General features: G+C 43.0%; 1 long non-coding RNA gene across 1 annotated transcript; it reads right to left on the reverse strand.

The window, feature by feature from the left end:
- Positions 1-5,905: 5,905 nt before the first annotated feature.
- On the reverse strand, positions 5,906-41,353 carry LOC130456326 (uncharacterized). The gene is made up of 2 exons (XR_008915002.1): positions 40,722-41,353; positions 5,906-6,817 (listed from the first exon to the last, which is right to left on the reverse strand). It is a non-coding gene; the product is annotated as an uncharacterized LOC130456326 (long non-coding RNA).
- Positions 41,354-72,089: the final 30,736 nt, after the last annotated feature.

Consider the following 72,089-nt stretch of genomic DNA (forward strand, 5'->3'; position numbering starts at 1 on the left):
TTCTGTTTCATCTGAGACACATACTTCAAGAAGACCAAAGACATTATCATCAGATGATAGTGATCTGATCTTGAACAGAGTTGGGAAGGGGGTGGTCCTTTACTATCTACCCCAGTCTTCACTTGTTTCTTCTAAACCCTCCTTGATGGTCTTTCTTCTGTCATTTTTGGGTACTCCACTCTGCCAGTCTTTGGAAGACAAGTGGCTGCTTCCTTCTCAAACAATCAAATTCCTTCCCTTTCAAAATGAGCCTCAGATTTGTTTGGTTGGTTGATGCCAAATGTATGATTGTCCTTTTTCTTCCTTTCCTCACCTACTGTGACATTCTTCCACTCTCTAACTTCTTGAATAAAGGTTAAGTTTCCTTTCCGTCACTTCAAATCCTTTTATTTCTCATGTAAATCTTTTTTTTTTTAAGGAACACAATTCTGTTTCTGATAACCTGAAGTGTGACTAAGAGTTTCTCAAGTCTTTTCACTTTTTCTCCAAGAAAAGAAACCAGTCAGTACTTGGAAAATAGATAGCAGGCTCTAACTAAATTGTGAATTATTGTTATTTTTGTTATTATTATACATTTAAGACAAATGAAATTAGTATTATTTTGTACAGTGGGTAGTTAACTTGTTAAATTTATGCCCTCCATCTCCAAGAAATGGGAAGGATAAAAATACAAACAGATTCAAAGAAGATTTAAATAAATTCATAGATGACAATCTATAGGACCATAATACTTAGAACTAGACTTTAGAGATTGTCTTGTGCCAATGAAAACATATGACTCATCACTTGTTTATTTGGGTATATGATTTGGGGTTTTTGTTTTATAAGATTATTCACTTACAAAAATGAATAATATAGAAATAAAAATAAATTAAATAAATAAACAAAATAGAGAATATCGTGATCAGATACTTCTTCTTATAGAGAAGGAAACTAAAGACCAGAAACATTAAATGACTTGTTACTTGTCCAAGATCACACAGGCAGTAAGGAGAGGAGTCAGAATTCAAACCCAGGTCCTTCAACTCCAACTCCACAACTTAATCATTCCCATTAAGGAATGTTGATGGTTATGAAGTGAACAGCCCTAATCTCTAAGTACTTAGGAAGCCAGCTTTTTTTATCCTATAAACTTTCTCCATCATAGCTGGGATCCTGAACTGGACAAACCAATAGCTGAACCCTGGGAGGACAATTTTTTTTTCATTCCTTGGATAGTCTTTGTTCATTATCTGTCAAGTGAGGATGATATCACCTGAAAGGACAGAATGACACCCACCAAGATGACACGGTAGATAGGCTTGAAGGCAGGAAGACCTGAGTTCAAATCTCACCTCAGATACTTCCTAGCTATATGACCCTATGCAAGTCGCTTAACCTCTGGGTGCCTATTTCTTTGTCTATATAATACAGATAATAATAGTACTTGCCTCAAGGAGCTCTTGTGAGGATCAAATGAGGTAATAAATGCTAAGTGCTTTGGCAATCTTAAAGTAAGTATCATATAAATGTCAGCTATCATTATTGCTATTGTTGTTGTCATTGCATCACAAAGGTATTATAATGATTTTGTGAGATTAATTGTGGGTGCATATGTGTATATGACTATAGAATAATGAAACTTTTTTGTTTCATTTCAACCATGTTCCACTCTTTTGACCCCATTTGGGGTTTCCTTGGTAAAGATACCAGAGTGATTTGCCATCTCCTTCTCCAGCTCATTTTACATATGAGGAAACTGAGAAAAACATGATAAAGTGACTTGCCCAGGGTCACACAGCCAGTAAGTATCTGAGGTTGGATTTGAACTCAGGAAGATGACTCTTCCTGATTCCACACATGGCACTTTATCCACTACACCACTTAAATACCTTTTAAATACCTAAATAAGCAAATAGACCAGAATTTGGAGATACCTTTTGGGGACCATACAGGTATTCTGATGCTTCAGCCACTGAGAACCTTTTGGAAAGAAAGACTATTGACCAGCTACAGAGGATAACTGATGTCAATACTTCCCTCAGAATCAAAAGCCAATATAAACTGAGGAGAATTGGAACAGACTGTTCCTGGGGGCTGAGGGCTTTGGGAAGCCATTCCATTACTTTCTAGATCTCATGTAGAGAAGCAAAACTAGTTCTTTGAAGCTATCTATGACAAGGTCCCTATTCTCTTCACCATCCTGATTGACCTGCTTTGAGCCTGCTTCAATGTATCAAGGACCTGCTTAAATGATGGGTCCAAAGACCTGAGCACCCAGAATGTGGTGAGGCTAAGGTAAAGGGCAGACAAAATTATACCCTTTAGGACACTATGCCTATAATTCAGTCTAAGATTATATTTATCACATTAGCCCTTTTGGCTGCCATGTTACATTGGTGACTTATACTGAACACAAAAGTCCACAAAAACCCTCAGATTTTTTTCAAACAAGTAGTTGTATAACCATAATTCCATTCTTTTTTCTTTGTGAAATTGATTATTTGAACCCACTTTAAAGCTTTGCATTTATCTCTCTTAAATCTCAGTTTATTAAACTGGGGCCACTGTTTTAAAACCACTGACATGCCTTTGTATTCTGATTCTGTCCTCCAGCTCTAAATGGATGATCCTATCAATCAATCCTTATTTGTTAAGTAACTACTATGTACCAGAGAACAGCTAGATGGCACAGTGGATAGAGTACCAGGCCTGGTGTTAGAAAGACTCATCTTTCTGTTGGCTATCTGTCTAGGCAAATCACCTAATCCTATTGCCTTAGTTTCCTCATCTGTAAAATGAGCTGGAAAAGGAAATGGTAAAACCCTCCAGTATCTTTGCCACAAAACCTCAAATGGGGTCACAAAGGGTTAGATATAACTGAAAAATGACTTGACAACTACAGCTCAGTCTAATGATTCATTGTGCCAGTTATAGCTCCTAGCTCTGTATCATAAGCAAATTTCAAAGTGTACCATGTATTGTTTGATCTAATACATTGACCCAGATGGTAAAGAGTGAGACCTCAATGAGATGGCACAGCCAGCAAAGGGCAGTCAAGGGCCCAAATAATCCATTTAAATCTCAATAAATAAGGCTGGAGATTCTATCCTTCATGGTACAGGGGAAAGGAATGGGTATTTATATAGCACCTGCTATGTGCCAGTCACTGTGTTAAGTGCTTTTTGCAAATGTTTTTTCATGGCAACTCTTTGATTCAGTGGATAGAGAGCTGGGTCTGGAGACAGGAGGTCCTGGGTTCAAATCTTGCTTTAGACATTTCCTAGCTATGTGACCCTGGGCAAGTCACTTAACTCACATTGTCTAGCCCTTATAGCTCTTCTGCCTTGAAACCAATAAGCTGTATTTATTCTAAGATGGAAAATAAGAGTTTTTTAAAAGTTATCTCATTTGATCTTCACAACTCTGAAGGGTGGACTATTATCATTCCATTTTACAGTTGAGGAACCTGAGGCAAACAGGGTTAAGTGACTTGTCCAGCTAGTCTGAGGCCAGATTTGAACTCAGATTTTCCTGATTCCAGGCCCAGTACTCTGTCCACTGTACCACCTTGTGCCTTACTATGTGCCTTATTATGTGCCTTACTTACCTATCTAATGAGATCCAAATCTCATTAGAGCTGTGAGCCAAGCTGGCTGCGGTAGGTAGAAAAAAGACAATAGGGTCCTATTTCTCTATAAGCTCATTCCTCAAAGGGGAGTTAGGTGACAAGGCCCTTTGGGGTGACTTCTGTTATGGTCACTTCCCCTCCCTGGGGAGTTGAGAGGGCCACAGTTCTCCCTTTCCATTTCAATGATCAAATCCTTATGTCCATCATAGATGACAGAAATTTTGGTCACCACCATCTGAGGAAGGAAGATAGGGATAGACTGAATTAGGCCATTCATGCTATCCCTTCTCATCAGCTTTCTAACTCTTTACTATAGGGGATATTTGAAAAGAGTTGGAGCTGTAGAGGGGCTGGGGAATGGGGGGAAACAAGTCCCTGAGAAAATTAATCCCTCATGCTTGCTCTTTCATCTACTTGAACCTCTAACCAGATACACTAAATGGTGAACATTCTCCCTCAGACTTCTCATTGCACACTGTCTTTTCTCCTTAGACTAGCTTGGAGGTAGGTCTTGAAACTGGTAAAAATAAAGGGCATAAGGGAAATAAGATGGGTCTTTAGTGATAAGAGGGGCTCACTCCATATAGTGAACCTGAAGTGGGGGCAGAATGTTCCTGAAAACTCCACAGCTAATCTTTTATGGGTTGGTATCACAGGTTCACAGCATCATGGAATGTTAAAGTTAGGAAGAATCTTAGAAATCATCTAGTCCAATGATCTCATTTTCCATCTGAAGAAACTGAGGCAGAGAGAGCTAAAGTGACTCATTCAAGGTCACAGAAGCATCAAGTAGGAATGATTTGGGGGAGTTCTAAGTGCATAATTAGGAACATTAAAATGTTCTACCTTCAACATAAGGGGCTTGACATTAGAAGGGTCAGCAATCTAATTCAAGGTGTTTTCTCTCATGACTCACCTCACAGAAAGGAAAGAGAAAGAAACCAGTATTTTGTAAACACTATGTTGCCCTGGCTTTTGTCATCACAGGTTGTCCTCACTTCAGCACCAGAGACAGTATTTGAATTGAGGTTCTTGACTTTAAATTCAATGCTTTTTTCTACTGTGCTGTGCCCTAGCTGATTGACTAGGCTGAGGCTCTGAATGAGACTGTGGCCACAATGGATAATAATAGCATCAGAGAGCCCAAGTTCCTGGCAGACTTGTATTCAAGTGGGAAGCATGAGCCTGAATAATGAGAAGAGATAACAGTCATACTGTTCCCTTCTTGTCCAGACTGGGGCCTGAGGAGTCATGATTCTTTCTTTTAGTTTTTTTCCCTATAGATACTTTGGGCAGAAACCTATGTTCAGCTGCTGTTCTAGCAAGAAGTAGCCCTACTAGATCCTTCCTGGAACTGAGTGCCATCTGCCAATCCAGTAGCTGTCAGTATCTTGCTAGGGGTCTTCTTATTCACAGACAAAGTGTGGGGCCACCCAGGGATTTCCCATCCCAAATACCTCACCCAATATGCTGACATGTCTGAAATCTATTTAGCAAGGACAGATGCAGCCTTTCAATCCACAGAGGTGAAACTTATACTAAAGAGTAATGACAAAGGTCAGATCCCGTCCAGACCCACCTTGCCTCCAGAGAGAGGATGCCCAAGACATTGGGGCTCTCTCCTTGGGGGTCCCAGTTGCCCAACAATCAGACCCAAGAGGGAAGATTGCCATCTCCTGCTAAGTAGAAAGGAGGGAGGCTGCCTTGGTGCTGTCCTGCCTCTCTGGTGCTGAAACCAGGACAACCTGCAAGGGCAGAGGCCAGGGGAAGATACTTGGGTTGGATTGGGTTTTCCCCTTCCCTGGGTCAAGACAAAGGGATAACTCGAATCAGATTGACTCCTCTTTTCCTCAAGTCTTTCAACTCAAAGAGAGACACTTGAGCATCCCCAAACCTGCACTCAATGCTCCCCCAACTCACTCCTCCCATTGGGGAGCAGGAGAGCCAGCCTCTGAAATCAGGCTTGTGGCCCCAGTTGATTTCTTTGTTTCATTCCCATTAGGATGGCTGGAAGGATTAGTGTGCCTGGGTCTGTGTGCATCGGTGTGTGGTCGTATGTGTGTGCCCATTCGTCAGTGTACATGAATTATCAGTATGCCTGCTGGTGTCTACATGTCTATGTATACATATGTGTTCCTGTATGTATGTTTGTGAGTGTGTGTGTGAGAGAGAGGGGGGTTGTGTGGGGGGCTCTTTGCAGCAGCCCCTCCCTCCTGGTTCCACTTCCCAGCTCATTAAGGCTCTCCCATTATTCTGACATTTGTGCGCGTCACGTACCGGGAAGAAGTAATTTACTTAGAAGAAATTAAAAGTTCATTTTAATTGAGCGCACACTGCAGTATGCAAATGAAGAACGCATTATGTACACTGATGCAGAGACAAAGGCTGTAATCAGCGGTTAACCCCCTGTGCGCTGGCCCCCTCCTCCGCTGCTGCCTCAGCCCCCAGAGCCCACAAGAGATTGCAGACCATGAGAGATATGGCTTCCACTGGGGGGGGGGGGGGGGTCTGGAGGTGGGGAGTGTCAGCAATGGCCAAAAAACTCCTCTTCCCTGAGATCATCCCTGGGGGGCAGTGCCCATCATCTCTCCCCTCCCCTACCACGTAGCCTGAGTCCTGCTCCCAGCTGCCCCAGGAATGTGAGCCAAGGATTTCAAAGCCTGACAGCAACCAGATGTGCCCAAACCCAGCCCTTGGAAAAAAAGCACACACAGGGCCCAGGGAGCCAAGTCCCAGGAGGCCCATGCATCTCATAATTCCATTGCAAAGGAAGCAGGAGCAGTCAGACACCAGAGGAGCACAAGCCTTAGGAGAAGTCCTACATTTTTCCAGAGTTCCTTGAACCCAGGCTGAATATTCTTCCAATGGGGAGAGGTGGGTCTGAGCACATGGAAGAGGAACAATTCAGGTTAGAAGGCAGAGGCAGCAGCATCTCAAAAGGCGTTAACCCACAAATTCCATGGGAAAAAGGGAGATCCTGTGGAGAAAGCCTTCTGTAGGAAGAACTAGAGTAGCCAAGTACCCTCAGCCTAGCCAAGGACTTTCTGTGCCTCTCCTCTAGCCCTCAGAACAGGCACTGGTTTGCTCTGCTTCTTGGGAATCTTGGAATCGTGAACTTGCTGTCTGCTATATGTAGGCTCCATCACTTTTCATCTGAGGCATCCTGTGAACTCCAGCTCATCCTCTGTCTCATGGCACCAGGTCACCCTGTAAAAGAAGAGGTAACAGCATTGGGCTCTACGGAGGACTAAAGTAGGGTCATACAGCTAGTGGCAAAGACTTACTAATCTGAGTCCAGGTTTTTCTCAGCCCTCCTTTACCATATCAGGATGCCACTGGGAATCCTACGTAGTTAAGTCTGGGAGGGAAGGCACTAGCAGTTGGGAATAGGATCAGAAAAGGTTTCATGGAGAAGATGGTGCCTGAGCTGCATCTTAAAAGAAGAGAAGGTCTCTGTGAGACTGAGGTAAAGAGGGAGTGCATTCAAGGTCTGGGGAGCAATCAGTACAAAAGCATGGAGACAAAAGATGGAGAATACTATGTCTAGAAGAGGAAAATGATTTGTCCAATAACCCATGACTAGGACTAGTCAATGACAGTCACAGTTAGGACCTAGTCTCCTGACTTCTCCCTGACCCAACAAATGTGAGTCTCAGACAATTCAATCATTTCCAGGGCTCTCTCTCTCCCTCATCATGGGAACTGGATGGGATGGGATAGAGGAAGGATTTCTCTCTGTCATCATTTCTCTTTCCTACAGCCTGTCCAATTCACTGCTCTGAGGGACCCTATTCAGAGTGCCCAAAGGGACCCTAGCATGGGACTCCAAGGGACTCCAACATGGAGAATCTCTCTCAGATTGCTTGCCATCTCAGTGTGGGGGGAGAGAAGAAACAGAAATTTTTAATGTTAAAAAAATGTTTTTACACGGAATCAGAGATTGGCAATAAAATATTATCAGATAATAGAAGAAAATAGATGCCAACCTTTATCTGATAGAGTAAGGAACCGGGAGCGCCTTGCCCTAGTTTACTCAGCTATTAAGTGTTAGAATGAAATTTGTACTCAGTTTCTCTTATTTCAGATCGAGTCCACTTTCTACCATATACAATGCTGCCTTGTCCCCTAGGTATCCCCAGCCCCATTTGCCCAATGGGTTGCCCAAGGTGTCTGAGTTGTTCTTAAGTCGTGTGTGTGTGTGTGTGTGTGTGTGTGTGTGTGTGTGTGTGTGTGTGTTTACTACCTGTCAGACCTGGGATTTTTTAATGACCGTGAAAATGAAACTAGTTCGCAGATGTGAGATGACAGCCAGCTGCAGGAGACAGACAAATTACCTCCAAACCCGGTTCATGACGCCCACAGATTCCAAACAAAGGGAGTCATCTCAGCTCACTTGGATGAGCAGGAGACAGCGGGGAGCCTGGCAGCAAGCTGTTCAGAGCCCTCCCCAGGAGCAGCCAGGCAGCCGGCCTGGAACCAGGGGCGGGCCACAGAGCCACCCCCCGCACCACAGATCCCCAACAACTCCTCTCCCCAGACCTTGCCTGGTAACACGCCCCAGAATTCCAAGCCAACCTCAGCCAACCTCTTTGTGACACAGAGGCCACCCACCAGCCACCCTTACAACTGGCAGCAAGTTTACACTTTTAAGAACATGGGGAGCCTCTCCCAGCTTTAAATCTGGTCCAGTGATCTCGCGAGGAAAGTGAGCCCCAAGAAAATCAAGAGACTTAGTCAAGGTCACAGGACTAGTAAGTGATAGAGGCAGGATTTGAACTCCCAACCTCTGACTCCTATCCAATTCTTTTTGTAGTCAGTCAGCCAAGTTTATTAAGCACTTAGTATGTGCCAGGCACTGTTCTAAGCACAGGAGTAAAAATACAAAGAAATCTGAAGCCAGTTCCTGCCCTCAAGGAGCTTACCATCTGAGGGGAAGACAACAGGCAAGCAGCTATGAATAGATGAGATGTCTGGTGCTTTGCATGTTCACATTTTACTTTCTCTGCCACCTTCTGAGGTAGACAGAGAAGCACAGTCATTTCCATCATATAGATAGGTTAGGGAACAGAGACATATATATATATGTTTCTATGACAGAGCTTTTGACCTCCAGCCCAATGAATAAATATCCTTTGCCTTAGATTTTTTTCCTACTGCTGGGCTTTTTTATTATCTCATTACAAGAGGAAGGAAGACAAAGGAAGAGGCAAAGAGGGCGCTGACTCAGACTAGGGGCTTTCGGCTAGAAATCGGGGGGGGGGGGGAATAAATGGAGAAAAAGGAGCCCCAGCACAATGCCAGGCATGGACTTCCCTGGTCTTCTCTCCCACCAGGGCCCCTGAGATGTGGTCTGAGACAGGCATGGGGATCCCCAATCTTGGTGATTGCCAGTGAAGCCTTTTAGAATAATGTCTTCATCACTATCTCTCTGCCCCAGGCTTTCAGGGGCTGCTGGGGACTTTCCAGCAGCAGCAGCAGCAGCAGCAGCAGGCACGCAGGTAGGCAAGCTCTGTGACTTGCCCTCGTCTCTCTGTTTCTGGGCTGTCTCAAAGCCCAACACAACCACCCTTGCCTATTAGCAGACCTGTGTATTCCTTGGAAGTCACTTGGAGACCACGGGTGGCTTGTACACTCTAGTTGAAGATCATATTGACCTATGAAAGAGGTGCCAATAGCACCATTGATTAAAAACAAGTCCATCACATCCCATTCTATTCCATCTAAATCAATTCAGTATTTATTAAGCATCTCCTGTGTGTCACTGAGCATCATCGAGGCAGCCTCTGTAAGAAGTACCATATTTAGATAAGACAGCCCCTCTGCCATAACAAATACAATAATAGGTTATGTAAGTACCTAAAGACAAAGTGGGAAGATTTCATTTTCTTCACTAGCATAGACTGCAAACAGTGGATAAAGTCTAAGAAATTGCATGATTTCTCAGATGGCTTGTGTCAGAAATGGGATTTGAACTCAGCTCTTCTTCATTCGAAGGCCAATCAATACTCTATCCATGATGCCAGATGACCTGTATAACTTTCACATTCTAGGGGGAAGCTGGGTGCCTTAAAGGATTGAGAGCCAGATCTAGAGCTGGGAGGTCCTGGGTTCAAATTTGGCCTCAGACACTTCCTAGCTGTGTGAGTGACCCTGGGAGAGTCACTTAACCCCCATTGCCTAACCCTTAACACTCTTCTGCCTTAGAACCAATACACAGTATTGATTCTAAGATGGAAGGTAAGAGGTTTTTGGTTTTTTTTTAAATCTTTTACATTCTAATAGTATAGTATAATACATGATGAATTCCTAATGGAGGTATGAATGAATAGCTACATGAAATGTCAATAGGAAGAGGCAGGGAAAACTGAGCAAATACAATGGAGGTGCAAGAATGTAGGACATGGATGGAAGATAGTGAGTTGTCCATCTTAACTGAATCAAAGAAAATACAGAGGAGAGTAGTATGAGGAATAGCTGGAGTGCTAACAAATTTTGGAGGATTTTGAATGGCAGACTAAAAAGTCTGAAATGTATTTACAATCAGTAAAGACAATAGAATAATACATTTGTAATTGGAAGAGAGGCCACCAGGTCTAACCCCTCCATCCAACCCCATTTTTCAGATGAAGAAACTGAGGCACCAAAGGGTTAAGAGATTTTTCTAAGGCCACATAACTAGTAAATATCTGAAGCAGGATTTGAGCCTAAATCAAACAGAAAAATATCAGGGCAGAATAAAGAGAGAAGGAAGCAAATGGCAGACCAAGGTAGGGGCAGTGTTAGAAGAGACAACAGATTACGGAAGATATGAATGAAGGGTTCAAGTCTAAAGGCTGACCCAAACCTCCTAGCAAGGAAATTCATAGTGCGGGTGTAAGGTTGGCAACTTCTCTGTAAATCTGAGTCTTGGAGCTTTGCCTGGGACGCTGAGAAGTAGAGATTTATCTAGGGTCACACAGCCAATGTTAGAGGCAAGATCTGAACAGAGCTTTTCCTGGCTTTGGGCAGCTAGGTGGCACAGTGGAGAGTGCTCAGTGCCTGGAATTAAAACACTTATTATCTTTGTTACTCCGGACAAGTCATTTGACCCAATTTGCCTCAATTTCCTCATCTGTCAAATGATCTGGAGAAGAAAATGACAACCCACTCCAGGATCTCTTCCAGGAAAATATTAGAGTCACAAAGAGTTGGACACCACTGAATAACTTCTCAAGACTGGCTCTCTATTTTCCTTAAAAAAGGTGTTTTTTATGTATCATGAGAAAAGGAGTCAGAAGACCCAAGTTCGAATCTTGATACTGCCATTAATTTCCTATGTGACTATTTAGCTCAGTTCCATTTTCAATAAAGTGAGGAAGTCAGGACTTGGGTTCAGTTCTAGGACTTGACACTTATTAGTTGTGTGACTTGGAGTAAATCACTCTATAGCTCCCCAGAGGCTTCCATTTCCTCATCGGTGGTGAGAGGGCTTTGGATTAGAGACTCACTAAGCTAAGAGCTATCACTAGCAATTTTTGAGCCTAGGACAAGGGGCATGAAATACATCCTCAATTCAGCTGGAACATAAGGTGGCTAGAAAAGTTGGATCTTCTCCAGAAAGTGGTATGGTGGTAGGAAAAGAATGGCTATAGGTCAGTTCGAGAAGGTGTAAATTACAAATAAGTGGCAGGAGTTGGACCAGCTGCTTTTGGTGGACACACCCCCCCACCCCCAACTTGTCCAACATCAGAATGAAACAGTGCCCTCAAAGTAGGTTTCTGGACTCTCTTCCTATCCCAGAAGGAAGTGCACCAGAATTGCCAAGTCCAGGCAAATTCTCAGCCTACAACATTTCAGGCTAAGAGCTTCTTCTCTGCTGATTGCATCTATGATATTACTCAAAGCCTTTAGATCTGTGCACAAACCACACCAAATGAGTTGGTCTGCTTGTCTACATGTTTCATGAAGCCCTTATTCCCCAATGGCCCCCCTGCCCAGGTCCTTTCCCGGGGTCTCTTAGGATAATGGCATAGAATAAAAGTTAATGTAATTGGTCATTAATTGATTTAGTCCCTCTATGGACACATGCACACTTACACGTGTGTTTATTTTGGTCTGAACCTGTATAGTAAACCCCTACTGTGGAAACTTCTTTTTTCTAATATGATCATTAACTCCCTGCAATTTATGATTTTAGAAAGGTGTCTAGAACACTGAGGCAAGACTAGAACCCAGTTCTTCCTGACTTCAAAGCTGTCCCTCTTATCCATCATGTCCTGCTGTCTTGGGTAATTCATTTATATACACCTTCTTTTTTTTAAATCTTTACCTTCCATCTTAGAATCAATACTATGTATTGGTTCCAAAGCAGAAGAGTGGCAAAAAAGTAAAGTAGTAAAGAGTAGTTTTAAAAAAAGATAGTAAAAAAATGGAGGCTAAGTGACTTGCCCACAGTCACCCCGCTAAGAAATGTCTGAGGCCATATTTGAACCCAGGAACTCCCATCTCTAGGCCTGTTCTCAATCCGCTGAGCTTTCCAGTTGCCTCTTTAAATATACTTTCATAAATTTATAATCTAGGGCTGGACAAAACCTCAGAGTTTATCTAGTCCAAATCCCTCGTACAGATGGGAAAAATGAGTCTCAGGATGAGAAAGTTACATACTGCCTCAGGAAAACATTTTCAACTGAACATTCTTTAAAAGATTCATGTATCCATTGGTACTGGAATTCCCTGCAGAGGCCACAACCCTTCCATGCCATAATAGGTGACTTTTATCAACTGCTGGGATCAAAATAAAATGGTAGCCAACCTACTGGTGATGAACCATATCTCCAAATTTAGTTAGACTGGCCCTCAGAAGACCATCTCTTACTGCTAGGTATCAAAGCATTTCCAGCTTCCAAACCTATCTTTATCACATCTATCCCTCTAACTCCAGTGGGATGATGGGAGTTTTGGTACCCTTGGTCAAAACCCATCCAGTATTAGCTCCTATGACCTTAATTATGTGCCAGATACTGGGTGGAGGCATCAGGACCTTAGTGGAGGCCATCATTTGTAGTTGAATAAATCACTAACTAAAATTAATACTTATAGTGGAGCAATTAGGTGGCTCAGTGGAAAAAGAGCTAGGCAGGGAGTCAGAAAGTCCTGGGTTCAAATTTGACTTCTGACTTGTCTTAGCTGGGTGACCCTAGGCAAGTCATGTAATCTTGTTTGCCTACTGTTTGTCTTTCTGTCTTAGTGTTGTTATTAGGACAGAGTATAAGGGTTTTAAAAATACTTATAACAAAAGCTCTATCAGGAGCTCCTTGCCCACCCAACATAGCACTATTTCTCTAAGAAGTCATTCTTAGTTCTCCCCTTTTCTTCTCAGCACCTCCAATAGAGCTTTATCTCTGAGAAGACCTTCCAATTTACATCTCTATATCTTATACAGCTCCTTCATGTATATATATATATATATTTGTGTGCTGTTTCCCCTATTAGAGAGAGAGCTCCCTGAAATCAAAGACTATTTTTAACCTTCTTTGAATCCCCAGTGATTAACACAGACCTTGGAAAACAGTAAATGCTTAATAAAACCCTTCCCTCCTTTCTTAGAATCAATATGGTATATATTGGTTCTAAGGCAGAAGAGTGGTAAGGGCTAGGCAATGGGAGTTAAGTGATTTGCCAAGGGTCACCCAGCTAGGATGTATCTGGGGCTAGATTTGAACCCAAGACTTCCCATCTCTATCCACTGAATCCACCTATCCACTCTACCTACCTAGCTGCTTCCCCTTAATAAATTCTTGATAAATCCTTAATAAATACTTGTTGATTGACTGACTGAAAAAATCCATTTCAACATGCATCTTCTATACTGTTTTTTTCACAGGAACAGTCCTCACCATACATTCAAGGAGTACCTTTATATAAATGCTATGCTCCTAGATTCCGAACAAGAAGGGCAGTTACCTAGCCCAATCCCTTTATTTTACAGATGAGGGAAACTCTAGGGTCCTTCTAGCTCTGGCTTTCTATTTTCTAGGATATTATCAAATCCTAAAACCTTATATTTTGACAGAATCTTACAATCTTGCAAGAGCTCATTACCCACTTTTCCACCTGTCATCAACTCTGTCCCCATCAGTCCTCCCAGGAGGCAGAATTGTTCCTGAGTCACACTACTGTCTAGAGAAAATCCAAGGGAGGCAGTCAGGGTGGGAGCCAGATGTGTGTTTGGTGGTGGTGAGGGGGGGAGGGCAGATAGATGATCATAGACAGATCCTTTAGGGGCTAAACAAAGAGAATTTTAGAACTGGGTCCTTCCCCCACCTTCCTATTGATCAAAATCCTACCCATCCTTCAAAGCCTAGCTTAGACGCCACCTCCTCTATGAAGTCTTCTCTAATTCCCTCAGATGAAAGTGATCCTCTTATACTCCAAATTATCATAGCATTTCATTCATAGCACTCACACAGCTCTGATTCAAATAGGACCTGTGATTTCATTAGGGAGGTAATTCACACAATAAGCCCAATGCGTGGCAACTCTGTCCATCAGTGCTGGAGTCTGGAGGGGTTGCTTAAAGTACATAGAGGTTAAGGGATTTATTCCAGAGTTACATGAATGAGCTTCATCTGAATCCAGGTCTTCCAGAATCCATCTTCCACCACTCTTCCACAATTTGATGCTACCTCTGCTGATCATGAGGCTACATAGATCTAGGGTTGGAAGGGGCCTTAAAGACTATCACAGATGAGGAAATTGGGATCTAGAGAGATTTAAATAATTTGCTCAAAGTCACACAGATAGATAGATAGACAGACAGACAGACAGACAGACAGACAGACAGATAGATAGATAGATAGATAGATAGATAGATAGGTAGGTATACAGATGGATGGATGGATGGATGGATGGATAGATAGATGGATGGATGGATAGACAGATTAGATGGATATAGATATATTTCTATATAATATAGAAATATATGGATATTCATGTTTATATATGCAAATATATATGTATGTGTAATGTAACTTTGTGTGGGTACATGTCTTATCTGTCCTAATAGACTATATATACGTCCTGAAGGCAAGGACTGGCTCTTGCATCTCTTTCAATTTCCCCAGTGTTGGACAGACTCCTTAGTGGAGTGGTCACTGAATAAATATTTGTGAAGTAAAAGATGGAACGAATGGGTATGACACCACAGGGGCACTAGAAGCCAGTATCTGTCTGGTCTCTAGGTGTCCAAGTCCTGGTACTGGCCTCATCCCTACCAGCTCGCACACATGGCAGCTCTTAATTTGGGTCAAGGATATCACAGGAGTCAATGTCTGCTAGAATCTAAGCTGGGTGTTATCTCCTTTAGCACTGGCTGCCAGCTAGCAGCCCTCATCATTTCACTGTCCAGGATCACGGGTGGTCCTAGGCCAAGGACACTGCATGGAAGCTGACTAAGCCCTCATGGTTAATGTCAGGGGTGACTACTCAGTGGCCTGCTGGGAAGAGACATTATTCCCCATGCCATGCTGAGTTCCCGACCCACAGCTCCAGATGGCGGGCGCGAAAGAGTTAAGTCCGCTGTGATCAACAGCAAGAAGCGAGTGGTAAACAATTTTTCTCTCCCTCTGCTAAATTAATATGCAAATTCCTAAACCCCCCCCCTCCACTCTCTTCCCCTGCCTTGAAATTATCGAGGTAGAATGCTTGGGCTAATTATGCATTCAAACGAGCAGGCTTCGTTAATGTGGCACTAAGAGGATGCTGAAAATGATTGTGAGGAGATGAAATTGAAATTCTAGCGTGGCACTCCTGGTGCATCTGGAACTGCTCTTGCATGGCCCAGCAGATGTAACCCGACAGTGACCGCCAAGCCTTGAGCCAACTCCAGGCTGGAGCTAATCTGGCTACAGGAGCCCTGACCTGGATGGAGGGGGAAGGGGGCAAGGAGAGGCTGAGACCCACCAGGGCGAGCTTTCCACTTCACCTCTCTGCCCTCCTCCAATCCAACCACAGATTACCTTTCTCATTAAAGAATGGAAACAGGTGCCCACTCCAGGGGAGTCCCCATTGTGGAGACCTTGCCCGGGTTCCCAACCACTTCTTGAAGGAGGGAGTCTTCACCTGCCACTATTGCTGCTGCTCTGTAGTCTCAAAGGTTTTCATGAGAGTAGTTGCCATTCATTAGTTCTTGGGTGGGGTGATGTGGTGGTAGGGGTAGGGGTAAGACATCTTGGTTGGCACAGAGACTCTCTAAATGCCGTGTGTGGTGGAGAAGAAATCCCAGAAGGCAGGTAGTAAATAATAGCAAGCAGCAGAAGAAAGAAATTCCCAAAGGCAAGTGGTGGGGAAATTCAGATAATTGAAGAACATAAATGGATACGGGCACCTTAGCCTTTTCTTTCCAAACAATCTCATTGCTGTTGACATGAAGAACCAACTCATGGGATCATAGGATTTTAGAGCTGGAACTGATGTCAAAAATTACTGACTCAAGTCTCCTTTTACAGATGAGGAAACTGAGCCCCAAGAGAAGGATGGGGTTTGGGCTACTTCCTTTATTAGCTTGTATTTATTTTGAATTGTATTTTATAGTTGGAGGCATGGCAGAATGGAGAAAGAGATGGCTTTGTAGCCAGAAAGATGTGGGTTTTACTTTGTGACTCAGGAAAACTCAGTCTCTTGGTGTCCCCAGGCTATTGTTCTGAAGGAGTTTCCTATAGCAATTAAACCCACAGATCCAGCCCCCACTAAAATGTTTTTATTTTTTGGTCTTTGTCAGTTTTCTACTTTTCCATCCCCACCCTTGCCCCAGTAAAATAAAGCATATTTGAGGGAAGGAATTATTTTCCTTTTTTTTTAAGCCTTTGCCTTCTATCTTAGACTCTATACTATTCATTCCAAAGTAGGCAATGGGGGTTAAGTGACTTCCCCAGGGTCACCCAGCTAGGAAGTATCTTAGGTAACAGTAGAACCCAGGACCTCTCTTTTCTAGACCTGATTCTCAGTCTACTAGCCTACCTTGCTGCCCCTTCCCTTTGGTTTTATCTTTGTATACCTAGGACCTACCATTGCCCCTGGCACATAGTAGGTCCTTAATAAATTTGAATTGAGGTGTCCACTATCACACAGAAATCTGCCTTGTACAAAGAGCAGAGCCAAGATGTGAACACAACTATTCCAGACATTGAAATTCAGTGTTCTTTCTATACGCCAAAAAGCTTAGCCTGACATTCAGGGTCCTCTACAATGTGGCCCTAACTAACATCTCCAGTCTTCTTTGCTTCCCAAAATGAACCCTCTAAACTCCAGTTGTCCATGACATCACCTTGAGCTGTTTTACTCAATCCTTTCCCAGTGTCTTTGCTCATAGCATCCCTTCTACCAGATATACCCTCTCATTTCTTCTTGATCTAATTCCAACCCATCCTTCAAGATGGACCTCCTTCATGGTCTTCCCTTAACATCTCCAGCTTCTCCCCTTCACGCAGCCTCCAATATCTGGGCCTCTCATTGTATATGGGGTCCTGACTTCTGCATCTCTTAATTGTTCATCAACTCCCTGTGCAAACAACTCATCTCTTCCACTCAATTTCAAGCTTCAGGAGGGCTGGGAATTATGTCACCCACTCTCGTACTTGCCATGACATGGGACAGAGAATTTTATAGGTGTTTAATACACATTTATTAAATGAACAGTTGGGCAGATCCCTTGGGCAGCCCCTGCCCTATTTGCTATTACAAGAGGATGGGGAGGTTGCCTGAAATGTTTGCTGAAAGGTCTGATCTAGGAGTTAAGCAAATACCTCTGGGGGACAAGATTAGGAGAAGGAGCATTCTCTTAGTACAGCATTGCCCTACACTGGCTTTGGAATTACAATCTGGATTTGAACCCAGGCGCAGTTTCCTATCTGACCTTGACAAAATCCTTCCCCATTTCTCCACCTCACTGTTCTCTTTTGTAAGATGAGGAGGTTAGACCACACCATCTCTAGATTCTAACTCTAAATAGGTTTCACACTGAGGCCAACTGATATCCGCTTCCTGGGACTGAGCCACCCAGCAAGATTATGACCACTGAAAGATCAGGGAGCAAGGGAAGGGGCCCTCTTCCAAGCAGAGAGCTTAATACCATTGTCATCTGTTACTTCTCTTTTTACAATCGTACCTCACTAACACCAGTCATCCAATACAACTCAAACCAATTCAGTGAAGATTCACCACTGTTGTTGTTCAGTTGTTTCGATTATGGCTGACTCTTTATGACCGTGTTTGGAGTTTCCTTGGCAAAGATACTGGAGTGGTTTGCCATTTTTCTCTCCAACTGATTTTATAGATGAGAAAACTGAGTCAAACAGGATTAAAAGACTTGGCCCAGGGTCAAACAGCTAGTAAGAGTCTGAAGCTGAATTTGAACTCAGAAAGATGAGTCTCCCCAACTCCAGATTCTGTGCTGTATCCACTGTGCCACCTATCTGCTCCTAAAAATTCATTGAGTGCTCTCTGTGCCCAGTTCCATACACCAGACTTGGACAGGCAAGAAATCTTTCCCAATCTCCTCCATCCCCCTTTTTCTAGCACCTTCCATTTATACGGTATGTGTCTTGTTCGTCCATAAATTACTTACATGTTATCTCCCCTATTAGAATGTGAGTTCCTTAAAATCAGAGACAATGTTTTTACCTTCCTTTGTTCCCCTCAGAACTTAGCACAATGTCTGGCATAGAGTAAATACTTAAATTTGTTGATTGACTAATTTTGCTCAGAAATAAGGGCAGGGCTGAAAGTCTGGGGAAAGTTCCTTGAGTCACAGAATTCTATGTTGATGGGGTTCCACATTTAGAGACTTGCTCAAGGGCCTCTGGGACAATTAGAGGATCTTCCCCATCCTTCCACAGAGAGGACCATGGGTATTATATTTTATAGAAGGCTAAGGCTTTGCTTTCTCTTCCTTGGTGGGAATCCTGCCCAAAGTAACCTACTTCCGTTTTATTATTTCTATAAAATGACAGAAAAGAGGACATTCCTCTTCCCTCTCCAACCCAGCCTCTAAAGCTAGGACTTGGGCGGTACATGGAACAAAACAAGGGTTTGAGGTTCCTTTTTTTTTTTAAATGTATGTCCTTTTAGTGCATAAAATCCCACTTTCCATAACACAAATGTATTTACTCAAGTGACGTGTATTCTAGTGAAGGCTCAAAGCCCTCAGTGGAGAGCCATCCAGTTTCCAAACCCTGCCCAGGTCACACAAGAGTTCTTTATCAGTCTCTGCTACCATTATATTTCAGTGCAATAATCTGAACCAAGGGAATGGAGTATTGTCTAGGATGGGCAAAACATGGATAGCATGTCAGAACTGAGAAGGGCTTTAGAACAAAAGAAAGTCAGCACCAGAAGGCACTTTAGAACACAGAATGTTAGAGTTGGAAGGCACCTTAGACTAAAGAATGTCAGAGCTGGGAGGGACCTTAGAACAGAATATTGGATCCAGAAGGATCCTTAGAATAAAGACTGCCAGAGCTGGGAGGGACCTTAGAACAGAATGTTGGATCCAGAAGGATCCTTAGAATAAAGAATGTCAGATCTGGGAGGGACCTTAGAACAGAATGTTGGATCCAGAAGGATCCTCAGAATAAAGACTGTCAGAGCTGGGAGGGACCTTAGAACAGAATGTTGGATGCAGAAGGATCCTTAGAATAAAGACTGTCAGAGCTGGGAGGGACCTTAGAACAGAATGTTGGATCCAGAAGGATCCTCAGAATAAAGACTGTCAGAGCTGGGAGGGACCTTAGAACAGAATGTTGGATCCAGAAGGATCCTTAGAATAAAGAATGTCAGAGCTGGGAGGGACCTTAGAACAGAATGTTGGATCCAGAAGGATCCTCAGAATAAAGACTGCCAGAGCTGGGAGGGACCTTAGAACAGAATGTTGGATCCAGAAGGATCCTCAGAATAAAGACTGTCAGAGCTGGGAGGGACCTTAGAACAGAATGTTGGATGCAGAAGGATCCTTAGAATAAAGACTGTCAGAGCTGGGAGGGACCTTAGAACAGAATGTTGGATCCAGAACATTCCTCAGACTAAAGAATGTCAGAGCTGGGAGGGACCTTAGAACAGAATATTGGATCCAGAAGGATCCTTAGACTAAAGACTGCCAGAGCTGGGAGGGACCTTAGAACAGAATATTGGATCCAGAAGGATCCTTAGAATAAAGACTGCCAGAGCTGGGAGGGACCTTAGAACAGAATGTTGGATCCAGAAGGATCCTTAGAATAAAGAATGTCAGAGCTGGGAGGGACCTTAGAACAGAATGTTGGATCCAGAAGGATCCTCAGAATAAAGACTGTCAGAGCTGGGAGGGACCTTAGAACAGAATGTTGGATGCAGAAGGATCCTTAGAATAAAGACTGTCAGAGCTGGGAGGGACCTTAGAACAGAATGTTGGATCCAGAAGGATCCTCAGAATAAAGACTGTCAGAGCTGGGAGGGACCTTAGAACAGAATGTTGGATCCAGAAGGATCCTTAGAATAAAGAATGTCAGAGCTGGGAGGGACCTTAGAACAGAATGTTGGATCCAGAAGGATCCTCAGAATAAAGACTGCCAGAGCTGGGAGGGACCTTAGAACAGAATGTTGGATCCAGAAGGATCCTCAGAATAAAGACTGTCAGAGCTGGGAGGGACCTTAGAACAGAATGTTGGATGCAGAAGGATCCTTAGAATAAAGACTGTCAGAGCTGGGAGGGACCTTAGAACAGAATGTTGGATCCAGAACATTCCTCAGAATAAAGAATGTCAGAGCTGAAAGGGACCTTAGAACAGAATGTTGAATCTAGAAACATCTTTAGAACATGGGATGTTAAATCTAGAAAGAGCCTTAGAGCAAAGAATGTCAGAGCTGGGAGGGATCTTAGAACACAGAATGTTGGATCTAGAAGCATCCTTAGAACAAAGAATGTCATAGGTGAAAGGATAGAGCCCCAGACCTAGAGACGGAATGTCCTGAGTTCAAATCTGTTATCAGACACTTTCTAGCTATATGACTCTGGGCAAGTCGCTTAAAACCATTTGCCTAGCCCTTCTCCTTCTGTCTTAGAGTTGTTACTAAGACAAAAAGTAAGGGTTTAAAAAAGAGATGGGTAGGGAGCAGAAGGACTTGGAGGCAAGAGATAGATAGGACATTAACTCCCTATTCAACCTCAGCAAAGTCCCTTCTGTGGATTTCAGTTTTATCATCTATTAAATGAGAAAGTTAGACTAGGCTGTTCTCTGCAGTCATTTCTAGCTCAAAAGTTATGGGATTCTTCATTATAGAAATGTGGCTGGACCAAGGACATTCAAATAGTGCCAAATCTGGGACTAGATCCCCAACTCCTACCCAGCCCAGAGTGTCCTTTCTACCATATCCAATGGAGGGAAGGCAGGAGGGAAACGGACCAATGTGTGGGAAAGTAGTAGGAAACTACATGAGTATATTTGGGGGCCATCAACACATTTCTGCCTCTGGTTTGGGGGAAGGGGTCTAAGCAGCACCCCCCCCTTTTTATAAGGCTTGAATGTGCTGGACTCTGGCTGATCCATTTAGCTGTGTGAATACAGGGTTCTGGGCCTCAGGAAGGGGCTGTGCTGAGCCCTGGCTGGCCCTGACCAAGTCTGTGATGCCTTGAGGGCAGAAGGAGGTCTTTTGGAATTCCCAGGGCCTGGGAGTGGGGCAGGACTGAACTGCTGGGGCCAGCTGTTCATACATCTCCCTGGTGGTTCTTGTAAGTCAGTCATGAGATCCACTTCCTTTCTCAAGAAAAAAAAAGCAGCCATGGGTATTTCAAGGAACTTAGAGCCCTTTTCACACCAGATTCTCCTGCACAGTCGTGTGAGCAGCTGTTCCCCTTGTCCAGTGAGACCAGAGCAAGATGGAATGGACTTAAGTACATACAGCTTGAGGAAGTGAGACGGGAGATTCTCATAGTCTAGGTTAAAAGCCATAGAAACCACCAGAAATTTTACTTTATTAAAAAATTAGAGGAAGAAGGATGGAGAGATCTTTCACAACTATGGTTAGGTGAAGAATTCTTTTTCCAAAACCCTTACCTTCTGGTTAGTATCAATTCTAAAACAGAATCATGGCAAGGGCTAGGCAATTGGAATTAAGTGACTTGCCTAAGGTCACACATCTAGGAAGTGACTGAGGCCAGATTTGAACCCAGGTCTTCCTGACTCCTGGCCTGATAAGTATGCTACCTAGTTGCCCCTTAAATGAAGAATTCTTAACCAAATAAGGGATAGAGTAGGTCACAAAAGATGAAATAGATAAGTTTGATGATATGAAACTGAAAAGTTTTTACATAAAATCAGTGTAGCTAGGATAAGAAGAGAAACTCTTTAATGGGGGAAAAAATCATTGCATCAAATGAATCTGCTAAGAATCTGATAGCCTGGATAATGTATAAGACTGAGAGCTCAATGCAAAGATTTGCAAACAATCAACAATCATATGAACGATTGTCCCAAATCACTAATAATCAGAGGAATTAAAATAAAAACAACTGGGATTTTACCTTGCCCTAGCAAACTGGCAAAGATTACATGAACTCCTAGAAGGCAGGGGCTGTCTTTTTGCTTCTTTTTGCATCCTAAGTACATAGCACAGTGATTGGCATATAGTAGGCTCTTAAAAATGTTTATGATTTAAAAAAAAACTCTTACCTTCCATCTTAAAATTAATACTGGGTATTAGTTCCAAGGTAGAAGAGTAGCAAGGGCTAGGCAATGGGGGTTAAGTGACTTGCCCAAGGTCACACAGCTAGGAAGTGTCTGAGGTCAGATTTGAACCCAGGACCTCCCATCTCTGGGCCTAGCTTTCAATCCACTATGCCACCTAATTCCCCTTTATTTGTTGAATTCTTCATTAAAATGTAAGCTCCTTGAAGCCAGGTACTTTCTTTCTTCCTTGTATTTGTATTCCTGTTTCTGACACATAGTAAACAATCAATTTTTCCCTTTCTCTGTCTGTCTCTCCTAACATCTGTCTACTGTTACCTATCTATCTCTAATCTCAATATAAATCCATCCTCTGTCTGTTTACCATTAATTGTCTGTCTATATCATCTATCCATTCATCTGTCTATCCATCTATCTGCCTATCTGTCTATTCATTTATCTATCCATCCATCTATCCATCTATCTATCCACCCCATCTATCTATCCATCTATCTATCTATCTATCTATCTATCTATCTATCTATCTATCTACCTATCTGTCTATCTATCTATCATCTATCTATCTATCCATCCATCTATCCATCCATCTATCTATCTATCTATCTATCTATCCATCTATCCGTCTATCCGTCCATCCGTCCATCCATCTGTCTGTCTGTCTGTCTTTCTATCATGCCATTAGTGCAACTATGAAGTCCAACTTCTCTTTAAGTAATTTGTAATAATGCTTTTTTAAAAAGTACTTTAAAAGACAATGCTTTTCTACCCAGATATCCCACCGTTAGTCCCCTTTTATCTTTCCTTAATTGAATGTTAGCTCCTTAAAGGCAGGACCAGTCTCTTTTGGCTAGTACTTGTACCCTATCAGTGTTCTCAATAACTTTATAAGGTTTCTTCTGGCTTAGGGGTTGTTCTCTAGATACAAATTGAATCACATCTCTGTAGAGTTCAGGGTAAACAAAAGATTAAGACTTAGATATCTCTCTGCCTTAGTACTGACTCTAGGAATTCAGGGAGGAAGATGAGGGACTAAAGCCATCGCATGGGTCATCCAGGCTCCAAGAAACTAAGGTGATGTCTCAGCCCAAAATTATGAAGAGAGATAAACCTTCAATAAAGCACCCACCTTGTTATTCATCCATAGCATCCTGCCCCCAGAACCAGAAGTAAGATGAAAGATACACAGTATAGAAGACTTAAGAGGTTGAAGATTCTAGTTTTGGCTTGGCCAATATTAATATTATCTGTGTGACTCTGACAAGTTACTCCCTGGGTCTCAGCTTCGTTTTATGTAAATTGATACATGGGGTCAGACCAGATGATTCCCAGTAAGGTCCAGTACACTCCTACATTTCATGGTTCTACCATTTTAAGTCACTCATCAAATGCCTCGAGTAATAATTCGCCATTGAGGGACTGTGCTGAGCCCAATACCACACTTTACAGAAGGAGTAGGTACAGTATCTGCTTTTTAGGAGTTTACAATCCAGGCATGAGCCTCAGTTTCTTCATCTGAAAACCGAGAGGTTTGGAATTGATCATCTTTTTGGTCACGTCCAGCTCTATATTCTTCAACATTGTTCTAGAATAACTGTTCTAGTGCCCAAATTTAAAGAAGAAGAAACTGAGGCACACAGATCCTTCTCTCCATGCTGAAAGACATGGCAGGAGCAGAGGTGCAATACCTCTCGTTTGATGCAGGAAGCTGCACGGACCACTGCTGCCGTGTCTCTGACAACTGACCTTATGATGTATCTATCATAAGATTCTGAAGCACTCGGCAGCCTCTGGGAACCATTTGGAATGAGGGAGTAAGAGCACTTTTGACCACTCATCCCTGGCTTTCCCCCCTCCGCACTCCTTCTCACACCAGCTGAGAACAAGAAAGGAAGACAAATCACTCCACTCCTCCCACCACGTGCCCTTCTACCAGCCCACCCAACCACCCCCACCCCTTCCCTTTGGCTGAGAAGGAGAAGGGTCCAGAGTTCTAAAATGAGAAGGGTCAAGAGGTCAAGTGGGAGCAAGCAAACCCCAAAGCCTAGCAGCCGGTGACATAGACGGATGGATTATGTTAAATATTCATCAGACAGGAGGAATTTACTGGAATGGCCCATAAAGATGTAATGTGTAATTTGAAGCATTCTCCTAGCACCTAGGGCATGGAGTTGTCAGCTGAATGGATGGAAGGCAGCGGAAGGAAGATGGATCGCCTAAGAGGAGCGTGAGATCTAGAAGCCACCAACATCGTTACTGATCAATACGGATCCACAGACTTTGAGCAACTCGATAGTCAGTAATAAATAGAAGAAATAAGTAGCCAGGCAGATTAATTAGCCCTTGCATGAAGAGCTTTAGCTCTGAGAGGAGCAATGGGCAGCCAAGAATGATGGTGGGAAAGAGGAAGTGATAGAACTAGGAGGTCACTAAGGAAAGGAATGAGCAAGACCTGGCAAGGGTTGAAAAAGAGATCGAGGGCAGGGAGGGCGAATCTTTTAGAAATTGAATGCCCAAACTGAATCCTCACACCCCATGGGAGCTGCCCCCTCACCCCATTGTGCTCCCATTGGCTGCTGGACAAAGGGGTGGGTGAAGTGAAAAATGTCCTCAGGTGCAGTGGAGATGGGGAGAGCAGTAGCCCCCTCCAAAAATGCGTGCGGTAGGTTCTCTAACACAAATCTAGGAGGAAAGGCTTACAGATTCACGGGTTCCATCTTTCTGAGGCCAATAGATATAGTGGTGAGCTGTCCAGAACAAAGAGAGTCCAGGAAAGAGTGGCTGGCCTAGCTACTGGTCATTCTTCCCAATACCCAGAAACAGTTGATGATATAGTAACCGACCTATGCCTTGCCTCCCACAAGAAAAGAATAAGTTATTATGAAAAGACCCTTGGACTTACTTATAGGCAGGGCAATTGGGTTCACATCCCAGCTCTTCCATTTACTACCTCAGTGACTTTAGATGAGTCAACTCAATTTTTTGTGCCTCAGTTTCCTCATCTGGAAAATGAATGGGGTAGACATAGAAGTTCTTTTAAGTCCCTTTCCATTTTAAACTTTATGATTCTATGCAAGTGGCCAGAGGGGCAGATGCCTCTCCCCCAGGCCAGGGACTGACTAAGGAGAACAGGCTGACCCCAGAGGTATCCGCAAAGAGAGGTAGAGACTCAATCCTGGAAGTGTGGTTTGGGGTGTCTAAGAAGCAATTCCAGTTCTTTCCTGAGCCAGCCTTCTTCTGAGTGGGCTGATTTTTTTTCTCCCTGCTGCAGTGTTCAGAGATCCACCGCTCCCCGAATTTCAGGGTTCTGTGGGTTCTCTCCCCCCTCCTCTGCCTCCCTCTCTGCCACGATGTGTTTTTGTCTCTCTGACTATGATGCATGGCAGTGCTAATTCGCTGTGTGCTGCCATTAATTCCAGCACAGCTGCTGCTCGCTCCCTCAAGGCATTTCGCTAATACTCGGCTTCAGAGCTGCTCGGCAAATTAACACCATTTGTTCTGCAGAACATGTTTTATTTCTACACTACATGCATAGCTTATTATTCTGCGAGCAATGCGGGGAGAGAGGGGAGAGAGGCGGCTGGGGCCCAGGGAGCTGGCTCTCTGGCTGGGGAATGGAGGGGACATGGTAGAAATGCCACCCCATCCATTATTCGGTCCCCAGTCTTGTTCAGCCCAGCCTGAGCCCAAGTTGAAGGAGGACATAGAATGATGGCTCCATCCAGGTGGTTCAGGTTTCTCTTAATGCTGGCTGCCAAATTCTTTCAACCATGAGCCTAGGAGAGGCTCCCGTCTTTTTACTAGATGTCTCCCTGGGATTGGTCATAGTTCCGTGGTTGGTTGGTCACACCAGTTTCAGACCCTTATTACCTAGACTATTATAATAGCCCCCCAAATGGACTCCTTCCCTCCATCTTCATCCTTCTTCCACCCATCCCCACGTAGATGCCATGTCACCCCCATTTCCCCCTCAAAAACCTTTAGCAGCACTCTATTGTTTCTAAGATCAAATCTGACACACTCAGTTTAGTATTCGAAGTCCTCCATGTTTTGGTTCTCAATTACCTTTCTCAGTTTATATAATTCTCCTTGTTTATATTATTTATATTTATATTATTCCTTGTTGTTCTAATCAATCTGGTCTACTAGCTTTTTTTCTTCAGGACATCTCGTGTGCTTCCCCCCTGCTTTGCAGAAATGGTCTCCAAAGACTAGATTATTATTTCTTCATGACCTCCTCATAGAACCACCAGTTTCCTTCTAAACAGTTCAGGTGCCATATGCATGAGTCCTTTCTAGCTTCTAGCTTCTCCCTATTCTTTCTTTGACATTGCTTCATGATACATTTGTATACTTTGAATTGCATTATCTATGAACATATTGCTTCTCCCAAGTAGAATGTAAACTCCTTGAGGACAGGCATTTTTTTTTGTCTCCAAATATCTAGTTCCTTGGCCATTCTTTTAATCCCTCACATTCCATATTAGAATCAATACTGTGTTTTGGTTCCAAGGCAGAAGAGCAGCAAAGGCTAGGTAACGGAGGTTAAATGACTTACCCAGAATCACCCAGCTAGGAAATATCTGAGGTCAGATTAGAACCCAGGATCTCCCCTCTCCAGGCCTGGCTCTCAATCTACTGAACTATCTAGCTGTCCTACATAGCAAATTCTTCATAAATGTTGGTCAAATTGAATTGAATTAATCAGTAGAACAGGTTGCCAGGCAAATGCCAAGACTGATAGGGGGAGCTCTCGTTACCATCATTGTGAAGTGTTTCTGGATCTGCAACTGTTGTATTGGAGGATGTGTGAAGTTTTTTTCCAATTTCCAGATTCCTGATTCTGAGGTGAGTTCTATCTTATCCAGAAAACCTCTTCCAGGATTGGGAGGGATGGGTATAAGAAGAGGGACTCCCCAGTGAAAGAGGTGGGTGAGAATCTGAAGAGTCAGGAATAGGGTGGTCTTCCTAACTTAAGAGACAGGAAAGGATATTTCAAGAGAGTAATGATAAAATAAGGTAGGGAATTGGCTCAAACCACTGGAAGCCATAACTGAGATGAGTTTTGACCAGGGAGTCAATCCTAGGGTCACTTTTCCTTCTTTCTGTTTTTGTTCAGAGTCATATCCTTGTCTACAGCTAAGGACTATTACCAACTCAATAAATGTCCAATAAGATGCTCTTCATATTACCTTCTTCTATTATTTACAATCCCATCCAGCCTTCTCTTAACCTCCATTATCCACTCTACCTCATCACTCTTCCTTTTATCCTCTAGTTTTTACCCAACCTCCCCTCCATCTTGAATTGTTTATCTCATATATTCTATATCCCCTACTATTCAATCAACTTCTCCTCCATCCTCCATTGTCAATCTAACCTCTTCTCCATCTTCCACTATAGTCCAATCTCCCCTCTATTCACCACTGTCCAACAATCTCTTCTCCATTATCTACCCAAACTTTCCTACACCCTCCCTTGTTTATCCAACTTTCTGTCAACCCTACCACTGTCTGTCCTACCTTTCTTCAGCTTCCACTACACTTAAATTTGCCCCCTCTCTCCTCCACTGAATCTTCAATTTCTTCTCACCTCCAATGTCCATTAAACATCATCTCCATTTTCTTTTGCCCTCTTCTTCCATCTAAACAATCTCTCTTGTTAAAGTTTAGGACCATGTCCCCTATTTTCTATTATTTTTCTATTCTGTAATAGGGGGCATGGTTCTAAACTTTACAAATAGAAACATAGCCTATATTAAAATCATTCCTTTCACAGTAAAGTCTGTCTGGAGAAGTCTGGAAGGGATAACTGTGGAAGACTGTGGCATCTTCTCTGTAGAATTTTAGAAATTGAAGAGTGAACCATAATGAACCCTGAGAACCTGAGATAGATCTGTCCAACCTAAAGGAAAGGAAAATGAAACTAATGATTTCTCAAGGATTCTCCAGGCTCAAGGATTGTCTGAAGCTTAATATTTTGGATCGCTCTTTTCTCCATACTCTCTACACTATTAGATGTCCTCCCAAGCTTACATTTCAATAATGGAGGTTCTTAAACAATGTCCTCAGGCTAAAGGAGAAATGGAGGGATGGGGAAGCAAAAGAGGAAGGTAGCTACGGATTGCATGGATCATCAGAATTCATTCTGTTTGGTGCACAAAATGTTCATTTTGATATTGTCAATGGTTTCATGGAAAAGCAGTTATTAAGTGAAGTTTCTCCGATATCTTGATTTTAACGAGGAACCCTGGACCTGAAGGGCTGGCATCCTTAACATTCTCCATTGTTCAAACTGTTGCCTACTCTTTTTCCCTCTCTTTTTCTCTTTGTCTCGCCTCCATTTCATACTGTTTGCCTTGGTCTTGAATTAGGCCAAAAGGAATAAATAACAAGCAGTCGAAAATGCCCAGGCATTGGAAAGGATGGTAGGTGGTGGGGGAAAAGATACTATTCATCACAGGTACACTAGACCTTCCTCTTCTTCCTTTTTCCTTTCTTTTCTTTTCTCCCTTCCTTCTTTTCTCCCTCCTTCCCTCTTTCCTTTTTTTCCTTCCTTCATCCATCCATCCAACAACAAGCCTGTATTATGTGCCACCCCTGTTCTGTGTCCAAGGAGGATCATAAAATTACAGACCTAGTTCTGGAATTGATTTTAGAGGCCATATAGTCCAGTATCCTCGTTTTATTGACAATAAGATGCAGAACCATTTAAGAAAAAAGGACTTGCCTTTTCAGAAATCATAGCCTGGTTGGGAAACTAGGAAATGAATCTCTGAAAAAATAACCCAAGATTTAAAGTAGCCCATGAGAAAGAGCAACTTTAATGGTAGTCCTAACCCACAGGTTCATGGGGACAACTGCAGCTGTTATCCCTTGTATCTACATGTATCTATGGAGATCTGGTTAGGGAAATTCTCCTATCCTTTGCCTCTGATCAATCAGTCATGGGTAAAACCAGTTAGGGGAAACCCTGTGACTTCTTCTCAGGCACCTTTCAAAGCAAATAAAGGAGGCTTAGGGCTCAGGTAACCATACTAATTCCAAAAATATTAAACTATATGACACAACTTGAGAAAATGAATGGGTTTATTGGATTCTGAACTGGTAGAGATGGAAGAGATCACTCATTCTACCAGCCTCCTGTATTTGATAGGTGAGGAAACCAAGAACTGACAAGGTTAATAACTTGCTCCAGATCACACAGGGAATAAGCATCAGAGGTGAGTTTTAAGGAAGGATCCTTCACTTGGAGAGGAAAGAGCATTGAACTGACAGCTAAACCTTAATTCAAGTTCCAACTATGTTACTAACTAGCTGTTTGGCTGTGGGCCACCAATTTCCTTTGTCCTCTGTTTCCTCCGACCTCATATGAGGGCACTGTAGGCAAAATGATCTTGAGTTCCTTTTAGATTTATGAATGATTTTGTCACTTGTTACCTGAGCCATCCTATGGTCCTATAACTCCAAATACAATACTCCATATATTACAGAGCTGCCTTCTATTAGAATGTTCTCTAAGTCAATGGGTTCTCAACCTAGATGTGATCCTTGACTCATCTCTCTTTTACCCTGACCTCCCAAATTGCCCAATCGTTTGGTAAGTGATGCCATTTTTATTATCCTGCTAGGCACTATGCTAGGTAAGGCTATGGCAGGCTGTCCCTCCCTCATCCTACCCCCAACTACTTTCTCCCCTTTGTGCAATTTATTCTTTAAAACACAATTGCAGATAAATCAAGAAATAGTCAGCCCACAGAAGGCAATGAAAAGATGAGTGTGGGGGGGCATTCTTTACTTTTTTCTTGGGTATAGATTTGTCATCCAAACTAAGTATGCAAGGGGCTTACTTGGGAATGTGGGTTGTTCTTCACTCCCCCTAATTGAAGGTATAATACAGACAGGGGCTCAACCCAACATGTTGGCACCAGTAACTGCAGAGGCCAGTATACACTGCTCATAGGCAACCTGGATTGCCCAGAGGATGACTGGACCTCAGAGGATCCAGGATTATATATGGGAGCAGAAAAATAGAATTTAAGAGTTAAAAGGGATGTCAGAGACCATCTAATCCATCTCCTACATCACCAAGAATTCTTTTTTTACAGCAACCTCCAATAAGTGGATATCCAGCCCACACTTAAAACTTCCAGTAATCCAGAACTTACTGCCTCCTACTACTGGCCATTTTGGACAGCTCTCATTGTCAGGAAGTTTTTCTATCACTCTGAAACCTGCCTCTGTGAGGCTTTCCACTCACTGCTCCTTGTTTTACTCTCTGGGGCCAAGCAGAACACATTTTCTACAAGACCTCCCCAATCTTGGATGTAGACTCTAAATGATCACCCTAGTGCAAACATCAACAACGTGGAAATGGGTTTTGATCAAGGACACATGTAATACCCAGTGGAATTGTGCCTCAGCTATGGGAAGGGATGTGGGGAGGGAAGGGAAAGAATATGATTCTTGTAACCAAGGAATAATGTTCTAAACTGACTAATTAAATAAAAATTTTAAAAAAGATCTTCCCAGTTTTGCATTTCCAACTACATATCAGATACCTTGAATTGGATGTCTCATAGACATTTTAAGCTCAATATGCCCAAACTCAATTCACCCCCTTTCCTCTTTTGAGATTGATTTAATTATTACTATTGAGAATACCACCATTTTCATAGTCACGTGGGCTCTTAACCTAGAGCTGATCCTTGATGCTTCCCTCTCCTACCCTGTCCCCCAACTCATGCCCAATCATTTGGCAAGTGCTGCCATTTTGATCATCACGTCTCTCATATTCTCATATATGCCCCTTTCCCTCCTCTGGCACTGCCACCACTCCATATCTGGACTACTGCAGTAAATGTCTAATTGTCTCTATTTCTCCAGCCTCTCTCCACCCCAGTCCATCCCCCACTCATCTGTCAAACATTTTTGCAAAACCCTGATCCCATTCAATAAACTCCAATGGCTCCCTATTGCCTCCAGTATCCAATATAAAAGCCTTTGTTTAGTTTTTAAAGTCCTTCATATCCTGGTCCTTCCCTACCTTTCCAGTCTTTTTCTACCTTACTCCCAACAATATACTCTATAATCCAGAGACACATGCTATCTTTTATTGTTCCTCAAACATGATTTTTCATCTCATCTCCCAACTCGATATTTTCACTGGATCCACTTTGTGCCTGGAACTCTTTCCCTGTTCATCTCTGCTTCTTGGCTTCCTTTGGTTTTCTTCCAGCCTTGCTGAAGTCTCACCTTTTTTAGTCAATCTTTCCTGACTCCTTTAATGCTGGTGCCTCTGAAACGATTTCCACTTTATCCTGGATAAGTTTCTCTGTACTTGTTTCATGTTGACTCCTCCCATTAGACTGTGAACTCCTTGAGGGCAAGAGCTTTTTGTTTTTCTATGCATCCCCAGTGCTTAACATAGTACCTGGCGCACAGTAGGCATTTAATAAATGTTTATTGACTTAATCATCACTTTCAGATACCCAAAGTCAGTTGCTAAGTCTCCTCTTAGCCTTCTTTTCTCCAAGTTAAACATTGTCCAAGAGGGTCTCCAGCCCTCTTGCCATCTTGTTCACTCTTTTGGACATACTCTAACTTCTTAATATCCTTTCTAAAATATGAACATATTTGGTTTTTTGTTGTTATTCAGTCATTTCAATTGTGTTCAACTGCCATGTGAGGTTTTCTTGGTAAAGATGCTGGAGTGGTTTGTCATTTCCTCCTCCAGCTCATTTGACAGATGAGGAAACTGAGGGAAACAGGTGACTTGCCCAGGGTCACACAGCTAGTAAATGTCAGAGACCATATTACTGAATATAATACTGCAGCTGGGGTCTGGCAAACATGGAGGACATCTAGTTTATCTTGGAGATCACCTAGTTCACTGCCTCTCTTATTTTTGGTTGCTCCTTTCACCACTGATTCATATTGAGCTTTCTTTCAATGCACAAAAAACCCACATCTTTTGCACACGAACTATTCTCCCACCACATGTCTCCATCTTATATTATAAAATGGATTTTATGAACCTATACAGAGGACTTTACATGTATCACTACTAAACTTTAATTGATTAGATTTGGCCCATTATTTTAGACTGTTGACATATAGTTAGCTTCTGAATCAATAACTGAATATACCAGAAATCTCTCCTAGCTCCGAGTCATCAATTAATTTAATAAATATTCTATCAATGCCTTCATTCAAGATCTTGCTTAGTAAATTTTAAGCAAAGTTCAATTAATCAACATGGTAAACTGAGGCAAGAAGCAGCTAGGTGACCCAGGGAATAGGGGACTGGGTTTGGAATCAAGAAGATTCATCTTTATGAATTCAAATCTGACTTTGGACACCTACTAGCTGTGTGACCCTGGGCAAATCATTTAACCCTATTTGCCTCAGTTTCTTCATCTAAAGTGAACTAGAGAAGGAAACAACAAGCTACTCTAGTATTTTTGCCAAGAAAATCCCAAGTGGGGTCACAGAGATTTGTACAAAACTGAAAATGACTGAAAAACAAACTGAGACAAAGAAGCCAGTGCAACCTCTCTTAATTAACAATGATGGGGGCTGTATCCTATAATACATGCTATATATAATAGCATACATTCTGCAATATTCCACTATTTGGTCAATGCAATGCAACAATAAATTGACTGGCTGGTAATCCTTATCTCTGGCACAGGCCAATGTCATCCATCCATTCTTCTGTTTTTCTAGCTACTGGAAAATCCATCTCTCGCATGTTTGTTGAGTAATTGATTGGAAGGACGCATTGGCTCCATAATCAAAAGATCTTGAGTTCAAATTCTAGAGCTGCTGCTTCTTGCTACCTGTGTGTCTATAGGCAAGTCATCTACCTACCCTGAGCCTCAGTTTCCTCATCTGTAAAACGAAGGGTTCAGACTATATGGTCTCGATGGTCCCTTTGATGAATGGATCCCCTGGTCCAAGAGGCCTCTTCAGGAATTGTGTCCCTTTAGCCAACTTTGTGAGCCTTAGTATTTAGAGCTCAAAGAGTCCTTAGAAGTCATTTAATCAGTCACTTTATAGAGGGAGAAGCGGAGAGGCAGGGAGGGCTCAAAATTGTGGTGCTGACTCCAAAGCCAAGGTTCTTTCCACTACACACCACATCTCCATCCCAGGATTCATTTCCCGTCAACCTTTCCTGTTGAGTGTCCTGGCCAAGGAATTTGGCCTTCTTTGACGCAGCCCCAGAATCTTGGGGAGCTGAATTGTGTGTGTGTGTGTGTGTGTGTGTGTGTGTGTGTGTGTGTGTGTGTGTACAGAGGAGAGGAAAGGAGAGCAGAGGCAGGAGAGGGAGAAGAGAGAGAGGTTTTCAGTTGCTGGAACTTCTTCTGCCATGGTGGTGACAGGTAAGGAGGAGGGGGGCAGAGGAGGGGGAACTCGGATCTTCCTGACCCCCAGCCCAGTGGAAGAAGGGAAAGGTAAACTAAAGTAGGCCCAGGACATGGATAAGGCTTAGGAGCTGGGCAGCTCCCGGAGCTTTGTCAGAGTGCTGGGCACCCGGGCCTGGTTTCCATGGTTTAGAAAGCTGCAGAAGGCTTTCATGTCAAAAGGCAGAAAGACTCTATGAATATTTCATTAGGAAAGCAATGTGCTGTGCTGCGGGGAACATCTGGCTGGAGTCTCCAGGGACCTCTGGCTCAGTGCAGGAAGCAGGGACTGTGAAATGTGGAAGGAGAGGAGAGGAAGAGGAGGAGGAGGAGGAAGAAGAAGAAGAAGGAGGAGGGAGGAGGAGGAGGAAGAAGAGGAAGGAGGAGGGAGGAGGAGGAAGAAGAGGAAGGAGGAGGGAGGAGGAGGAAGAAGAAGAGGAGGAGGGAGGAGGAGGAGGAAGAAGAGGAGGAGGAGGGAAGAGGAAGATGAAGAGGAGGAAGGAAGAAGATGAGAGATAGAGACATAGGCAGAGAGAAAGGAAAGAGAGACAAGGGGAGAGAGATTCAGAGAGAGAGAAAGAGACAGAGAGACAGAGACAGAGACAGATAGACAGAGACAGAGACAGAAAGAGAGACACAGAGAGAGAGAGAGGTGAGAGGAGAAGGGAAAAAAGAGACAGAGAGACACAGAAAGACAGAGACACAGAGACTGAGACAGAGAAACAGAGAGAGGAGAGGGGAGAGAAGACAGAGAAGAGATAGATGCCCATGGAAGAAGAAAGGAGAGAAGGGGATAGGTGTGAGCTCTGAGACCTAGAAGGGAGCATTGGCCCAGTGCCTCCCTACCTCTGGTTGCCTGGACACAACACTGTTTCTCTCAATTCACTTAAACTCAACCAGCATTAATTAAATGTCTGCTGTGTGCCAGACCCTGAGGAGATGATGACAGAAACCCAGATCACTATTTCTACCTGCCTTCAAGGATCTAACAATCTGCCTGGAGTGGGTGAGGGAACCTTCTCTGACACCTGAGCATCAAACATTAAAGAACTCTATGAAGGTTACTTACTGAGAGATGATGGGGAATAGAGACTAGAGAGCGGGCCTTGGAGCAAGGAAGACCTGCATTCAAGGTCTGTCTCTGACACACATCGGCTGGCTGTGTGATCCTGGGTAGGTCACTTAACCTCTTGGTGCTCTAAAGCCTAGAATCTAGGCAGCTCTCTAAGATTAGAGTTGAAGGGAAAGTGCCAAGCTGAGCTGGCAGAAGGTCCCAAACCCAAGGAAATCCCAGATACTGTCTATTTCCCTTTTGATATTTATTGTGGGTAGGGCAGGCAGCCTTCAGGGTTCTGGGAGGCAAAGACTGAGGGAAGGGCACATGGGGACAATCTATAGGTAAGACACCCCAAAAGAGCACTTTTCTCCCAGGGGCTTACACACACACACACACACACACACACACACACACACACACACACACACACAGAGCTAAGCAGCCTAGATTGGGCAAAGGATGACTGCATTGCTCTCTTCATTTTCTAGATAAGGACATCAAAGCTCCAAGGCAATTGACTCAGTCATACTGCTAATGGGGGGGGGGGCAGTATACAGCTAGTAAGGGAGCAAGTTGGAATATCAATGCAAGTTAGTCAGTATGTTGACTATTATTTATTAAGTATCTACTATGTGCCACACACTTTGCTAGGCACTGCAGGGGCAAAGAAAAGCAAAAGAAGGTCCCTGAAGAGTTCAAGAAGAAAGGAGGGGAGAGGGGGAAGGAGAAAGGAAGAAAGGGAGGGAGGAAGAAAGAGGGAGAGACAGACAGAGAGAGAGAGAGAAGTTGGGAGGGAGGAAGGAAGGAAGGAAGGAAGGAAGGAAGGAAGGAAGGAAGGAAGGAAGGAAGGAAGGAAGGAAGGAAGGAAGAGAAAGCAGCATACTACAGTGTAAAGGATGATAGTTCTACTTTCAGAGGAATGAGGTTCAGATCCTAGCCCAGTCCTTGAGCAAGGATTTATTTAAAATTTTTATTTTTACCTGAACTTATGCAATGGAGACAGGGCTAGACCTGGGGTCAGGAAATGATAAGTTCAAATGTGGCCTCATACATTTACTGGCTGGGTGACCCTGGGTTTCTATCTGCCTCAGTTGTAAAATAGGGACAAGGAGCTTTGCCGATGTTAAAGAGCTACATAAGGGCTAGTTATTAGTACCGCACCCCTGCCAAAGGGCACTCCCATATAAATAGAAGAACAGGAAAAAGAAATCACAAATTTTCTTAGCTACAGCTGGCTTTTCTTTTCAAGTCTACAATATAGTCATCCAATGGCCTTCGAAGTTCTCCTGCTTCTCTATGCTTATTTTGGATTCTCTGGGCCTCAGTTTCTTTATCTGTAAAATGAGAGGTTCACCTAGATGTCTCTAGGGTCCCATCCGTTTCCAAAACTTGAAATCACTGATCTAGCACAGGCAGCAGAAAAGCAGAAGGAAATGGGGATGATGGCAATGAAATTTCTGGCTGCCATTTTGACTTCTTCTCCTGTCCTTCTCCAGATTCCCCAGCCTCTCCCAGGTTCCTTCTGCCTGCCTCACCTCCAGCCACCCAGGTAGATAAGGTAGAACTTGGGGTCTTCCCAGTAGTCTCTCCTCTAGAGACATCCTTGGAGAGCAAAGTGAGAGTGATCTGTAGACAAAGGTGAGGCTGGCAGTGGGTGAGCTTCCTAGGGTCAAACTTGTTCATCCCAGACCAGCAAAGTCAGAGGTACCTGTTGCTTCCTAAAATTGGACTCCTGCTGAACTCTGGTGGGCTTGTCAGGGCTTTTAGCTCCTGCAGGACAGGAGCAGTGAAGGTCTTGAGTAAGCTGCAGTTTTCATTCAATTTCAGGCTTTTCACTCCTTGTTAAAAGAGCAACAATCAACTCTCCAGGGTCACCAGCCACTATCCCATCCCTACCCAAATCCCTTGACTCCCTCTAGGAGTTAGAGACTAATTAGCCAAGGGTCTATACCCAGCCCAGAGGGCAGGGTTGGGAAGCCACATGGACCCTAACTTGACAATGGATTGAGGTTTAATCTCATTGACCTTTTTGTTGGCCCCTCTTCTACTGGAAGCTTGAAAGATGGGCATAACTATGCCATCCAGAGTGTTGTACTTGCAGTTTGGGTCTTCCTATCAGGAAAACCCAACCTGGAGGGTATAACAGTCTGGGAAAACAGAAGTCATAGAGGACCAGACGATGAAGATTGCCAAATGGTCAGAATTCAGGAGTGGACAACTAGGGGAAGCCCAAAATCAAGTCACTGGGGTATATGGTGAATAGAGTGTTGGACATGAGTCCAAATCATCACGATGAACACAAGAGGGGTTGTTTCTGCTAAACAGCCCAACACATGCTGCGAGCAAAGGATCCCAGAGAATTAAAGGAGTTGTGTGAAGTTGTTTTTAGTATTCTATAAGTCAAGAGGGAAATTTGGAGTGAGCTTAACAGCACATACAAGATGTACATGCTCCTTCCATTTTGGAACCCACCAACCCATACACAAGAGGGCTATCCTTGCTACATCCCTATTCCCTGACTGCTCGTGACATAATCTTCTTGTATCTGCCATTTTGAAAGAGAACAGCTGTGTGGTGTCTGTCTTCTGTCAGGCCCAGGTACCACGTGTCCATTCTCAGCTCTGTGTGTTGCCCATCCTCCTATCTGTGTCTGTGTTGGCCCCCATGTATCTGTCCCCCAAGTATTCTTCCTTTCGCTGGCCCTGGCCCCCACATATTCCTCCTCCTGCTCTGTTCTCTGCCCCAATCCCTTCATGTCCCTGAATGTGCCAGCCCCCTCCCTCCCTAGGCACTCTGTCCCCTTCCTGCCTTTCTCCTTCCCCAGCTTGTCCATGTCTGCAGTAAATTCACATTATGTGCAAATCGATTTAAGAAGCCTGCAGAGAATGGTCCATTTACTTAGAGCAAGAACAGTCTTGTACCTATGCCGTATTTCTAACACAAAACACTAAACATATTCTGGCTATTCTTATAGACCCCTAGAGAATTCTGTTCTGTTCCTATAGATTAAATTCTCTGAAATCTGGCATTCTGGCTGGGGGCCTGGGTGTGTACCAGAAGATTGCCTTTGAGCCATCTCACCTTGACAGAAGAGCATGGAATCATAAACATAGAGGCAGAAGGAACATTGTTTTCAGGTGTTTCAGTTGTGTTGTCCAACTCTAAATGACCCCATTTGGGGTTTTCTTGGCACAATACTGGAGTGGTTTGCATTTCCATCTCCAGTAGGTCCTCATTTTTTACAGATGAGAAACTGAGTCACATAGGGGTTAAGTGACTTGCCCTGGGTCACACAGATAGCCAGTGTCTGAGACCAGATTTGAATTCAAATCTTCCTGACTCCAGCCCAATGTTCTGTCCATTGAACTAGCTAGCTTTCTCAGAAGAGAACTCACAGGTCATCTAGTCTAGCCTTAATCTTTTTAAAGGTGAGATCCAAGATGAGTCTGACGTAAACTGAATTCCATTCTTTGTTGAAGGGTTCTCACGAGTACCCAGTGCTACGAGATGAGAAGGCTCCCCAGCATGACTCCAATGGTGGTGGGGAGAGAAGAAGGGTTTCCTTTATGGCTCTCCTGGCCTTTACCAAGTGCTGGAGGACCTTCTCTGAAAGATGTGTTTTCCCCACTGGGCAGAAAGGCCTTCTAATGAGATGGAAGTTCTTTGAATTGCTTCTCAGTCTATTTTATTTCAATCATTCGATCAATCATTGTGGTGATAATCCAGAGCTCTGGCAAGGACCTGAACTCTCTAGATTGGGAAATGGAAAGGTCTACCCTTAATAACACCTTACTATAGGCCCTCATTTGTGACTCTGTCTTTTCTATACCCGACAGACAAATCAACTCTGGAATCTTTGTCTGTTTGAGTGTCTCCCAACTAGATTCTACTATTTCCTTCTCTTCCCAGTCTTGGCCTTGGATACTAGAGTCTCCTACCTTCATTCCCCACCTAAGGCCTCTTCAGTGGACCTTTTGGGTCTGTAAAAAAAGTCATTGCCCCAATTACCTCCGACTTATTCTTGCTCAAACACTTCTAAAACACATTCATCTCTAATCTAGGATCTCTGGGATCCCTTTTCCCTCTTTCCTGCCATGAATATGGTCACACCCCTGCTCCAAATTCTCCCTGCTGGCCTCAAAGAGCAGACCCGACCTCCCTGGCACAGGCTACAACCTCCTCCCCGTTGGAACTCAAGTCGCTGCTCTGATTTTCCTGAAGCAGGTGCACTAGGGCCCCTCTTGATGCCTTTGCCAGTTTCTGGCCCCAAACTGAAATGCAATCCATCTTCTCTAGAAATGAGTTTGCTGTCCCCTGAAACTAACAGGGGCAGAGTACCCGGGAAATCCTCATTTCCCATCTCTCCTCGCATCCTCCCTCAAGGAAGGGCACGCCAATGTCAGCCTGGTGATTGCGTTTTCCATTCATTCCAGCAGCTTCTTGGTTTGTCCTTCATAATCTGTCTTGACTAGAGCCTAAGGACTTTTGTCAGAACACTGCCAGTGCCAGCAGCTGAGTCCACAGTATTTCTGGGTTAGGTTGAGGATTCCCTTTTGAGTATAAGAGAAAGAAGTGCCTCCACATACCCCAGCTCACCAAGAGAAGCCACATACTTGCTAGTGGAGAAATTTGAGCGGGGGAACCTGGTCCCCAGACTGAAGTCTAGACTGGTATCCATGGTAATATCAGTTTTTAGTCCCTGACAGTTCTTCCTTCCTTTAGCCATGGAAAAGGTGATTATTTAAAGGATACTCGCCACTGCAGCAAACAAGAGCTTCACTTCCCATCCCATTGTCCCAGTCCCCATCTTGCCTGCTGTACTACTTCCCACCTACAGAACAGCCCTAGACCCAGAAGGATGCCCAGTTTGTTCCAGCTGGGCAGGTGTTGAGGGGTGGGGTATATATCTCAGAGCAAAAGGGGCGGCCTGCCAAGTCAGAGACTTGGTCCCTTCCTGAGAAGGACAGTCCAGCTCTCCTGTGCCCTCAGAAGCCTGGCTCCTAGGCGTACCGATATTGGAGATTCGTTCCTTTGCCCGCAGTGCTTGGCTGCGATCCCATCATTTTGCGCACAGGAACCCCCAGTGCCAAGCCAGGGCTGGGAGAAGGAGACGTGGGGTGTGTAGTGGGGGGGGGGGGAGCTGAAGGGAAGAAAGGGGAGCTCTTCATGGGATCTGGCTTCCCAGTCCTTCCAGGTTCCTCTCAGACCGCTTCTCTCCCCACACATACACTTCCCAGGCTTGGCAACTTGTCCTTGGCAGACAGAGGCAGTGGGAGGGAACAGACTGACATTCAAGGAAGGCTTTGCAGGAACTCCCCAAAGAGAAGAGAGAACAGACTTCAATGTCTGGGAAGTAGGGAAGGGGCTAAAGATGATGAACTAATGGGGGAAATAAGGAAGGACATCTGTTTAGGAGGGGTGATGGCCAAGAACGGCTTCTACCCTAAGATGGGTGGGGCACCCGGCAGATGGAGCCGAAGATGGTCGCCATGCTGGGGTCTGCAGAGCCAATTCACACGGTTGGTCTCGGACTCCTGTCTCAGTTCAGTCCTGCACCCCTCCCCCACTTCTTGCCTTCTGCCTCTGTCCGGGCACTGCCAGCTCCCAGAGCCTTGGCATATCCCAGTGGGGACTGATGGGGTCACCACCCTACCACCTGGAGTCCTCACACCTCTCAGCCAAACTTGGCCCCAGCCAAGAGGCCCCAATACCACGGGGCTGGTTCCCATACGTGGGAGCCAACGCCAGTCGATACAGAAGAAGCAATCGCTCAGGAGGTCAGGAGGGCATCCCCAATACCCGGGTAGAGGCACGGGCACGGGTGATCACGCCCATGGACCTCACATCTCCCAGTCAATTTTCCAGTGCCCTTCCACCCTGATGCTCCTCTCACAGACCTCCCAAGCCCACGCATTGGGTCCCCAACATGGACGTGACAGTGGCCACCCAGCCACCCATTACCTGCATCGCGTGTGTCGCCACATCTCTCCCCGGCTCGCTTGTTCACTCTCCGGGTTCGCCTGCATGCTGCAGCCTTGTCCTCCATGGCACCTCTGCCAACTCAGACGCCGCCTGCTTCAGGACGAGTTGCCAGCTATTTGTTGTGGGTTTTGTTTTGTTGGATTTTTTTTTTTTTGGCCCCATGCTGCCTGCTGGCACTCTGGCAGCCAGAGCCTTGTCGCTCCATCGATGGCATGTGTCCATTTCTCCTCCCTTCCCAAACCACCCTCCCTCACCTCTTCCTTCTCCTCTATGCCTCTGGAGTCCCCTGCAGTGCCAGCTCCGAGGGAAATTGGCAGGAACTAAACCGGAGAGATCCTCTCAGCAGCTGATTGTAGCCACGGTTTTTTTTTTTTGGTATTTAAAACACACACACACACACACACACACACATACATATACACACTCCCCCCCACCCCCCAACAAACAGGCAGTCCTTCTGTCAGGAACAGACCCTAGCCAAGTGAGCCAAGGAGAGGGGCATGCAGCAGAGAGAGAGATGAGATGGGCTCCTTTGAGTGGAGGAGTAACTCTCCAGCACCAATGTCTCCATTTCTTCCTCTCTCCCCATCTCTCTCCCTCTTACGCAAACCACCAGAAAAAAAAAAAGGAAACTCAAATTCATGTCACATTTCCAAGCTTCCTGATTGGTTACACCTTTTTACTAGCCTGGTCCTTAAAAACTCGGTTCTACTCCCCCCAATCACCCCATTCCCACTTTAAGAGCCCGCTTCCCTCCTACCCTCCCAATGGGCCATTGGGTTTGGTGGACTCTTGGCCCCTTCTACATTTGGCTGACTCTATCATCCAGACCCACACTCCACCCCCACCCATCCACTGGCCAACATCCAAAATCAGAGCCTTTTCCCTGGAGAGCATCCTCTTCCAACAAAAAATCTTTTCTGGGTCAGTTTCTTGGCTCCCTTGGTTACCATCATGAGCCATCCCCAAGGGTGTAGAGTGCCAGGGCTTTGAGACTCAAGCTCTGATCCTCACTTGGTTTTCACAACCCCCTCAAAGGACCTCACAGTCAGGTCAAAGTGCCCCAAATGCCCACTCCATAATAGCCTCATTGAATTGTTTCCTGAAACTCGACCATAAGGCCTTTCCTAGCTCTCAAAGTATCATTGATTTAGAGCTGGAAGAGACCTGGCAAGAGGGGAATCATCTACTGCAACGTTCTACAAGGTGACACCTCATGGCCATGTAATGACTCAGCCAACATCATACCACTAGTAAGTGACGGACCTTCCGACTTCAAATTAAACTCTTTCCAGTATCCCATTCTATCTCTCAATTTAGAACTAGAACTCTAGTCCAAGGCCCTTAATTAACAGAGGAAGACAAAATTGGGGACATGAGATAATTTGGTGAAAGGCACACAGGCAATAAGGAACAGGACTGGAATTTGCACCCTAAACTCTTACATCTATGTCGTGTTCTTTCCATTACTCCATAAGATCTTTTTAAATCGGTCTCTTCCCCTTCTTCCCCCTCCCTTTCCCTTTCTTCTTCTCCCTTCCCCTCTTCCACCACTTCTTTACCCTGTATAATTCCCTATAAAAGGTCAGCTTTGGGATTCTAATTCTATTTCAGCAATATTCAATAATGTGTGTTTTTGGACAAGACTTTTTACCATTCATCTGAAGCCTTCAGTTCCCCTGTCCATAAAATGAGCAACTTGGACTAGAACCAGAGAACTTGACCTTCATGGGGTTCTGGACTTCTTGAGCAACAATCTGGTGAAGCTAAGAGAGCCCTTCTCAGAATTATTTTTTTAATATTTTTTCTAATTACATGTAAAAATAGCTTTTCCAAAATTATGCTATTTTTAAAATATTCCTTTAAATAAAATATGATTTCCCCCAACTACATGTAAAAACAATTTTAACCTTTTAAAAATTTTTTTTGACTCTGAAATTCTCTCCTTCTTTCCCTCCTCTTCCCTTTCATTGAGAAAGCAAGCAATTTGATATAAGTGATGTATGTGCGGTCATGCAAAACATATTTCAATATCAGTAATGTTGTGAAAGAAAACATAGACCAGGAAAAATTCCACAAAAAATAAGAAAGTAAAAATAGTACATTCCAATCTGCATTCAGATTACATCAGTTCTTTCTCTGAAGGTAGATAGTATTTTCCATCATGCATCTTTTGGAATTGTCTTGGAACTTTGTATTACTGAGAATAGCTAAGTCATTCACAGTTATTGTGAATCACATCATACAACATTGTTATTACTGTATACAGTGTTATCTTCCTGCTGTTCACTTCCCTTTGTATCAATTCAAGCAAGTCTTTTCAGGTTTTTCTGAAAGCGTCCTGCCCATCATTTCTTATAGCACAATCACATTTCTTATAGTACAATTCATTTAGCCATTCTCCAATTGATGGATACATTCTCAATTTCTAATTCTTTGCCACTACAAAAAAAAACCTGCTATAAATATTTTAGTATATGAAGGTCTTTTTCTATTAAAAAAATCTCTTTGGGATACAGACCTAGAGTGGCATTATTGGGTCAAAGAGTATGCATAGTTTTATAGTCCTTTGGGCATTCTTCCAAATTGCTCTCAAAATGGTTGGATCAGTTCACAGCTCTACCAATAATATATTAGTGTCCCAATTTTCCCACAAATCCTCCAACATTTGTCATTTTCCTTTTCTGTCATATTAGTCAATCTAATAAATATGAGGTAATACCTTGGAGTTGTTTTAATTTGCATTTCTCTGATCAATAGTCATTTAGAAGGAGCTGCTGCGTGGCTCAGTGGATTGAGAGTCAGATTTAAAGGTGAGAGATCCTGGGTTCAAATCTGACCTCAGACACTTCCTAATTGTGTGACCCTGGGCAACTCATTTAACTCCCATTGCCTGGCCCTTACTATTCTTCTGACTTGGAATCAAACACAGTATTCATTTAGAATATTTTTCATATGGTTATAGATAGCTTTGATTTCTTCATCTGAAAGCTGCCTCTTCAGATCCTTTGACCATTTATCAGTGGGGGAATGATTCATGTTCTTATAAATTTAATTCAGTTCTCTACATATGTGAGAAATGAGGCCTTTATCAGAGAAACTTGCTCTAAAAATCCCCCCAGTTTTCTCTTTTCCTTCTAAATTTCCTTCTACATTGATTTTGTTTGTGCAAAACTTTTTAAATTTAATGTAACCAGAATTAGCCATTTTATATCTTGTAATGCTCTCTATTTCTTGTTTGGTCATAAATTTCTTGTTTGGTCATAAATTCTTCCCCTTTTCCATATATTTGATGGGTAAAGTATTCTTGCTCCCTAATTTGCTTATGGCATCACCCTTTATGTCTAAATTATGTAACCATTAGCTGTGTCTTGGTATATAGTATGAGATGTTGGTCTATACCTAGTTTCTGCCCAAATGCTTTCTAATTTTCCCAGTAGTTTTTGTTAGATAGTGAGTTCTTTTCATTTGAGCTTTAGGCTTATCAAACACTAAATTACAATGGCCATTATTTACTGTGTACTATGAACTTAAATTTATTCCATTGATCTCCCACAACTCTGAAAGATGCTGCTTCTCTCAGCAATACAATGATGTGGGACAATTCTGAAGGGCTTATGACAAAGAATGCAGTCCAACTCTAGAGAAAGAATTGTGGCCAGTGCCAAATTGTTTTGGTGATTACTACTTTGTAACTTGAGGTCTGGTACTGCTAGGTCACCCTGCTTTACAAAGAATCTTGTTTTTAAATGCACAAAATAAAATCTATATAAACAAAGGAAACTATTCCTCTTGAAATAGTAATGAAAACATTTTTAATGAATTAAGAAGAGAAAAGGATGTACTTGTACAAAAATATTTATAACATCTTTTTTAATGGCAAAGAATTGGAAATTGAAGGGATGTCCCTCAAATGGGAAATGGCTGAACAAACTGTGGTACATGAAGGTGATAGAATACTATTGTGCTATAAGGAATGATGAGTAGGATAACTTCATAAAGAGCTGGAAAAACCTGCATGAAATGATGCAGAGTGAAATAAACAGAACCAGGAAAACATCCTACACAGTAGAGCAATATTGTATGATGATCAACTCTGAAAGATGCTGCTTCTCTCAGCAATACAATGATGTGGGACAATTCTGAAGGGCTTATGACAAAGAATGCAGTCCAACTCCAGAGAAAGAATTGTTGGAGTCAGAATGCAGATCAAAGCATGTGATTTTTCACTTTAATTTATTTGGGTTTTTATTTGGGGATTTTGGTTTTATTTGAGTACTCTCTTACAATAATGACCAATCTGGAAGTATGTTTTGCATGATCATACATGTATAACCCAGAACAAATTGTTTACTATCTCCAGGAATGGAAAAATGGAAGGGAGGGAGATAATTTGGATCATATGTAACTTAAGAAAACATGTGGGAAATTATTATTACATGTAATTGGGAAAATAAAATAACTTTGAAAAAACAAACAAATTTCAGGCACCCTCAATATAAGAACCCTAGGACTAGATCAACTTTTCTCTTCTACTTCTAACATTTTATGGGTCTATGACCACTGACAGATCACTGGGTAGGCATTCTGGGTAGACAATTCTGACCTTACTATGCCAATTGCTTTATATCACTCCAACTTTTAATTTTGTATTAGAGTTATCTATGTATGTTTTTTCCCTCCAAGACTACACGATCTTGTCAGTTAATCAATCAACAGCCCTGTGGTAGGCACTGAGGAAAACAAGTCAAAATTTAAACCTTCTTTGCACTTGACCCTTCAAGTTCTACCTAAATTTCTCTCCCCTTACTACATCAGCTCCATTACAGAGCTCTGAACACACAGTAGGAGCTTGATAAATGTTGGTTGAATTGAATGAGTTCTTGGTAGCCTACTTTTCAAGGGTTTGGTCTACTTACCACCAAAGCGTAGCTTCTGAATATTTACTTCTCATCCTCATCTAGACCTTTTCTTCAACTGAGTGCTAGCCTCCAGTGTCTGCTGAGGCTCTGGTACTAAGGAATATACTACTGCAATAATAAAAATAATAGTTAGCATTTACATGCCACCACTCTATGCTAGGCACTGTGCTAAGCATTTCGCAGATTTTATCTCCTTTGGTTTACACACCCCAGTGGAATATAGTCACCTTGAGGGCAGTGCCCACTTCTGTTTTGGTCTTTTTCTCCCTGAATTGAATTGAATGATTGAATTTGTTCTTGTTTTTAGGGCTAAAGACAGTCTCCTTGAGAGTTAAAGCATGCCAAACCTAGGATGGAAGGAGGTATTGGATAGGCAATTACTTTTAGCCCTGTGCATAGGACTGGAGAGGGGAAGTTAGCCAGAATGATAAAGGACAAATGGTCTTTAGGAGTCCTACTCTTCTTTCTTTAACCTTCTGTCTTAGTATTGATTTTAATCAGAAGAGTGGCAAGAGGTTAATTGACTTGCCCAGGATCTCACAGCTAGGAAGTGTCTGAAGTCATATTTGAACCCAGGACTTTCCAACTCCAAGCCTGGCTCTCTATCCGATGAATCACCTAGCTACTCCTATGTGTTTTTAAAGGGATAGTGGGCATTTATGCCTCCAGCTTTGGGGAATCCTAGGAGAACTGGCATATAGTTAGCTTAATGATCTAGAACTTGTTCATTAGTTTACCTTCCTGGCCCTTTGCTTCCCCTCCTTGCCTCTAGCTCTGTTAATTCAATTGCTATTTGTTCTAAAACTAAATACTTCCTCCAGAATTGACTCAGGGCTAACCTAGTTGCTATGGAAGCAGGAGTGGGCTACTAAATGTTTAACAACCAGCCCTCTAGAAAAAAATACACTAGGTTATACTTTTAAGTTTTATCTTCTTTGCTACTATTTTTCTCCATCATTTTCTTAAGTCTAGATTATCCACAAAATAATAGATTTTATTTGTAGCCTTTGCCAGTTTCTGAGATATAAATGTTCATCATGAAAACTTAATGAGATTCTAGTTGGGTCCTGAATAGCACTGCATGGAGGTGATGGAGAAATCTAAGACTCAAAATTTACCATCAAATGAAGAAATTCACTGGGCCCAGTTTCTCCATCTGCAATAAGAGAGAATTTTTAAGGTTCTTTCTAGCTGTAATATTCTTTCTGATGAGGTCTCTTCTAGCTCACAATCTTGATTCTAAGGATCCTTGCAGCTTTAATAATCTCTGTTTTGACATCGCAGTAAGATCTAAGATTCTGTGTTCCGAAGTTCCTTCTAGCTCTGCAGTTCTCTATTCTAAGGTCCCTTCCAGCTGACATTCTGTGTTCTAGAGTCCTCTCCAGTTCTAACATTTCATGTTCTAAGCTCCTTTCTAGCTCTCCATTTCCAGCTCTGAAATATGTTTTTAAGGTCCTTCCTAGTCCTTATTCTGGTAAACTTTTCATTCTCTGTTCTAAGATCCCTTCCAGTTTTGTCATTCTGCATTCTAAGTATCTTACAAACTCTTGATTTTTGTTAGCTGTGACCTACTAGTCTTCAAGACATTATTTCTTCAATACATTCAGTGCCTGTCTCCCAGTCTTTCTCTCCTCTCCAATTTCCATCCCTCATATGAGAGACTTCAGCATATATTGATATACCATCAGACATCATAACTTCCTAACTGACTCATTTCCCATCACTTTCTCCTCCTCAACTTAACTATACACAGAGATGGTCGTACTTCTGATCTTCCTAGCTCTCTCCATATTCATGAACTCTGAAGTTCCTTTCTCCAATGATAATCTTCCTTTCTTTCTGCTAATAACCCATAAGTAGCCCTATTCTTCATCATTCTCGTGGCCTTCAATCCAAAGGAGGTATTCTTCAAATCTTTCAGAGGTCATCACTGCTATATGGACTACACTCTCCTGTCTTCCTCATCTTGACCCCTTGGTAAAACAGCTCAACTTCACATTAACCTCTTCTCTTGAGTGTCTTGCCCTCTTATCCTATTGCCCAATCAAGACCCAGGCTTGGATTACTCCCAATCCCAATTGCTCCTAATCACGATAGGGAATGAAGTTGGAGAAAATCCCAAAACTTTGCTGACCAGATCTCCTTCAAATTTATGTATCATAATCTCAAGTGAGCCCTCCCTGTGGCATGGCAATCCCTTTACACCTCTGAATTGATTCACTCTCCCACTCACCATGGCATCTTTTCCTCCCCTCTCAAAACCTCCCATGACTCCTCTTCCTCATCTTCTTAGATAACCTTCCATATATTTACTTGAAAACAAAGACCATTTGACAAGAGCTCCCTATTTTTCCCTCCTCCTCATTTTTCCATCATTCAGATGCCTTTCCCCACTATCTTCTTCTTCATCTCGACCACAAGATAGCCCTTCTCCTTGCCAAGGCAAACCATTCTGCATGCACAATGATTCCATTTTATCCCATCTTCTCCAGAACATTGACCCTTCCATCATTTCTACATTCTTGCTAATCTTCAATTTCTCCCTGTCTAGGCTGTTTTCCCAATGCCCACAAAGAATCCCATGTCTTTCCTGTTCTCATTTATCTGCTCATCCCCACTAGCTATCATCCCACATCTCTCCTCCCCTTTGTGTCTAACTTCCTCAAGAGGTCACCTATAATCGAAGTTTCCATTTCCTTTCTTCTCTGTCTCATCTTAACTCTCTTCAGTTAGGATTCTCACCTTAACATTCAGCTGAAACTGTTCTCTCCAAAGTTACTGATAATCTCTTAATTGTCAGATCTAATGGTCTTTTTAGAAATCTCATCCTTCTTGTCCTCTCTTTATCCTTACTCTTCTCTTCTGGGTTTTTGTGAGGCTGCTCTCTCCTTGTTCTCCTCCTTACTTGTCTATGGTTCCTTCTCAGTCTTTTGCTTGATCTTTATTCAGATTGCACCTATTAAAGTATTAAAAAATGTCCCCCAAAGCTCTGTCCTAGATCCTCTTCTCTTCTCCCTCTCTACTATTTTGCTCAGTGATCTCATCAGCTCCCATGGATTCAATTATCATCTCTATGCTGATGATTCTCAGATCTAATTATTCATCCCTAGTTTTCTTCTAAGCTACAGTCTCATATATTCAACTACCTATTGGGCATCTCAGACATCTTAAACTCATGTCCAAACCTAAACTTGCCCCTCACGCTTTTTCTTCTTCTTGATTTCTCTCTTACTATTGAGAGTACCACCATGGTTCCAGCCCTCCAGGCTCATAATCTGTGTCATCCTCTATTCCTTAATCTTTCCTCCCAGTTATTTAGTCTATTGCTAAATTCTGTTAATTTTACCTTCAAAAATTTTCCTAAGAAAATTCCCCACCCCTTCTTTCCTCTGACACTGGCCCCAACCCTGGTATAGGTCCTTGTTGCCTCATATCTGGACTGTCTTCCTATCCCAAGTCTCTCCTCCTTCTAGGACATAATCTCAATTGTTAAAGTGATATTCTTAAAGTGCATACATGCAATAAACCTCAGTGGCTCCCAGTTACCTCCAGGATCAGATATGAAATCCTCTCTTTGGCTTTTAAAGCCTTCAGAATCTAGCTCCTCCTACCCTTCCAGGTTTCTCACACTTTGGCCAAATCCCATGTAATCTTCAATCCAATGGAATATGATTCTTTGCTATTTCTTAAACAAGGGACATCATCTTCATATTTCATGTTTTAACTAGCTGTTCCCTGTGCCTGGAAATCTCTTGCTCTTCATTTCCATTTCTTGACTTTCCAAGCTGCTTTAATGTCTTTCCTAAAACTCCACATTTTAAAAAAAGAAATCCTAATGCTTTCTCTTAGAATCAATATTAAGTATCAATTTCAAGACACATGAGGTGTAAGGGTTGGGTAATTAGGGTTAAGTGACTTATCCAGGGTCACACTGCTCAGAAGTGTCTGAGGTTACATTTGAACCCAGCACCTTCCATCTCCAGACCTGGCTTTCTATCCACTGTGCTACCAAGCTGCCTCACCTTTTATCAGAAACCTTTCCCAATCCCCCTTCCAGCTAATGCTTTCTCTAGGTGATTATCTCCAATTTATCCTGTCTATATATATTGTCTTCTCTAGTGGACTGTGGATTCCTTGAAGACAGGGACTCTTTCTGTCATTCCTTGTATCCCCAGCAATGAGTACAATGATAGTACAAACACTTAATAGATGCTTGTTGACTTGATTAAACTTTGTACTCTGTGCCCTACAGTCTGTTTCATTGAAACTATCCATGTTCTAAGGTCTCTTCCATCTGGGACATCCTACATCCCAGCTCAGACGTTCTAGGTCCTAAAACAGAGAATCAGTTAAGAATACAAGATTGCATTCGATAAGTGTCAGAGGAACAAGATGTGATGCCTTCCCAGGTTTAGTTACCAAATAAGCCCAGGGAACAGAAAAGAGGTCCTCAAGACCAAAGGGCCAGTAAACACTCCTAAAGCTCCCCTTTTCCTCATGGCTTTCTCGGTGTCTCCTTTCCTCCCTTCCCCTCCCCACCTCATTCCCAGGCTCCACTTAGGACTTCACCTGTCATCCCTGATAGATCGTCGGAGTCAAGGGACACCCAGCTGGGGTCACCTCCCTGCTGCCTTAGGGGAGTGTACATCTCATCTATCACCTTGGGGTGGCAGACAGGGTCAGCTGGAGGCAGCTCCCTGGAGCCAACCCACTGACACATGCCTTCAGAAGCCACTAGCTGGGAATGTTAAATACTTTCCTGCTCCCCCTGAGATGTGGGAGTGAAGAAGGAAGATTGAGGGGGAGGGAGGAATCCCATCTTTCTGGTGCTAGGAGTGAGCAGAGCCACCCCTTGCCTGGCCCAAGCACTAGACCCTCCCTGATAAGCGTTGACAATGTGCCTCCCACCCAATCCCCCAGTCCCCACCGAGGACTGTCCCTCTTCTTTTAGTGGGTGCCTTTGCTTATTTCCAGTGTGACTGGGAGTTGGAACCTCCCTGGAGGCTAGAGGGAAAGAGAGTCAAAGAAATGGAGAAGGGATGAAGAAGTTAATGGAAGCCATCCCTCTGGTCCACTCCTACCCACAACAGATAATTGGGTTTGGCTGTGTCCGTGTACCTGCAGAGTATGGGAAGAGTCATGCAGGAACACTGAGTTTGTAGGCAGAGAAGGCTGGGAACCACTAAGAGATGGGGATCCAGAGCAATGTTTTTTAATGCAAGTACTATCTGGATGCTAGAAAATCCTGCTCTCTACAGACACGTGGGGTTTCTTTTATGGAAAGAATCTAATAGGAGAAATAACTGGAAGGTACTTAAAGACCTTTTCTTCCAGTTTAGTCTCTTCATTGCATCTTTCTGGTAGGATTGTTCAGAGGGAGGTGCTTTTCAAATTCTAAGACTCCATACCGATGTGAGATTGACATTAGAAGTTGTTGAAAAGGCAGCTAGGTGCCTCCATGGATAGAGTGCCAGGACTGGAGTCAAGAGGACCTGGGTTCAAAACCAGCCTCAGACACTTCCTAGCTGTGTGACCCTGGGCAAGTCACTTAACCCTCATTGTCTAGCCTTTACCATCTTCTATCTTGGAACCAATATTATTGATTCTAAGACAGAAGGTAAAGGTTTTTTTTTTAAGTCATTGACAAGACCTATGAATTATAAGGAAGGTTCAATAGGCCAAATGGACAGAATTTCAAATCATATCTTGGTGGATAGTCTAGTCTAGAGGAGAAGAGAGGAGACTGTTTGGTAGAGACTGGCTTGGAACCCTGACTTTAGCATGTAATACGTGCATGACCTCAGGGAAGTCACATCTCCTTTCTGGGTCTCAGCTTACTCATTTGTAAAATGAGACTGTTGAGCTTGAAGATCCCTTTCAGCTCTAAATCTATAATGTTATGATTCTTGCCCTTACTCTAGTCTGGACTATCTATCATTAACTTGCTCTGTAAATTGGAACAAATCACTTTCTCTCTTTTTGGACTACATCAGGGATTCTCAAAGTGTGGTTCGGTCATCCCAAGGGGGTCTCCAAGACCCTTTCAGGGGAATCCAAGATGTTAGAATTATTTTCATAATATACTAAGATATTTTCATGTTTAATATTGTAAATATCAATTGATATAGCACTCATAAACAAAAGCACTTGGGGGGGTCCTCAATAATTTGTAAGAGGTCAAAGGGGTCTTGAGACAAAAAAGTCTGAGAATCACTGGACCAGATGATCTCCAAGTGCTCTTACAGTTTCCTCTCTGCAGAATAAAGGTGTTCGATTTCACCAAATGATCTCAAAAGACTCTAATATTGTGTGTGTGTGTTCTTCCCTATTAGAATATAAGTAAGTGTAGGGATTTTATACTCTTCTTGTATGTCTCTAGAGCCCAGCACAGGGCCCAGCATATGGGAAGCACTTCATAAACCATTATTGATTGATTGCTAGGTACCTACTTCAATAGGTGTCTAGGATCTAGAGTCAGAAGACCTGAGTTCAAATCTGGCCTTAGACACTTACTAGCTGTGGGACCCTGGACAAGTCACAATGCCAGCTGTCTAGCCCTTACTGCTCTTCTGCCTTGGATCTTATATTTAATATTGATTCTAAGGTGGAAGGTAGGGTTAAAAAGAAAAAGAGATGATCAATATGAAGAATTCAGAGAAACATCAAAAAATGTATTTGAACTGATGCAGAATGAAGGTACAGACACAGGAAAACAACATGCACAAAAATATAATTGATATATTGGCATGATATATAATAGAATACCACATAATTGATATATGACATGACATCATATGACAATATATTATATAATATATTAGTGTATCATTATATAATGATAGGATATATATAATATGATATGATGTTTAATATCTAATACATCATATAAGATGATATAACATCATTTATAATATGATATGATATTTCACAATACAATAAAATAAAATAAAACATAATCATATATACTAGAAGAATAACAACCAAATAACCACCAAACCATCCCATCTACCCTCAAACCCTGAGACTGGATGCTATATATTTATGGTGCTCAAACCTAGCCCTGAAGAAGAAAGAAGGAAACAAATCTCCCTTCCTTTTTTGCAGAAGTGAGGAATAATGGATAGGGAACACTGTCTATACATGATCAGATTCCCTTGATGCCTTGGTTAGTTCTGTCATTGCCTTCTTTTTCCAGTGCTTTAAAGTTTAAAAAGTGTTTCATAAAGAGCATCTCATTTGATTTGACTCACAACCACCTTGGGAGTAAGTGCTACTATAGTTCCCATTTTACAAAGGAGCAAACTGATGCTCAGCAAACTTTAAGATGCTTGCCTTAATTCATGAAGTGAATAAGTATTTGAGACAGGATTTGAATTTGGGTTTTCTTGAGCTTAACTCAGTGCTTGGTACATAATAGTTGCTTAATTAAAAGCATGTTGACTCGATTTCCTGAATCCAAGGTTTCGAGCACCATCTTTTCCAAGTCTTCACCGATCTGGACTTCCTGGCTTTATCACACATTGCTTCTTACAGGACCACTCCACCCTACTTCTGGTCAAAACCCCCCGTTTATTCCTATGGTTCCCTCTGCCTCTTTCTCATCTTTTCTGCTCCAGCTCAAGTACCACCAACTCTAGGAAGCCAAATATGTCTCCAGAAGTCAATGATCTCTCCTTTGTCAGAATCGATAGCATCTTTTTTAAATCTGTACCACTCTTGGGGGGGAGCATGCCAAATTTATGGGATTTTTTTATTTTATGGATGAGAGAGTAACGATGGACCACTTGGCTATAATTATGAACTATTAGCATACTTTTATTTATTTCATCAAACATTTCCCAATTACATTTAAAAAAATTTTAATAGTCATCTTTTAAAATTTTGAGCTCCGAATTCTCTTCCACTCCTCCCTGCCCATTGAGAAGGCAAGCAATATGAGATCTGTTATATTATCTTATATTTATATTCTTTATATTATATCAAATATTATGTTTTATGTATATTAAATATCCTTTATATGTCATGCAAAACATATTTCCATATTAGCCCTGTTGCAAAAAATACAAACACTCACAAATGCAAGAAAAACAAAGATAAGAGAATGCTTCAGTCTGAATTCTGATGGGCTCTTATCTCTTCTACATAACCCTTAGGTCAGGGATTCATGACAATGAGGGAACCCAGGTATGCTTTGAAGATTTTTCAATTCTTTGATCAAAACCTTCCCCATACTACCTAATCCTAGGATCATAGACGAATAAGGACAGGAAGAGAAACTGATTACAGTTTATGTATATGGTATATGAACTCCTAGGTGAGGAAAGTCCTTCTACCATTGCAGTCATTTTTCTTTTAGTCAATTTGTGGTCTTAGATTCTGAGACTGACAATGTAGCCTGGGCTTGAGTTGTTATTGAGTTGTTGCAGTCATGTCTGACTCTTCATGACCTTAGTTGTGGTTTTCTTGGCAAAGATACATGAACAGGCTTACTATTTCCTTCTCTTGCTCTTTTGACAGATGATGAAACTGAGGCAAACAGAATGAAGTGACATGCCTAGGTTCACACAAGCTAGGAAATATCTAAGGCTAGATTTGAACTCATGAAGATGAATCTTCCTGATTCCAAGCTGAGTGCTCTACCCGCTGCACCACCTGGCTGGATTTGAGTACTTAAAATTAAGTCACTTGCCCAGCTTGAGCAACTAGTCTGTATAGTGCCAGGACTTGAACCTGGGTCTTGTAGTTTCTAGGCCAGCTCACTATCCATTCCTCTCACAAAATCATACATTTCAAGCTTGAAGGAACTTCAAAGGGCATCCACTCCAAAGACTTTACAAATAAGAAAATTCAGGCAGAAATGGGAAAGATGGCTTTCCTAAGGTCATGTAGGTAATAAGTGCCAGAAATTGTGAGTTTGAATTTGAACCCTGGTCCCATGACCCTAACTCCTAGTGCTTTTTCCACTATGGAACATAAAGTAAATACTCATGGAATGAATGAATGAATGAATGAATGAATGAATGAAACAATCTAATAAATTGGATTGCAATCTCCCTGAAGGCAGGCACTCTATTTTGGTTTTCTTTATATCCTGGGTGCTTAGCACAGTGCCAGGCACATGATAGGGGCTTAATAAAGGTCTGTTGACTGACTGACTGGACCTCAGTTAGCTGTTGACTCAGGCTTGCCCAGTGGGTCTTCCAGGGGCCAGTCAGGAAAGGGTTAACCAAGGATTACCCTTGGGTGGGGAGTGGGTGAAGCCGACAGGAATCTCAAACCCAAATCCAAGGCTGCAGAATGGCCCCTTCCAGACTGGACCCAATCAATTAATCGGGTTTCTCCCTACTCCTGCCATATGGTTGGCCCCGCCAGCTCTCGCATTTAATTTACTCTGGACCTGGGCTGCCGAGGCTCCGATTCATCCTGATTCAATCAACCCTCGTTGGCCAAACAGCAGAGGCTGCCGGGGAGTCGCCCCCCAGATGCTGGCCTGATCTCTTCTGAGGGGGTGATGGGAGGGATTAGAGGAAGGTCAGGTCAGGCCAAGCCCGGCACACAGAATGGGAGGGAGGGACAGAAGGAAGGTGAGGGAGTGTGGTCACCCACTTGGGCAGGATGGAGAGAACAGGCTACCCATTTTCAGGGAAGACCAGAGGCGCCTCAGGGGAAAAGTGGGCATGAGTTGACCCCAAGAGAAAAGCAGAGCCAGAGCATATGGCGGAGCTCCATAGCCTGACCCATGAGAGGGAAAGGTGGGAGCCCAACTGGGGAAGACTTGGCCAAAAGGGATGGGAAATGGGAAGCAGGGTCCTGAGGGAATGCCAGATTCTGTTGGCTCCTGAAGCAAGCCAGGGGGCAAGGGGTGAGGGGGACCCAACATTGGCATGAGGCCGGGTCACTACCAAGCGAAGAAGGTCCTTACACCCCTTTGAAAGGGGGGAAAACCCTGGTGCAAATATCAATCATATGGAAATGGGTCTTGATCAATGACACATGTAAAACCCAATGGAATTGAGCATCGGCTATGGGAGGGGGTTGGGAAGAGAAGGGGAGGGAAAGAACATGAATCTTGTAACCATGGAAAAATATTCTAAATTAATTAATTTAATAAAATTTTCCCAATTAAAAAAAAAGAAAGGGAGTGGAAGCTCAAAGGGGCTGCAACTAGGAATTCGGAGGGGAAAGGACCATCTGTTGGAACTAGAAATATGACAAATCTCAAGAAGACAGTTTGGACCACATCTAACATGGGCAGGAGATGGGACAGAGAGGAGAATCATGAGAAATTAGGTAAGAGAGGTATGGAGGACCTTGGTTCTAGCAAGCCTTAAATGCCTGGCTAAGGAAGGTAGATTTATCTTCTGTGCTAGAGTGCAAAGAACACTGGATTTGGAATCAAAAGTCTTTAATTCAAATCCTGACTTGATTGATCACTACTCATAATAATTTGGGGCAAGTCCCGTCTCCACTATAGGCCTCAGTTTCCCTATCTGTAAAGTGAAAGGGAATAATTCAATATCCTTTGAGAATGTTCCTAATTCCATATCTATGGCTTAGTTATCCCTTTAGTAATGGGGAGCTATGGAAATTTTTTAAGCAGTATTAATAGCTATCATTTATATAGCCTCCACTATGTGCCAGGCACTGTGCTACATGCTTTATTTAAGTATCATCTCATTTGCTCCTCCCAACAATCTCGTGAGGTAGGTATTTTTATGATCCCCATTTTACAGTTGAGGAAACTGAGACAGATCAGGGTTCAGTGACTCGTCTAGGATCAAACAACTAGGAAAAGATGAAGATTGGATTTGAACTCATCTTTCTGGTTGGAAGCTCAGCATTCTGCATCACCTCACTACCAGATAAGGTCTAGATTTGAATCTGAGTCCTCTGACTCCAAAAAAAACCTCTATGTGCCTTCGGAGTCCCGGAGCTATTCCCTGAGGATATGAGCCCCATCCAAGCTAGAGACAATAAGGGTCTAGTCCAGGACGTCAGCAGCTCTGGTGATGGAGAGGAAGGAATGGACATGGGAAATGGGATGAAGGAAGAACTGATAGCAACACAAAATAAGTAACTAACAGGAAAGGCCACAAGGATGAATTATCCTTTTTAGACAAAGTCTGCCGATTGAGGGGAGCCCTTGGCACAAAAGGTCCCCACAGGTGGACATTCGAGGAGGAAGTAGGAAGAGAGTATGACGTCCCTAGAAGGAAGGGATGCCTTCTGGGACTTGGCCAATTTGATGGATTTTTTCTTGCTGATCTGAAAGTCAGGTGGGATAGTGGATAGAGAGCAGGCCTAGAAACCAGGGAGATGTGACACATGCTGGCCCCCAGAGTGACCCATCGTTCAGTACTCTGGATCGGGGAGGTCAGACTCTAATAGAACTGAGGGCCACTAAACTGGATGAGCTGCACACCAACTCAGAAAAAAAGCACATATGAACATTATCTGTGTTTATTGTATTATAATTTATTTTCTTTATTATGCCTTATTGTATTATATCTTAAACTGGTTTGAGCCATTCTCTGGACTATTGGGGCCTCAAATGCAGAAAAGGTACCAACCTGAATTGAGAGATGAAGTTTTCTCACATGGAATTCCATATACCAATTAAATTACAGACCTAGGGGGCAGCTGGGTGGCTCAATGGATGGAGAGCCGGGCCCAGAGATGGAAGGTCCTGGGTTCAAATGTGGCCTCAGACATTTCCCAATTGTATGACCCTGGGCAAGTCACTTGACCCCCATTGCCTAGCCCTTACCATCTTATGTCTTAGTACCAAGACACAGTATTGATTTTAAGACAGAAGGTAAGGGTTAAAAAAAAAAAGAAATTATAGGGCTAGACAGCCTTTCCCCACCTCTTCTTGCTGACTAGGTGTTAAGTTCAGTTGCTTCTACCCCATAAAGCACTGTCAATCCCCACTCAATTTTTTAAAAAGCCCCAATCACTCCCTCCCTACTTTCAGCTCTGAAAATAGGTGACGAGGTTGGAAGGAGAAAGAAAGGCAGAGACAGGCAGACAGAAAAAGACAGAAATAGAGAGTCCAAGAAAGAGGTAGAGTCAGAGATAGAGACAGAAACAAAAAGGCAGAGACAATCAAGAGAGTGAGAGAGACAGAGAGAAGAGAGATAGAGAGGAGACCAAAAGAGGAGAGATAGAGAGGGAGAGAGGGAAAGGGAGAGGGAGAGGAGACACAGAGAGAAAGACAGACAGGCAGGCAGGCAGGCAGAGAAAGACAGAGACAGAGAGGGAGACAGAGAGGAGATAGAGGAGGAGGAAGAAAGGGGAAAGAGGAGATAGAGAGAGGAGAGATAGAGAGGGGGAGAGTAAAAGGGAGAGGGAGAGGGAGACAGACAGACAGAGAGGGAGGGAGAGGGAGACAAAGAGGAGATAGAGGAAGAGGAGGAGGAGGAGGAGGAGGAGGAGGAAGAAAGGGGAGAGAGGAGAAAGACAGAAAAAGACAGACAGGCAGGCAGACAGAGACAGGGACAGAGTGGGGAGACAGAGAGGAGAGAGACAGAGAGAAAGACAGGCAAACAGGCAGACAGACAGGGACAGAGACAGGGACAGAGAGAGAGGGAGACAGGGGAGACAGAGAGAAAAAAGAGGAGAGGGGGAAGAGAAGAGAGGGAGAGAAGTTAGAGAGATAGACAGAAACAGAGGGAGGGAGAGGGAGTGGGAAGAGAGACAGAGAGGAAAGAGAGAGACAAAGGCAGAGACAGAGACAAAGAAAGGGAGGGAGAGAAGAGGAGGGGAGAGAGAGAGAGACTGAGACAGAGAGAGAGAGACAGAGACAGAGAGAGAGAGAGAGACAGAGAGAGAGAGAGAGACAGAGAGAGACAGAGAGAGAGAGACAGAGAGAGAGAGAGAGAGAGAGAGAGAGAGAGAGAGAGAGAGAGAGAGAGAGAGAGAGAGAGAGAGAGAGAGAGTTTGGATAATTAAGGAATCTAGGAATCTAACTCTTCTCCAGTTTCTCCAGTTTGTCCATCTAGCTGTGTATATCCTTAATCCAACTACGGGATCTCCCTGAGCCTCAGTCCTTCATCTGTAAAATGGGAAGTTTATACTAGATAACCTTTGAGACTTCTTCTACTTACTATGAGTTTAAGACACCAGAATCCTAAAAAGAAGTCCATCCACTCTCCTCCATTGCACCCACCTCCCAACGCATGGTCCAAAAATGGGGCTCAGAAATTGGTCCTGTGGACCTCAGGGGCTCAGGCCAAACAGAGGCCACAGACTCTCCTCCTCCTCCCATGGACTCCTCCTGACTTGCTCTGCCCCCATCTCATCCTTTAATGGAAGGGGATGCAATTACCAAATTACCACTTTCCGAGTGTGTGGCCTGGCCTTCTCCGGACCGGCTCCAGGAGAGCTCACCACAGACCCGCTCCGTCTTAACATCCCCATTCCCAGACTGGCCCCTCGACTTTCCTGCCCTCCCCGAGCCAACCGCTAAGCTGCTAATGGCAGCTGGCGCTTCCACCATGTCTTAAGCTACTGCTGGCCCCTCGTCCCCAGCCCCATATAAAACAGTGGTGTTTATGACACAGGAGTAATTACTCTAAAAAAAATAAATACGGATGTTACTGTGAGTAAAGGCTAATGTAATAAAAGCTTTTAGTTCAATCTATAATTAATCAGCAAGCAGCTTAATGTAGGGAGGAGGGAACAGTGGTCTGCTCTGGCCCGAGTGTTAAATGGTGTCCCCATTTAAGCTGGCGTGGGGGCAGAGGGGAGAGGGGACTATGTGAAGTCAGACAACTGGGCAAATGCGTGGCTTTGTGCTTCTCTAGGCTGTGTGTGTCTTAGGATCTGGCTTCCTCTAGACGATGCTGACAGAAGCCGAGACTCTTGAGTGGTCATGGGGAAGAGGGGTCCCCGGCACTCCACGGAGCCCTCTCTTCCTTGGGGCAGAAGGGAAAAGAACCCAGTGTTCCTCAGAACCAAACACGTTTGGTTTAGGAGCAGAGCTTCAAAGCCTTGAGTGAAAGAAAGGCTGGGGAAGGTGAGGAGGAGGAAGGAAAAGATGTGCTAAGGGTAGGGACAGAGAACACAAGATGCAGGCTGGTGGTTGTTCTTCTGGAGTAGTCAAAGGGAAGGTTGGTTGGACCTGACACTCTCCTAAGAACAGGCACACAGACTGGAAAGCTGGAAGAGACTTTAGAGATCATCTAATCTGGCCTCATTTGACCAATGGGGAAGCCGAGATCCAAAGATCCAGAGACTCGTTCCCAGAAATCATGCTACTTGATGAGGCAAGAGACAAAGAACTGGGCACCTAAGCCACTGGGCAATTGGACCACAGAGCAACTAGATGCCTGGGCCAATGAACAATTGAGTATGTGGACCACTAGGCAACTGAGCAATTGGACAACTAAGTCACCGGGCAACTAACTGGACATCTGGGACACAGAACAATTGAGTATGTGGACCACTAGGCGACTGAGCAATTGGACAGCTAGGACACCGGGCAACTAACTGGACATCTGGGACACAGAACAATTGGGAACCTGACCAGTTGGACATTTAGGCTACATGGGACCTAACCCATGCAGCAACTGAGCATTAGGGCCACTGGACAGTTATATAGGTTGTTAGATAGCCAGGCCACTGGGAAATGGGGTACTTGGGCCACTGGACAGTTGGGCACCTGGGCCACCAAGCAACTGGACACCTGGGTCACTAAGACACTAAATTCTTGGGCCACTGAGTAACTGGGAACCTAAGTATTGCCTTTTCTCTAAACTTAATGTTGAAGAGCTACCATGATTTTTCTACCTATAGGTAGACACAGCTAGTTGTGACCCCAGAGTGAGATTAGTGAAGAAATCTTTGACTCATGTAGGGGTGGATTTGGTGGACACCTTAAACGTGATCCTGTCTAATCCTTTAATTCTAAGGAAATTGGGCAGGCTACGTGGAGTGACCAACTTCAAAGGATTGAAGGCAAGTCACTGTTTTCCTGAGTAAACCCCCTTTGAGACATCTTCTATTTGAAGCTCTACTGGGTTAAATTCTAGCCCAAACTCCTTATACAATTCACTGTTTTCTAAGTTTTGTTCTCCCTTCCCCATATAATCATAGAACCCTGGAGTTGGAAGGTAACTTAGAGGCAATCTCTTTTATAAAAAAATAATAAACACAACTTCTGTCTTAGAATCAATACTACAAATTGGTTCCAAAGCAAGGGCTTGACATCAGAGGTTAACTGACACAGTTAAGAAGTGTATGAGCACAAATTTGAACCCAGACCCTCCTGATTCCAGGCCTATTGTACTACCCATTGTGCTACCTACATGCCCCACTTAGAGGCAATCTTAAAGACAATTCCTTCCTTTTACAAAGCAGGAAACTAAGACGAGGAAAGGGAAACAATTTTCCTTGTCACTCAAAGATGATCAGAGATGACTTGAATTCAGATCTCCTAACTCCAGTTCACTTTCCACCAGACTATATGGCCAAGCCATCACTTTCAGTGCCACCTCTCTATTACCCTTTCCTACAAAGATTCCCAACATTTTTCCCTCCAGAATTCTCAACTTGGCCAGGTTTTCTTAGGTTCTCTATCTCTTATCCCTAAACTTTATTTTAAAGTCAGTTCTTTCACCAGCCCAACAACTTTGAATTACTTTTCAACTACTTTGAAATTCCCCTATTCCTTCTCTTATGCCCTCCCTTTCTATGGCATCTATCTTTGTTGTTATAAGGAAAAGTTAAAGTTAAGGAGGAAACTGAAGAGGGCAGAGGCATGGGACAGCAGAGTAAGAATTCTGGAATTCTGCAGTCTCATCCACCTCTTTGTGACACATTTGGGGATTTCTTGGCAAAGATACTGAAATGATTGGCCATTTCATTCTCCAGCCCATTTGACAGATGAGAAAACTGAGGCAAACAAGGTTAAGTGATTTGCCCAGGATCACACAGCTAATAAATGTCTGAGGCCAGATTCAAACTCAGGAAGATGAGTTTTCCTGGCTCCTGGATCAGCATTCGGTCCACTACACCACCTAGCCACCCTCTTTTTGGAATTAGAGAGAAAGAAGAAAAAAGAGTTCATAAATATATGTATATTTGTACATATATACATATAAGCAGTCATATGTGCTATAATTATGTTGCTATTATGTACACATAAGTTTACACACAGAGAATAACCCTTACAACCACTATAAGGTCATTAGCAAGGACCTTGGCTTTCTGGCTGGGCTCTCCGGTTAATTGACCTAGCCAATGTCGGAGCTTGTGTGGTTTTCTAATAAAATGCTAGGCTGTGGTCAATGGAGAGGGTTAATGTACCTGGAGACCATGTGGGGTGGAATCCCATGGACACCTTGCACAGGCTGCTGTGCAGGACAAGGCAGGACAAGAGCAAGGAAAGGACAGCATGGTGGGTTGTGCCATTGGGATTCCATCCTCATTGAACTGAAATGATGATCACCAACAATTAATCCACCAATGCAGGTTGTTAGAGGAATGGACAGAGGGATACAAGAGAAGAGCCAAGACAGTTTTAGAAGATAGTTGCTAGGAGATATACGGGAGAGTACCCGGATCCATAGAAGCTGTTGGCCAATAGACCAGTTGTTGACCTATCTAATCTCAGCAACAAAAAATAGCAATGGTTATTCCTAGGGGGCAGTTAGGTGACTCAGTGGATTGAGAGCCAGGTCCAGAGATGGGAGGTCCTGGGTTCAAATCTGACCTCAGAACCTTCCTAGTTATGTGACCCTGGGCAAGTCATTTGACCCCCATTGCCTAGCCCTTGCCTCTCTTCTGCCTTGGAACCAAGACACAGTATTGACTCCAAGACGGAAGGTAAGGGTTTAAAAAAAAAAACAAAAACAAAAGGTCACTCCTGGAGGTTCGTTGATGTGAGAAAGAAGAATGAATTAGAAGCCAGAGAAATTTAGGTTCTGATCCCAGCTCTGCCAACTACTTGAACTTTCTGTTTCCTTTTCCAAGACAGGGAGAATGATATCTATACTATTGACTTCACCGGGCAATGGTGAGATTAAATGAGATAATGGATATGAATGTTTTGTAAACCATAAAGTGTTCTGTAAATGTCAGCTACAGAAGAGGATAGCTGACATTTATCCAATGCTTTAAGGTTTGTAAAGCAGTTAGGGCAGTTAGGTAGCATAGTGATAGAGTACCTGGCCTGGAGGCAGGAGGACCCGAGTTCAAATCTGGCCTTAGAGACTTACTAGCAGGTGACACTGGACAAGTCACTCCATCCTGTTTGCCTCAGTGTCCTCATATGTCAAATGGGCTGCAGAAGGAGATGCTTCAGTATTTCATCCAAGAAAACCCCAAATGGGGTCACAGAGAGTTGACCACATCTGAATAACAATTAAAGTTTGCAAAGCGCTTTACACCCATAATTTTTTGATTCCTGCATCACAGCCTGTGGCATATTTTTATTATTATTATCTCATTTTACAAGCAGAAATTGAAACTTAGAGGTTTTAAGTGACTCCTAAGCAACAACTAGAAAGTATAGGAAACAGGAGTTGAACCCAAGACCTTTGATTCCAGGTCTAGCATTCTTACTATTTCATTATGCTGTTTGATTATTATTATATAACCAACCCATCTCTGGGACATACATTAATAGGTTTCATATATTTGGGGTGATCCTAATCATGCAACTACAGACTAAGCCCCCATTCTGATGTATACTGTCTTTTTTAAAAAATTCTTATTTTCTGTCTTAGAATTGATACTGAGTATAGGTTCCAAGGCAGAAGAGCGGTAAGGGCTAGGCAATGGGAGTTGAGTGATTTGCCCAGGGTCACACAGGTAGGAAGTGTCTGAGGCCAAATTTGAATTCAGGACCTCCCCTCTCTAGGCCTGGTTTCTCTATTCACTGACCCACCTAGCTGACCCTCCAAATATATATTTCCTATTCACAGACCAAGCATGAAAAACAAATTAAATAGTAAAATATTTAATTAAAACTAAATAGCAAAGTTACTTATATAGGAAAATAAATGTGCAACAGGATCATTCTCAAAACGCAAAAGAATGAAGCTCCCTATAGGATCAGATACTGTTGGGGAAATGATCAATTTCTAGGAGGACTGATAAGAAGTCAGGAAGTTCTGGGTCCAGGAATTTGGGGAGCCAATTTGGGGCTCAAATCCTACCTTAGATATTTTCTATGTCTGGGTAAGTCATTTAACTTCCCTGGGCCTTCATTTCATCATTTGTAAAATTAGGAGGTTGGACCAGATGGCCTTTGAGGTTCCTTCTAGCTCCAGATCTAAATGCAAACAAGTGTATGATATCGCCTTTGTAGATCCTCAGTCATTTTCTAGGTTTATTCTCTAGACAGATTATCCAGTTTTTACAACTATTTGGTAGAACATGACTCTCCACTGTTCTGCTAGTCTAAACATTAAGATTTCTCTTTCTCTTTCTCTTTTCTTTCCTCCCTCCCTCCTTCCCTCTCTCTCTTTCTCTCTCTTTCCCTCATTCTCTTCCTTCCTTCTTTCCTTTCTTCCTTCCTTCCCTCCTTCCTTCCTTCCTCCTTTTGTTCCTTCCTTCCTCCTTTTCTTTCTTTTTTCCTTATTTCTTTCCTTCCTTCCTCCTATTCTTCCTTCCCTCCCTCCATTCTTTCTTCTTTTCTTCCTTCTTTCCCTCCTGCCTTCCTTCCTCCTTTTCTTCCTTCCTTCCTCTTTTTCTTCCTTCCTCCCTCCCTCTCTCCCCTCCTTCCTTCCATCCTCCCTTCCTTCCTTCCTTCCTTCCTCCCTTCCTTCCTTCCTCCCTCCCTCCCTTCCTTCCTTCCTCCCTTCCTTCCTTTCTTCCTTTCTTCCTTCCTTCCTTCCTTCCTTCCTTCCTTCCTTTCTTCCTTCCTTCCTAGAACTCCCATTCTAATTGAGGAAATGACAAGTAAACAATGTACCTGCATCCATACATATATGCAGGGTAAATTGGAGTTAATCTCAGAGGGAAGGCACTAACAGTGGTCAGATTAGAAGTCAAAGGCCTATTTCAGAAACTGGAATTTCATCTGAGTCTTGAAGGAAGCCAGGAGATAGAAATGGAAGTGAGAAAATATCCTGGGAAAAGGGGGCAGCCAGTCTAAAGACACAGTGTTGAGACAAGGAGTGTCATACACAAGGAACAGCAAGAAAACCAGTGTGGAAGAGAAGTAAAAAATAAGAACCCTAGAAAAGTAGGAAGGGGTCAGGTTGGGAAGGGTTGAGTGGGCCAAGTGACTTACTCAAGATCACACAGATAACAAGTGACAGAGACATGATTTGTACTCATGACATAGTACACTAATCCACCTTCGTTTCTCTCATTTGGTTTCCAAATGGCCATACACACTGGATTCTTCCCAGTCTTCTTCCATGTAGTCGCCATGCCAGCACATTGGATGGCCTCGAGTCAGTCCTAATCAATGCTAAAACTCAAAATCATACCTAGAAATAATAGCACTTTGTGGCAAATTCTGTGGTGGGGGAGAGGAATGGGTGTGTGTGCAATAAGTGAGACAGAGACTCTTAAGGCTAGGGGAACTGGCACATGCCATATTAAGTCCTGATCTGTGGTCACCCATTTGGAATAGTTTCCCCAATCCCATTTGCACACCTGGATTAGTCTAGCCTAGCTGGTTGCAGTCATGCCAGCATGAACGTGGGGGAAGGAAAGCCTCCTGAAGGGATATGATGGCAACTGGTGCATCTGGAGGTGTCATCCAGGGCTAGGTAGGGAAGTGAGAAGAGAAACGGGCAACGTGGGGCCAATAGAAGACTACCATAGGAAGTAAATACACCAACTAAATCTTGATGCCCTAGGGGAAATCTCTGGTTACCTCTCATTGTAGTTCTACTGAAATCCCTGAGATATTTACAGATTTAGGCACACTGCGGCTACAGTGAGTCCCATAATGCTGACAGTGAAAACTTCCCTGAAAGACTTCTAACTCACTCCTATCTAACCCAAATATGGGTAATCCTCTTCGTGTAGGCCACACAGCCTCTCTGTAGGCTATAAAAATATATTGCACAAATGTCTTCCTAGAACAAAAATGAAATATAATTGTCACTTGGGATGCACTATCCTGTTTAGTCAGACAGTGAAACTCATAGTCCTGACTAGAAATGATGGCACCTTAAGTTCTCACCATCGCTGCTTTCTTGAACCCTATAAACAAATGGTAAGTGCCCAGGAAGTGTTGGGTGGGCAGGAATTGAGTTCTGTAGAGCCTTTCATAAACATATTCAAATATTTAAGAAAAAAAGTTCACATAAAGGTAGCTGGGTGGCTCAGAGGATTGAGAGCCAGACCCAGAGACGGGAGGTCCTGGGTTCAAATCTGGCCTCAGATACTTCCCAGCTGTGTGACCCTGGGCAAGTCACTTGACCCCCATTGCCTAGCCCTTACTGATCTTCTGCTCCAGAACCAATACACAATATTGATTCTCAGACAGAAGGTAAGTCTTTTTAAAAACAAAAACAAAAATAAGGGGGCAGCTGGGTAACTCAGTGGATTGAGAGCCAAGCCTAGAGATGGGAGGTCCTAGTTCAAATCTGGCCTCAGATATTTTCCAGCTGTGTGACCCTGGGCAAGTCACTTGACCCCCAATGCCTAGCCCTTACCACTTTTTTGCCTTGGAACCAATACACAGTATTGATTCCAAGATGGAAGGTAATGGTTTAAAAAATAAAAATAATAAAAAACAAAAACAAAAACAAAAAACAAGTTCATAGCCCCCAGGTTAATTGCCCCCAACAGAGGATATCAAAGAACTCCACATTAGTACTAAGTATGTTGTCAGTCCTACCAAGGTGGCTCTCTAGTATGTGCTGACCTTTGAACAGGATGCCATTTTCTACAAAGAGTATAACTCAAGGTGAAAAACTGGTACCTTCAGGTACCCTGAGGCTCAACTGTCGATTAGTTTCCTACAGCAATTCTATCCCATCCTTGCACTATCTGTAGAGTATATTATAGGATCATACAGATTTAGGGCTAGAAGGGCCTTTGAAGCCATCCCTCCATCTCTTCCTCCTTTTGCATAAGAGGAAAATGAGGTGCAAAGAGAGGCTGTCAGTCTACCAGCATCCATTAAACACCAACTATTTGCCAGGCATTGTGATGAGCACTGGGGACAGGAAGAAAAGGATTGTGTCTTGCTCTAGGGAGACAGGAAAGATTACCTGCAGAAAGTAGGACTTTAGCTGGTACTTTAAGGAAATTGGAAGCAAGGGAGAGAGTTCTAGGCATGGGAGATGACCAGTGAAAAATCTTAGAGATGGAAAATGGGGTACTATGGGTGAGATGCATAAAGGAAGCCATTGTTCCTGGGTCACAGAGTATTGGTGTAAGGTACAAGAAGACTGGAAAGGCAGGAAGGAGCCAGGTTATAGAGGCTTTGAGTATTAAAGGTAAGTTATAAGCAGACTGGAAAGGCAGGAAGGAAACAGGTTATGGAGGCTTTATGAGTCAATCAGAAGATTTTCTATTTCATCCTAGAGCAATAGGGAACTATAGAAGTTGAGTGGGAGAGAGCAAGAGTGGTATGGTTTATTCTTAGGAAGATCAGCTTGACATGTGAGTGGGAAATGGACTGGAAAGAGGAGAGACGAGTCACGAATATCAAACAGCTAGCTATGATAATTTGCTATTGTTCAGTCATTTCTCAGCCATGTCCAATTCTTTGTGACCCCATGGGGCATTCTTCACAAAGATAATGGAGTGGTTGGCCATTTCCTTCTCCAGCTAATATGATAGGTGAAGAAACTGAGGCAAACAGGGTTGAGTGATTTGCCTAGGGCCACCCCACTAGTCACTGTCTAAGGCCATATTTGAACTCAATTCTTTCTGACTCTAAGCCCAGTGCTCTATCCAATACCTCCTAGCTAACCTTAAACTGAGGCAAGCAGGGTTAAATGACTTGTCCAGGGTCACCCAGCCAGTATGTATCTGAGGTCAGATTTGAATTCCTGAAATGGCTGTTCTTGACTCTAGGCTGGCACTCTGTCCCCTGTCATCTAGTGCCCTATTATGATAGTACATATGGAGAGATGAGAATCTGTACCAGGATGGTTAGAATGTCCAAGGAGAGAAGAGGAAATAAACAAGAGATGTTTTGAAGATAGAACTGAGAGAACTTGGTGAAAGACTGGATATGATGAGCAAAGAGTCAAGAATGACACCTGGTCTGAAACCCAGTCAGTACCATCCATAGTAATGGGGAAGTTAGGAAGAAGAGAGGTTTTGGAAAGATTAATTCAATTTTAATATTAATTAAATTAATAATTAACATAATAAATTAAAGATTAATTAATTCAATTTTAAGCATGTCATGCTTAAGGTGCCTACTAGACATCTAAGTCAAGCTGTCTACCCGATAGCTGAAGAGATCTGGAGAGAGTAGGGGGCCAAACAGACCTAAGAATCGCCTTATAGAGATGATCATTGAATCCATTATAACTCGTTATAATAAGTGAAAGAGGGCAAGAGTGATATGTTTTATGCTTAGGAAGATCACTTTGACATGTGAGTCAATAATATCACCCACCAATAATAATAAGATCACCAAGTGAAAGAACAGGTCCCAGGACAGAGCATTAGGAGATCCCTACAATGAGTATACCTATCCTGGATAAAGATCTAGCAAAGGATACTGAGAAGGAAAAGTCAAAGAGACAAGAGAATTAAGAGAAAATAGTGTTGCTAAAACTTAGAAGAGAGAGTATCAAGGAAACTGGATGAGTGTCAAAGACTGAAGAAGAGCCAAAAGAGATGAGGACTGGGAAAAGGCCACTAGATTTGGCACTTAAGAAACCATTGGTAACTTTGAAGGGAGTGTTTTCAGTTGGATGATGAAGTCAGAAGCAAGACTACAGAAAATGATTCACCTAAGACCATACCCAGTGGCAGAGAAGGGACTTGGAGGCAGATTCTTTAAGCCTAAATCCAGTCCTCTTGCTACTGTACCTAATCAGTCCCATATGGTATCTGTCCTGATATTTTCCTTGGTCTTCAATGTTGAATCCTTTGGAGTTGCATTAGTTGGCTCTCATTACTGACACTACGTGATTGATTTCTTAGGGAAATGGCCTTCCCTTCAGTAGGTCTTTTATATCATTCTCATTTTATCCTTTCCTCACCATCATCAACTCCTATTCTGCCATGGAGAGATTGATGATTAATTTTCAACTATCTTCCTCACCATTGATCTCTTTGGGACTCTAGGAATGCCTCACAGTTTAAGAAAGTCCCAAAGTATTGTGACTGACTCATTGATTTCCAGTACAATGTATGTAGTACTTTATCACACACACACACACACACACACACACACACACACACACACACACACACACTCACTCTACAGTGTAGCATATCTACAAAAGCTTCATCTTTGCATTCAAATGGTACTCTCAAAATGACCAGGCTTCAATGAGGATCTGTCCTAACCACTAAGCACCTGTTGTCCAATATTTGAGTAAACATGGTGGTCATTCACTCTAGCACACAAGTAGGCAATGCCATTTCCACATAGGGATGCTTTAATACACAAGGGCACAGTGTTTGCTCAAATCAACTTGGCCTCGCCTGGCAATAAAGCTTACACTGGAGAACGGCTGTCAAATTACAGACATGACCTTGAGAAGAAAAAATATCCCTCAGTGGGCATCAGTAGTACTAATACAGCTGCCTTATGTTGATCCAACATCCTTAATAATAGTACATAAATACCCAGACACAATTTACAAATATTAGTAGATGTTTCATAACTACTCATGACAATCCATAAATATTCTTAATATCTTAGATAAATTCTCACAAATTTAACCAAGGTCCCAATCAACTCTAGAACTCCTTGGTGACTTGTGTTTTAGTGAAGGGAAACAGGATAATCCTAAATATGCACAAATAAACTTCTATTTCCCTGCATGGTCTCTATTCACAGACTATGCAAGAGCCACAAATAAGATATTGTTCAATTGTTTTCAGTTGTGTCTGAATCTTTGTGATCCCATTTGAGTTTTTCTTGACAAGTGGTTTGCCATTTCCTTCTTCAGCTCATTTTACAGATGAGGAAACTGAGGCCAAGAGGGTAAAGTAATTTGTGCAGGGTCACACAGCTAATAATCTGAGATTGGATTAAAACTTTCCTGACTCCAGGCCCAGCACTTTATCCATTGCTCCACCTAGCTGCCCCACAAATAAAATAGCAAAATATTTAATTAAGACAGTAGCAACGATAGCAACGCAACACATAGGAAAATAAATAGGAAACAAAGTCATCTTTAACAGATCAATTCTTCCTCTCCATTTCACTTCCTTTCCTTCTCCCACTCCACAATATGGGTACAACCACAATATGGCTCATGAGAGATCGGGAAGTAACCAACTTCTGGAGAAACTAACAGCCAGTGGTAAAAATCGAAGTTTCAGTTCTGTAGCCTCTTAGGTGAAGGAATTTGCCTAGGCTCTAATTCTAGGCTGCCTGCTGCTCTGAGTCAATTTCCTGGTTTACCTTTATCCACAGTTTCTAGACCTCAAATGTAACATACAACATCAGCATCCCCTGTTCACCCAACCACGTTCCATGTCATCAGGCTGCTCCATTATTTTCAGCATGGTTTCTATGGCCAGAACAAATGCTATACTGCTGTATTCGCCCCCAGCAAAGGTTGCCACCATCCCTATAATTCCCTTCTTCTTCATCTAAGCCTCTGCCTCCTGATGCGGTCTCTGAATTTAGGCACAAGTCTCATAGGAGCCCAATGCCCTGGAGTGTGAACCAATGAATGAAAGTTCCCTTGCTTTAGCCATTATGGGCAATGAGGTGGGACAGAAATAAGCCATTATGGGCAATCAGGTCAGAAGGGAGTGACAGTCCAAAGTGCCCCATTACAATTATATAGTGCATTAAAGATTACAGAGCCTGGAAAAGAGAAGGCTTAAGGGAAACGTGATAATTGTCTTTAGTGTCTGAAGGACGATCATTTGGAAGAATAATTAGAATTGTTCTGCATGGTCTCAAAGGGAAGATCTAGGAGAAATGGGCAAAAGTTGCACAGAGACAGATTTTGACTTGATGTACAGAAAAGATCCCTAAAAACTTAGAATATCTAAAAGTAGAATGGGCTACTTTGGGAGGTAGTGGGCTCTTCCTCACTAGGGCAAGGAAGGGAAGCAGACAGAGAATGTTTATATACAAGTACAGTGCCTAGCACATAGTAGATGTTTAGTAAATGAATGATGTATTGATTGACTGACTGATTGATTATATTCTAACTAGCTATGTTTATCTGAAACCCATATGGGTCCATTAACTTATCTAGGATCCCCCTATATATTGACTATTAGAATCAGGATTTGAACCTAAGTCTCCTGACTCAATGTTTACCACTCTTTCTACCATCCCATTTAAGTCATAAAAAAAGACTGCAGTGATATATAATCATGCCACTTACTGGAAACATCACCAAAATAGACTTTCAGTAAAAAATATCAAACCAGAATAGAGTTGGGCAATGACTCAAAAATCAGTAGAGAAAGACATAAAAGTAAAACCAGTTTTGTTCTAGTGATTGGGGTCTGGAGATTTTGCACCCACAGATTAGACATCTAACAAAACTGGGAAACGATTATTCTTCGGAAATAGAAATGGTATTTGCTATATCTAACCCCCAAATTACTCAACTACACTTACTGAGTCAATAGAGCTGATACTATTCTGATGAGTTTATTTCAGATTCATAAAGTAATATAACAGATCTCAAGAAGGAACCTCAAGGTTTCATCTGGTCCAGTCTTTTATCTTTGGGTGGGTAGAACAACATTATTTCCTTTTAACAAAAAGAGGTGATTTAGAAGAGAAAAGAGCCTTAGAGGTCAAGTAGTTCAGCATCCTCGTTTTCTGTATGGGGAACATGAAGCCCAAGAGAGAGGAAATGCTTTTCCTCTAGATTATGCAGATTTTAAGTAGCAAAGTCATGTTTCTGACTTCAAACATCACCTCACCCAATAGACCCAATTGACTTTCATGAGGCAAGGCCATTAGACCCACTTAGCCAAAGAAGCATGCCTACCAAATAGAAGAGCAAGAACTAGACCTATGCACTGCCCCAGCTGAGTTAGAAAAGCACAGCCTTGGTAGTTGTGCTCTGCAACTCAGATATGTACTGAGATGATCTAGAGGGAAGACCCCTAAATGCTGTCACTGAATCAAAGAATGTCAGAGAGAAAAGAGACTTCAGAATTTCTAGTCCAACTCATCCTGGAACTAGAATCCTCTCTACAAGACACCCATTGTGTTCAAATTGATCTTGTTCTGATCCCTCTGACCACACACCCCTCAGTGTAAAGGGATAATAGGAAATAGGATTGCAAAGAAGAACCTGGAAATCATGCTCACATCATCTCAAAGATGGAAGGAGCA

This window comes from Monodelphis domestica, chromosome 1 (assembly GCF_027887165.1).
Source record: "Monodelphis domestica isolate mMonDom1 chromosome 1, mMonDom1.pri, whole genome shotgun sequence".
Lineage (NCBI taxonomy): Eukaryota > Metazoa > Chordata > Mammalia > Didelphimorphia > Didelphidae > Monodelphis > Monodelphis domestica.